The 72,089-nt window shown below is 35.3% G+C and overlaps 5 protein-coding genes across 5 annotated transcripts; 1 reads left to right on the top strand and 4 right to left on the bottom strand.

Annotated features, from left to right (window-relative positions):
• Positions 1-7,974: 7,974 nt before the first annotated feature.
• LOC136230569 (probable Histone-lysine N-methyltransferase ATXR5) lies at positions 7,975-14,424 on the bottom strand. The gene is made up of 6 exons (XM_066019674.1): positions 13,863-14,424; positions 13,675-13,755; positions 8,945-9,174; positions 8,720-8,820; positions 8,424-8,636; positions 7,975-8,268 (listed from the first exon to the last, which is right to left on the bottom strand). Exons 1-6 carry the CDS (start codon positions 14,236-14,238, stop codon positions 8,109-8,111), a joined length of 1,161 nt encoding a protein of 386 aa, XP_065875746.1. The 5' UTR covers positions 14,239-14,424; the 3' UTR covers positions 7,975-8,108.
• Positions 14,425-30,990: 16,566 nt separating this feature from the next.
• Positions 30,991-33,927, bottom strand: LOC136228581 (uncharacterized). The gene is made up of 6 exons (XM_066017009.1): positions 33,332-33,927; positions 32,781-33,257; positions 32,563-32,712; positions 32,376-32,474; positions 32,249-32,296; positions 30,991-32,162 (listed from the first exon to the last, which is right to left on the bottom strand). Exons 1-6 carry the CDS (start codon positions 33,441-33,443, stop codon positions 31,111-31,113), a joined length of 1,938 nt encoding a protein of 645 aa, XP_065873081.1. The 5' UTR covers positions 33,444-33,927; the 3' UTR covers positions 30,991-31,110.
• A 20-nt stretch (positions 33,928-33,947) lies between these two features.
• LOC136228583 (protein MKS1) lies at positions 33,948-35,045 on the top strand. Its single transcript, XM_066017010.1, has one exon. The coding sequence runs from the start codon at positions 34,157-34,159 to the stop codon at positions 34,802-34,804; it is 648 nt and encodes a 215-aa protein (XP_065873082.1). The 5' UTR covers positions 33,948-34,156; the 3' UTR covers positions 34,805-35,045.
• A 4,831-nt stretch (positions 35,046-39,876) lies between these two features.
• On the bottom strand, positions 39,877-43,672 carry LOC136231377 (uridylate kinase PUMPKIN, chloroplastic). The gene is made up of 7 exons (XM_066020732.1): positions 43,360-43,672; positions 41,826-41,967; positions 41,686-41,739; positions 41,135-41,226; positions 40,495-40,721; positions 40,235-40,411; positions 39,877-40,145 (listed from the first exon to the last, which is right to left on the bottom strand). The coding sequence occupies exons 1-7, from the start codon at positions 43,554-43,556 to the stop codon at positions 40,030-40,032; spliced, it is 1,005 nt and encodes a 334-aa protein (XP_065876804.1). The 5' UTR covers positions 43,557-43,672; the 3' UTR covers positions 39,877-40,029.
• Positions 43,673-56,513: 12,841 nt separating this feature from the next.
• Positions 56,514-60,160, bottom strand: LOC136230769 (PHD finger-containing protein 1-like). The gene is made up of 6 exons (XM_066019943.1): positions 60,117-60,160; positions 58,138-58,223; positions 57,489-57,965; positions 57,040-57,261; positions 56,837-56,961; positions 56,514-56,761 (listed from the first exon to the last, which is right to left on the bottom strand). Exons 2-6 carry the CDS (start codon positions 58,221-58,223, stop codon positions 56,715-56,717), a joined length of 957 nt encoding a protein of 318 aa, XP_065876015.1. The 5' UTR covers positions 60,117-60,160; the 3' UTR covers positions 56,514-56,714.
• Positions 60,161-72,089: the final 11,929 nt, after the last annotated feature.

The raw sequence follows: 72,089 nt of genomic DNA, 5'->3' as shown, positions 1-72,089 counted from the left end.
AGTATGTTACATGCGAAGAATATTCCACCTTGATTATGGGCATATTGTATGAATCTTCAGATGTTATCAATAGACTACCACAAGCACCACTTGGATTCATTTCATCATTCGAGAAGCTATGGAAGATCAAACCAATTCTAAGTCACTTTCAAATTTTTGGCCGTGTATGTTATGTTTCTATTCCTAGTCAAATTTTGATAAGAAATCTATAAGATGCATCTTCATAGGTTATGACAATCAAAGAAAGGGGTAGAAGTGTTTTGACCCAACAACATGGAGATGTTATACTTCAAGAAATGTGGTGTTTGACAAAGCTTCATTCTAGTGGTCTCTTCATGAAGTTGTTCTACTTGATTCAAAAGAAATTAAGGGGAAATTATAAGAAAGACGTTAAAGGGATGATGTGGCTTAAGAAATCACTAAGGAAGTGGAACAATTAGAAGAAAGCATTGGGAACAAGTCGTTTGAGAAGACTCAATCTCCATGGGGTATATGAGTACATCATCAAACACATGAAGCTGAATAGCCAATTCAGCTCAAAGAGATTGATGATGATGATGATAAAGCAATAGAAAAAGAAAACCAAATCCCGTGTATATGTCAATGCGGCAGTGATCGAAGAAGTCGCAACGAAACATGTGACATATGAAGAAGCATCCTCAATCAAGGAGTGGAGAAAGGCTATGGAAGAAGAAATAGATGCCTTAAAAAAGAATGAAACTTGGGATTTAATTCTCAAACCCAAATATGGGGTAAATTTCACCAATGGTGTACAACATTTGCCTCATTTTACATTTTGGTATACAACCTTCAATTTTATCTCACTAATATGTACGACCTTATAGGTGACCTCCCACTTTGGTGTATAGCAGGTAAAAATGATCGGTCAACGTGCCACCTCGGCATTTTTGATCTACCTATTTTAAAAAGTGGGGTCTACTTCTTATACAATTACTAAAATATCATTCTCCTTTTAAAATTACTAAAATACCCTTATCCCCTTCCTTACAACCCCTCTCTCCATCTTTCCTTTTTTTATCTCTAAGTCCTCTCTCTCTCTCACTCCTCTCTCTAAAAAAAACCTTTCAATCTCTCTCAATTACACTTCCATTCAGACAAATTATAATTCATATAATTATAATTCCTTCCCCACCCAATTAAACTTGAATGACAATAAATACTTTTTATGTGAAATTAATGAAGTTTTGTATTTTGTGTTTTACTTTTAACTTTCCCTTTCAATAATTACAGTTATAAAACTTCACATATTTGATTGGTTCCGATTTCACATATAGAAATTGCAGTATAATATTAATTTCCCAGAAGACATGTGCTAAATGCTAATAATTTCCACCGCAAACCAAAGAAGGAAGAAAGAAATTTCCTATGCATCAAACACGACCCAATTGAAGCTGAAAATTAAAAGAGCATCAACATTCTTATGAATTGTTATCTTGTGAGAAGGTCCCTCCCTCCCTGTTGAACTTTTTCAATCTGAAAATCGCAACCTAAAACCTGTCGTATTCGTTTAGTCCAACATTATTAGCATTTGAGAAAATGCTCAGAAGATCTTGCTCTGGTGATTAAATTTAAAGCTTGGTTAGTTCAGTTTCTATTACTTTATATTTGAGCTTAAACTTAAGTTATAAGAGTTTCTTGCAGTTAAAAAGATTGAAAGTTTTTTTTAAAGAGAGGAGTGAGAGAGAGAGGATTTAGAGAGAGAAAGGGAAAGATGGTGATATGGCTTGTAATGAAGGGGATATGGGTATTTTAGTAATTTCAAAAGGGGAAAGGTATTTTAGTAATTGTATAAAAAAGTGGAACCACTTTTTTGAATGGGTAGATTAAAAAAAATGCTGAGGTGGTGCATTAACCAGACATTGACCGGTCATTTTTACCTGCTATATATACTAAAGTGGGAGGTCACCCATAAGGTCGTACATATTAGTGAGATAAATTGAATGTCGTACACCAAAGTGTGAAAATGAGGCAAAGATTGTACAACATTGATGAAATTTACCCCCAAATATGTGAATCCATTTCCTACAAATGAGTTTATAAAGTAAAGAGATGTTTTGATGGATTAACCGAAAGATACCAAACTTGATTGGTGGCTCAATGATTCTCACAAAAGTAGGGTCTAGACTATAATGATACATTTAGTCCAATTGTTAAGATCACCACATTACGTGTTCTACTAGCACTTGTAGCTAGTAAAGATTGAAAGTTGTGGCAGATGGATGTGAAGAATGCTTTCTTACATAGAGAATTGGGTCGAGAGATATACATGGACCAACCTCAAGGGTTCGAGAGCAAGGATTAACCAAATCATGTATGCAAGCTGAAGAAGGTGATGTATGGATTGAAGCAAGCACTAAGATCATTGTTCAAAAACAAGGTCGCCTGGGCCACCTAGACCCTGCCTAGGCGCTAGAAATCGAGAATCCACCTCGATTTTCTCCGAGTAGTCCCGCTGGGAATTTTTGTCGCTTAGGCAATTTTTAGCTGCATGGGCTCCGTCTAAGAGCATGGTACGGAAAGATAGTGGAGTTCCAGATTAACAGTGGTTACATGATGGTGGTAGTTGACTATAATATTAGTATATATATTAGTGTATATATACATATATATAATATTAGTGTTTATATATATATATATATATATATATATATATATATATATATATATATATATATATATATATGGTCTTATCATCACATGTGACGATGTTACTGAGATTATCAAGTTAGATCCAACTTGTCGATATGTTTCCTAATAAAATCATTTGGAGAGTTAAACCATTTCCTTGGTCTTGAAGTTGAACGCGCAAAGGAATGACTCTTCTTATGTCAGCACAAGTATGTTAAGAAACTTTTGAAGAAGTTTGGGATGCTAGAATGCAACCCTATTTCCTTGCTGAGAATGATTGTTGACCGTAGTATCCAGAACCATGTAACTTGACTTGGAGGAATAAAAACCATCTTTTGTAAAAATCCACATTTGTACATCAACATAATTCCTAAACGGGACAGTCATATTACAAAATTTAGTAGCATCTTCATTACTAATCAAAGAGAATACTTCCCCTTTATCCCACACCTTGGTACTCGGAATATATAAAGTAGAAACTACCATATCTTCGAGTCCTTCCACATAGTGAGAAGTCATGAAAAAGTTATCATTAAAGAGCCAATGATCTCTCTAGATACTGGTAGAATTACCATCACCAACACAACACCTTAAATCAAGACGAAGAACATAAATCGAATTCCATACACGTCTCCAAATAACACTAGGATTAATGTCCAATTTTGAAGAGAGAAAAGCATCACGAGGAAAATATTAATCCATGAGGAACCGATTAACCAAAGTATGCGGATTTGAGATAAATTTGTATCCTTGATTACCTAAGAGCGAGATGGTAAACGGGTGTAGATCGTGAAAACCAAGATCTGCTATCCTTTCCAAAACACATTATCCATTCGAACCAATAGATAATTCTATTTCAATTTCTTTTCGTACTCAATCAAAATGAATTCATCATCCATTAAAGCTCATCGCAGATAAAGCTAGATAACAGAAAGTACTTATGTAAAAAATAGGAATTTTTCTAGATTGGGACAATTCAGCGAATGCAATAAATCTCAATTTTATTAAATTTATGAGGTGTACAAGATTGTGTTCTCTAGAAACTTTCTAGAGTTACAATGAGATAAAACCAAAAATAGTATCACTCCGGTGTTTCCCAAAATATCCCAAAATAATTAACTTACTATTTTTGTCTCTCCCCCAAATAATTGGACTACCCTCAAAACACTCAACTCTCTCAAACTCACAATGCAAACTCTTACCTCACATTTTGCAAAATTAGATTGCTCTCACTCAGCTTCCATATTTTTTGGCACCCTAAATCCATGGTCTTATATAGCCATATTTTTGAAGACTTTTTTAACTAATTAGTTGAGAAAGTAAGGTTTCACATGTGCCATGATTTGTGCCCATAAATCATTGGCACAATTTTGTTTGACTTTTTTTAACTTTTTATTTATTTATTTATTTTAAATTAATAGTTAATTTTTCAAGGATCTCAACAAAAACCCCAACTGTTAAAACGCTTCTATCAATAAAAAGGATAAACATAATTTGTTGGATTTCACCTTGATAGAATTCGGAGAATCTTGTTTTACATCTATTATTGTTGATTTTATGGGTTTGATCTTATCGGACCTAAAATTAAAATCTTCCACTCTTTTGTTTCAATTGAAACAATTTTCAGCTAATCAAAACCTTGAATTTTAGGATTCCAAGTTGAAATATTTTTGTTGTGAATCAAAATTCAATTCTCTGTAGAGCTATGTGATGATAGTTATATAAATTGATGGGAAGTGAAATAGAACGTGTATTTGAGATTTGTACATTGTTAAGCTTTTTCTAGTAACTTCTTTAGGATATGTGGACTGGAAAAATATAGGGGCTAAACAGCTGACTCTAAGAAACATTTCCCCAGTTTTGTTGTTACCGTGTGCTTTACGATCCGGATCATATAGATATCCATTCAACACAACATAGGTCATTGAAAGGATCTCGGAGATCCACCAAAGCACGAAAGCCAGAATCTTTCAGAAAATGGATTCCTATTCGAAAAGTGCATAATTGTATGGATAAGCTCATACTAACCCATCAATTTTGGATCCAATTCGGGATTAAGAGTATTATTTTCAAATAGGTTTAAAGCATTGTTTGGCTCCTGATATATCCAAAATTTCGTCATTTGACCCATGATCTATGTAACAAGCCATGGAAATAGAGAGGAATCCATGGGATACCATGTAGACTAAGATACTACATTGATATGTTTTACTTGGGAACAATACACAGATATATATACAAGTAGTAGCTCCTCATATTACTCCTACAGTCAAGGAGACATACTGACCCTACTAGCAGCCTAAGCATGCCCCAACAGCCCTTCAGCAGCCTTAGGCATGTTATTCATTAATTATATTGACTTATACTCTAACAATTACATTGACTTATACTCTAACACTCCCCCTCAAGCTGAAGCATGGATTTTAATCATGCTCAGCTTGCTATAGATACTTATAATTAGACCTGGCAATTATCGTGTTCGAGTCGTGTTCGTGTCGTGTCATTTCGGGTTCGTGTCAAAAAGAGTAAACCCAAACCCAACCCAAAAACTTTCGTGTCAAAGTCGTGTTAACCTATTCGGGTTAGTGTCGATTTCGTGTCGTGTTTTCGGGTTACATGTAATTTTGTTATGCGTATATATTAATAATAACTCTTAAAAATATAAGAAGATTTGGTACTGTTTTTAAACATTTTATATCATTTTTAGATTAGTATGCTAACAATAATTATCGAAAAGTTCGATAATATCATGTTAGAGGGTTATGTAATGTGTTTATAACAATTTAGGAAATTCAAATTAATATTTGCAATTAATAATTATAATTTTATTATCTTTATTAATAAAGTGACATAAAAAAACATGAGAGAATATAACAATAATTTTCAATATCCGTGTCGTTTTCGGGTTCACATATCAACACTAACCCAACCCAAAAATTAGCGTGTCAGTTTCGTGTCAACCCAAAAATGACCCATTACCTATTAAGCTCAACACTAACACTAAAAATCCGTGTCGTGTTCGTGTCGTGTAATCGGGTCGTGTGTCATTTTGCCACCTCTACTTATAATATAATCTTAAGAGAATACAACTAAAAACAAGAAACTCAAGATACTTTGGAATATAAAAACATAATTCGGGAGATACAACCTAGAAGAACACATCGAACAGGAGAGACGCCAGAGGAACATCAAACTTCGTAGGAAACAGACAAGCAAAACTCAGTCGAAGCAACACGTAAGAGGCTGCCAGCAACGTAATTGAATAAAAGAAGATTCACCGGCAAACTAACCGGACAGACAGGTCGGAAACAGAGAGACGACGGCAGCAGAAGAGGAACAGCGACAATCCATTGAGGTGAAATCAGACTCTGCTCACAAGGCAGACAGAAATGCTGAAAGAAACAGCCCAAAATTACAAACCCACAAATTCTGCTCACAAGGCAGAAAACAAATTCTGGAATCTTAATCCAGAAACCCAAGAGAGAAGCCGAAACAAGGCTCTGATCCCATGTAAGGAGGACTTTTCTTACAGCGACGACGACACAGGGTGACCGGAATGTGAGGAAACGACGATCGGAAGCGAAGAGGATGAACCAGAGGGGTGGTGAGATAGAATGATGTCCCAATAGTGAGTATTCAAGAGACCCAAGCTCTTGACAGAAATGGAACCCTGGGAAATACTACCCAGAAAATATTGAACCCTGGGAAATACTACCCAGAAAATATTGAATCCTTACAGAAACACAACTCTGGAAATACTTCACAACTCTGGAAATACTACCCAGAAAAAAGAATTCAGAAACCTTAGACCTTAGGCTCTAATATCATGTAACAAGCCATGGAAATAGAGAGGAATCCATGGGATACCATGTAGACTAAGATACTACATTGATATGTTTTACTTGGGAACAATACACAGATATATATACAAGTAGTAGCTCCTGATATTACTCCTACAGTCAAGGAGACATACTGACACTACTAGCAGTCTAAGCATGCCCCAACAGCCCTTCAGCAGCCTTAGGCATGTTATTCATTAATTACATTGACTTATACTCTAACAATTACATTGACTTATACTCTAACAATCTATTATTTGGTCACATTTGGCCCCTGATCTATTCCAAATTGGTGAACTTTCACCCAATTTGGATTCAAACTTAACCGAATCATTATCTCATTGATAAGTAACGATATTTTGATACTTGAACTTAATAGATTTTAGTTTAGGATTTGTTTTTTGTTTTTTTGTTTTTTTAATCTAATTAATTATTTCCACATAATATGAAAAAAACTTTAAAAAATATCATATTTCAAGTTTAAGTGTCAAAATATCATTACTTATCAATCAAATAACGATTCCGTTAAGTATTCAAACAAATTGGGTGAAATTTCACCAAATGGGATAGGTCAAAGGCCTAATGTGACTAAATAATAGGTCAGGGGCCAAATGACACACTTTTGAATAGGTCAGTGGCCAAATAATGATTTAAGCCTTTTCAAATATGAGGGCTAACAATGTATTAGTTAAATATGTAAAAATTAATAAATTATTTACCCTATAATTATTTCTAAGAAAACAATTGACTGTAATAAAGGTTAGGAGTATTATTGAAATATTAGACCTAACGATGTGTTAGTTAAAAACATAGGAACTAATAAGTTATTTACCTTATAATTATTTCTGAAAACACTACTTTAATTAGTATTAGATAAAAAAATACAAAGAACTTATCTTCTATTTTTGGTTAATGCTATGAAAGGAGATGCCAGAAACCCAATAAAATTATTGGACCTGTTTGTTATTAGATGCAGCTATTCTTCAGCATCCATTAATATCAAACTGGTTTCTGAATACTGTCTGAAATCATCTGGCATGCTCCTTGATTCCATTTGAGCATATTCTGGATTTTAATGGAAAAAGCGCAAGGAATCATAAAAAAGAATTAGGCACTCAAACACAAAACATCATCCTAACCAGCACTACAAACATGAAGGTGATAAGAATATGAAACTTAACATTAGTTTTGATGCATATTTCTAATTCTTCCACATCAATCAAAACTTGTTTCCTGATGCCCAAGCACAAACATTGTCACAAGTTTTGTTGCCACCAAAGGAAAAAAGAAAAAGAGAAAGGGATGATTTTAATTTATGGGTCTTTTTGATAAATGGTGACATCCCTAAAAACATACATTCACTTAACAAATGCAAATATTTTAGTTGTATTATCTAAAAGAATATAATTAATTTGAAGATTGTGAGTGTAAATATTTTACTTTACGTTAGATAGGGGGTAATTTCCTGTAAACGAAAATAGAAATAAAATTCAAAGAAAAATCCTTCTTGTCCTCTAATCTTCTCAAAGCCTACTGATGGGCGGGGTTCTACATCGTAAATCGAGAAAACAACATCAGTGCGTAAGCTGCAAAATGGAATGCTGAATAAGATGATCTTAATCATACAAAATGTTGAGTAGGATATTCATGCTCAAATCCGTTATAATCATAGTATAGCCTCTCTCCTTCAGAAATATCCCGAGTAGCAACCAAAAATACCCGGCATTCACCATTTACACTGTATCTCACACATTTACAATTCTGCTTCTTCTTACCATCCCTGCACAAAACACCATATGTTTTTTTAAGCTTCATTCAAAACCAAAATGCATCATTTTTCTAAGCAGGCCCTGCAAGCTGGATTAACTATAAATACAATAGCATCTGTTTATTTTTAGTAAGAATGTGGAGAAGCAACAGGTTATACAGGCTTACGAGGTATGATTGTTAATGCCATTGATAAACCGAGATATATTTCCACGTTTATCAGGGCAAATGACCAGACTTTTATATTCCTCTTTTGCTAAAAGAAGGGTCATCATACTATCACAATCATCGTCTTCACGGTTTTTAATAAAATCCACATCGCCTGTATATTCTGCTATAAATGTCATATCTTTTATCCGACAATCTGCCATAACTGTAAATCTGCACCACAGATTATACCATAACATATTCAATAAGCTGCACCAGGCACAAGAGCATTATAAGTGCATGCAAGATTGAAGTACCCTTCACATGAATCAAAAATCACTACAAGGGGTGGGCATTCTCCTCTTATACACATAGCTTTGCACTTTTCCAGTGTCTCTATGTCCTCCTTCGAAAGAACCTAATAAACGAGAAAAGAAAAAAGAAAAAAGAAAAAAAAAACACACAATACAATTAACATATAATGCATGAGAATAATACTTTTGCGGCAAAAACCAGTGAAGATAGAAGTTTTCACTTTAGACCTGCATGCCGTCCTCTTCAAGCTCTGCCTGATTGGCTGATCTAGGAGCCATGTGAGGGAAGTAGGTAAGGTTATCAGTGAACTCCATTTGCAATGCTGTTAAAGCAGAAGCAAGGGTGCCCATTTGTTTTAACCTTTGAGCAGGATCTTCTGATGGAATAAATTGCAAGAGTCGTCTTCTTTTCTTTTGATACACCAATGGTCCAGAACGTCTCCGATGCTTTCTTGCATCTAAAATTACATTAGAAAAGGAAAATAAACACCATTAATCCACATCACAGTTCACAGATCGAAATCATGTGAATGAGCAATCTATTCTTTGGCTCAAATTTAATCTCAGTTAGATATGCAATACAGAAAGAAAACTGCATATAAAGTGCCATATGATTAAGTTTTTGATAGAACTTCTATTTAGATTTCAAATAGAACTTGGCAATATTAGATACAGCAAGCTGATAAAAAATCGCCAAAATCGTGTTTGAAGTATTTGAGAAGGTTGAGAAGAATTTCGGATGCACACAATTTGAAGCTTCCAAACCTGAATATGTAGTTTCAAGCCTTCCACTAACTTTTGGGAGTAGACTTAGGCCCACGTCCTATTTCTGGGGCTAGCTTGCCCTATCTAGATCCATATTCGAAGAGCTAATATTCAGTTTAATTCAGGTATACTTGAGATAGGATGGGCACATGGTGGTATACTTGAGATAGGATGGGCACATGGTGAGCCACCTATATTTGTCAAGTTTCCACTAGGCAAAATACACTTGCAGCAAGTGTTGGAAATGTTTATTAGAGAAGGTTAAAAATCACGCATTAGAAATAATTATATGAGAAAGAAGTGGCTTATAGAAGTTGAGGAGCAAACTAACTAAATGGCTTAGGTCATTTTAGTGACAAGTGAGTCCATCAACACAAGAAGCCAGAGTTTATTGCAAAAACGAATTGTGATGTTTAACGTCTATCAACTTTCCAAACCCATTGAAGTTTTGATACAAGATATCATTTGAGCAATGTCTAGTGAAATTCAAATTCAATCTAAAAGTGCAAAACAAAATATTTCTTTTGAATGGTTAGCAGCCGCCTACTGCATTTTTGCTCTCCTCTGTTCTACCTTTCCATTAACTACACAAAATAGAGTGGAAAGAGATGAGGAAGATTATAGGATCAAAAGCAGGCACAATCACTGAAGTTTGGCCAATGTCCCATAAACTTCAATTTCTACCAATAAAACACCTAAACTTTGAATATATTGGCAAATAAAGTTTGGCCAATGTCCCACAACTAGTTTTGTTGGCTACGGCAATGTCAACCTGACCCAAAATGATAAACTAGCAAGATGGCTCCATTCTGAAAGACACGTCAGCGCTAGGCATGAATTTTTTTTGACACATGGACGACACATAATCCACATGTAAGGCATGTCGAGATGACATGTCAAAAATTAGCCTACCTGGCACCGAAGTGTCAATCAAACACACTGGGCCATCTCACCAGGTCATCATTCCAGTGGTTTTTTTGGGGGAAACCAGTCACAATGACTTCAATGGCAAAAATATCAAAGTTTAGGTATTCTATTGGCAGAAATTGAAGTTTACTAACCACAATGGAATATTGGGCAAAGTTTAGTGACCTGTGTGCTTTTAACCCGAAGATTGTATGATTCATGTCTTTTGCCATGGAGGGACAACAAATAGAGAGAGGAGAGAGACTAATAGCCCATTAGAAATTCAAAATATACGAAAGTAACTAAACAAATACATAACAACAAAGCCTTAGTCCCGAAATGATTTGGGGTCGGCTAACATGAACCATCATATAAAACCGTGAAATGTGTCAGCGACATAAATTCTCTCCCTCCACTCCGTCCTATCCACTACCATATTTTCCTCAATCCCCAATAAACTCATATCACTGTTGATCACCCTCTTCCAAGTTTGCTTAGGTCTTCCCCTACCCCTCACCATTGCATCCCTTTGCCACTCTTCAGTCCTCCTATCCGGCACATCAAGCGCTCTTCGACTTACATGGCCAAACCACCTAAGTCGGTTTTCCCTCATTTTATTCTCAATATATGTAACCCCTACTTTTGTCCTAATTATTTCATTACCCACCCGATCCTTTCTCGTATGACCACACATCCATCTCCACATACGCATCTCTGTCACCGACATCTTACGAATGTGACAGTGTTTCACTGCCCAACACTCTGTACCATATAATAATGCAGGTCTAATTGCCGTGCGGTAGAATTTTCCCTTCAATCTATTAGGCATGCTGGGATCACAAAGGAAACCCGTAGCACTCTTCCACTTCGACCAACCAGATTTAATCATGTGAGCAACATCTCCATCCACTTCTCCATCCGTTTGAATAATAGGCCCTTTGTGATAATTTATGAGAAAAAAAAATACATAGATTTTTTACTATATTAGTCCTACTACACTCAAACTATGATTGGCTAATGGTTGTTCATATAAAGTACATGGTACATAAAATATTTTCAAGCAAGTAACAAAATTATACACATTAGAGTAGGACTTCAATGCAGTATAGCACTAGTGGAATAGATTTCTTATCATTAGAACAATTTATTTTTGTTACGTTTATCTATGGACCACCAAACAAGTCTTGAGCAAAAAGAGTAAGAGGTATAAAAACAAGGAAAAAGCTGTGATGTGATGGAGAAAAATAGTAGAGATCATCTGAAAGCACTTTGACAAAACATTTAAGTGAAGCATTCACAGAAACAGTGCCTTGGGAGATGATGTACCTTCGACACCGCTTCGCACATCAGAATCTAGAAATGGAGAAGATTCCATTTTGAGGTGGATCTTCTAGGAGAACAATGCATTTGACAAATTCTTCCCGGTTTTTCTTGGAAAACCATTTTCAACATTTCAATGAAATGAATTGTCATTAAGGATAAAAATAGTATAGCAAACATGAGAACCATTCACATAGGAAAGATTTGCTAGTTACATATTTCTCTTAAGAGATGGTATATGATATTTGAAGCATCAAACTGGAATCCTCTTGATGTATATTACACCATGTGCATGCATAACATGTAAATCAAGCTTGAGAAGACTGTTGTTTTCTAGGAGATACCTTTCAGTTTTCGTTCGCTTAAAAGGATTTTAGATAAAATGCTATAGCAAATCGAGAAAAACGGATAAGACTACATGTCTTACAAGTTGATTCCTGCCAATGCATAATTAGCTCAAACTGTGGAGACTTCAAGGTTTTCTAGCCTTAAATAAACAGATATGAGAACATTATATATATATATGGAATTGTATAATATGCAGTATTTTTGGATGGCAGAGTAAACTCATCCTGGAAAGTAATTTGTAATTAAGGACTTATTGTAATGATCAAAATAAATGTCTCTCATGGATTATACAACCCCCACGCCTCATTGTCAGACTAAAATGGACCATAAAAAAAACACCATTTCTAGTTAAATTCTCAAGGAAAGAAATGGAAAAGAACACAAGTTCCTAATCCATCAGCTGTTAGATTTTTTGCAAATCCAATGCTAAATAAAGCAAAAGAATAAACAAGGAAAATGTAACTAGTGAGAAGAATTTTTCAGATGTGGCTAAAATAGAATCAAGCAAAAAGAAATTGGGATGATCCAACATAAAATTGTAGTCCAAAAAATCTATATTCTTAAATAAAAAACAATAAAAAAAACATATAATAAAGGGGTTAAGTGCATCATTGGTCATTGAACTTACATGTTTGTCTCAATAAAATCATTCAACTTTGAGTTTTGTCTCAATTAGGTCACTCCAACGATTTCATTGATTAAAAGGGATCCGAATGATGACACGAGTGACACATCAACACGAGTCAACTCAAATCTCTAACTGAAATGACATATGACATCCACGTATGAGCCACCTAGCAGCCACGTATCGGTTACTTTTATGAAAAAAACAAAATTTAGTTTTTTTTCCTAAAAATAACCAACATATGGCTGCCACATGTCGTTTCAGTTAGAAATCTGAGTTAACTCATGCTCACGTGTCAGCCATGGCATCATTCCGGTGCATTTTAACCACTAAAATTGTCGGAGTGGCCTAATTGAGACAAAACTCAAAGTTAAGTAATTTTATTGAGACAAATTGAAGTTGATGGACCATTTTGAGACAACCATGTAAGTTTAGTGACCAACGGTGCATTTAGCCCTATAATAAAGACTTAGATTTCCTCCAAAAACTTGTTCTCCAATCCTTGATCATCTGTCTTCGATCAATAGAAGGTGGAGCATATAAAAAGATGACATTAAAGAAGCAATTTCTTACGAGACCACAACAATAATTAAAAATTATGAGCTGTCAAATCTTCACTGCAGTTATTAGAGTTTAGCTTAAAAATGTGAGTTTTTGTGTTTGCGTTCAGGGGGCAGACTGTAGTAAAAACAGTTCAAATGTAGATGTATCCAAGGAAGTAACCCATGAAGATAATGGTGTTGAGAGAAATGTACAAGATTTGTTACCCAATGCAACCTTGTTTAATGCACATTGAAAGCTTAAAAGGGGCATCACATAACATCTTAGGTATGATCTTACATATATCAGGAGAAAAATAAAAAAACAGATTAAATATTGATGATGCATCCAAAACATGTCCAATCAACATAGGTGATGAGCATGTCCTTTGGGATATGGTAAACCAACGCAATGCTAAAAAAAAATCTATAATATATAAGCTTAAAGAGTTCACCTTGAGGAGAGCTGCACTTTTCGCTCTTACCGATAGACTTCTGAATCTTAAAAAAATCAATTATCTTCTTCTGCGAAAACCCTAAATAGGCCAGAAAGGTAGCCCACATTATCATGTTTGTCATTGAAAATAATAATAATAATAATAAAAGAAAAAAGGAAAAACAAAACGGGAAAATTTTTCCCTACTTCTTACTCGTCTCTGGCCACAGCACTTTGGGCAGAGCCATGATCCAATCGGGACTCTAACAACGATCGGCCTCACACATTTCATGTGAAATCCCTTATCGCATTTATCACATAAAAGAAGCTCGTCGGGTCGCTCTCCTGACCCGCATTGGTCGCACATAACGTCGCTGTAATCAGCTCGCTCCACCACAGCATAGTGTGCTTTAGCCAGTATCTCCGACATCGGCTTCAGCTTCTTTGGTGGCGGTGACGGTGGTGGAGAAGGCATGGGAGTGGCTTCGGTTCGCCGGCGAGAGCCAATGACAAGCCGAGCAGCCGCTGCCCCCGGGGAGGAGGTGGTGGAAGCCGGAGCCATGAAAGTGGAGGGTGGAGTCATGATTATGAAAAATGAGAGAGAGGGTGAAATTGGGAAATTAGAAGAAAATGGTAGAGAGAGCTGCAAAAGGAGGCCTGGAAATGGTCCAAATGGGATTGGTATGCGTTTTTGGGTCTGTCACTCTTCCGCGGGAGAGAGAAACAGAATTGGTCAGAGCTGCTAACGTGCGCTTTTTGTGCGTTACGTGAAAAATGTTGTTTGTAGGTTCAGCGTTTGATGGTCGAAAGACGATAATGACCTTCCAAATCCATGGTGCTATGCTATTCAAGTGTTTTTGAACTATTCTTCTGCACATTGTTTTATGGTAGGGTAAAATACACTTGTGCCCCCTCACATTACCACTTACTTTCTTTATGGTTCTCACGTTTCAAATTGGATGGAATTTACTTTTTACTATCATAAACATCTATTAATTTCAAAATAACCCTTAAATATCTCAAATGAAAACGTACTGTATAATAACTAACATTGTTTAAAATATACCGTATACTATTACATATAGTGGATCCATACAAAAACTGGATGAGGATTTTGTTGGAGGTCTTTTGCTGAGTTTCCACGTTAAAAAAATCTTATATATAAAAAATAATTAATTATATGAATTCTAAAATTTTAGTTAATTCTTATTATTTCTACGTTTATATGGTAATTATTAATTTACAGCTTAAATAGAATGGGTTTTATAAGAAGTTTAAAAGTTAGTATCTCTACATTGATTTTTCCTTTATTTTATTTTTTTTTTGGTAACAAACAAGAAAGTAGCAAAACCATAAATCAAAAAAGGAAATCAAACTAAAACATGAGCTCATCCAGGGATGAGGTGCAGGAAGACAGCACCATTGTTGTCTTCAAAGATTAAATTGAAAACAGCAGGCGACGGTAACTCAAAATAGGAAACTCCCAACGAGGCCGAATGAGTATCATGTGCAAGCTTATCAGCAGCTCTATTCTGCTCACAGTAGATGTGCTGAATCTGAAACTGATTAAACTCATAGAGAATACATTTAATACAGGAAAACAAAGATGAAGAGCTTATACGTGAGCACCAGGTTGACACTATACAATCCACAACCTCCTGGTTGTCTAACTCGATTACAAGTTTTGGAGGTCCTAGCGAGGCAGCCAGGCATATACCCGAGTAGAGACCTCAGAGCTCCGCCTCAAAGGCTGAACCTAAGCCAATATTATGGACAAAACCTGCAACTCATTGCCCCGACGAGTCACGGATAATTCCTCCAGCAGCTATGTTCCCTGAATGAAGGCAAGAACCATTAGCGTTTAATTTCACCTATCCCTCAACCGGTCGAGACCACCCAACCAACCCCGCAGCTTTCCTAGGCTGAATGCCTACACTTCTAAGCGCCATGAAACTAGCATTGTAGGAAAGCATGTTGTCCTTAATTACCTCAACAGGCTTGTACGGTAACCTCTTATTATCATTAAAGATGGAGTCGTTTCACCATCTCCAAAGGAAATAACATGTAGTCACAAAGAGTGGCACCCCATCTTCCCAATCCCTGATAAATTCGCCCCCTATACAAGGATTCAACCAAGAGGCTTCATCCAGCCCAAAGAACCGTTGTTGAAAATTAGACGGAATAATTTGGTGCCACACTCGTCTGCTGAATTCACAGACACAGAGCGAGTGGGAGAGGGACTCTTGCTGCAAATTACACCGAGTACAGCTGCCTGAAGAAGAGAGGTGGCGCCTAAGTCTCTCCGTATTAGTTAGGAGGCGGTTCTGAGCAGCAAGCCAAGCAAAGCTTCTAATTCGATAAGGAAGGTTCAGCGACCAAATTTTCTTCCACATAGAACCTGCATAAAATTTCAGCAAACCCATTCAGAGATTCATAAGCGGACTTACAAGAAAAAAGGTCGTTGTTTATGGATGCCTAGCAGTGAGAATCTCCATCTGATTCTTCAAGGCTGGCCTTAATCCCTCTAATTCGAAGAAGCCATTCTTCGTTAAAGAAGTGCTCGAGCTCAGCCCAGGCCTAGTTCCCATTAGAGTCCAGAACGTCTGCAACAGACCATCGGAGAACATGAGGGGGGGACGAGCCATGCATACATCAATAGAGCGCACCCCTTTAAGCCAGTTATCAGTCCAGAACTGGATCTTACGGCCATTCCCCACCTTCTAGACGACCCCACTACATAACTCCTTAAAGACAGTACTAATACTTTTTCAGAAAAAGAGCAGTTTTTCACCCGCCCATCATTCCCCCAAAAATCTCATTTTTTCTATATTTCCCATGGAGAAGCCGGACCCAAAGAGCTTCGGGATTTTGCCACATCCTCCAAAGGATTTTCATGAGGAGAACCTTATTGTTATCAATAGTCTTCCCAATGCCAGCTCTGCTAACCCGTTTAGGCCGGCAGACCTTATCCCAAGAAACAGAGTGAATTTTTTGCACCCCCTCTGAGCCACCCCATAAGAACCGTCGATTTATTTTGTCAAGACTATTGAGGACATTGGTAGGCAACAAGTTTGATTGCATCAAGTGGTTTGGAGTGGAACTAGTAACCGACTGAATTAGAGTCATCCTGCCTACAAGAGACAAAGAGTGAGCTTTCCAGGCGGATAATTTAGAGTTCATTGAATCAAAAGGTCCTTAAAGGAAGATTTGGACACCCTGTTACTGTAAAGGGGGACACCAAGGTATGTGCCTAGGGATGTAGTAATCGGAATACCACAAGCCATGTTGAGCTTCTTACACAGGTTAGGCTGCAAATTCTTGGAACAAAGCATTTTAGATTTCTGACGTTCAATTTCTGGCCAGAAGTCAAGCAACAAGTGTTGAGAATATTCATCATAGTGTGAAGTTGCTCCTTATCCCCTTCCAGAAAGAGGAGGATGTCATCTGCCAAAAAAAGAGGTAAGTGATAGGAGGGCAACCATGACCAATCTTCACATGGCGAAGTCTCTTATCCGCAACTACATCCTGGAGAAGATGAGCAAACCTTTCCATGGCTAACACAAAAAGGTACGGGGACATAGGATCGCTCTGCCTGACTCCTCTAGAGGGGGTGAAAGGATTAGACGTATCCTTGTTGAGGAGAACCCGGATAGAGACCGTAGATATGCACTCTCTAATGATCTCACACTAGGCTTAGGGAAATCCGGCCAGCTTTAGAGTATAAATCAGGAAGTTCTAGTTTAGTCTGTCATAGGCTTTCTCGAGATCCAGTTTTAGGGTTATGAATTTTTATGATCGAAATAAATAATGGTGCATATTGGAAACCGATTAATTATTCGGGTTACTGATGAATTTTCAATTCTCCGATGGATACATACGTTAAACTAAACATATCAAGTTTTTTTTTTAAGAAATACTTTGGTTGAACACATATTTTTGACAGAGGTTACTTTCAGGAAGAAGAACAGATGGCAACCATTCAACATTCTCCTAGATACGTGTCCTTAAAAGCATGTCCAACTAGTAATTCAAAAACTCCTTCTGGGTATCATTGGGGGAAAACACACGATAGGGGGATGGAGAATAAAATTGCATTTCATCTCCTCTCTCTTAAAAAAAAGAAAATAAGAAATGGAAACCCCAAACTTTATCTACACTGCCTCTCTTCAGTACAAGAAACTTGGAAATCAAACATCCAAAGGTTTTCCATTAATTGGTTGCGAACATCTGATTCCATGGTAATTGAATTTTCAATTGAGTCATAAAAATTCCCTTTCTCTATTCCAAATTCATTTGCAGATTTAAGTATCTTCTTTTTAGGGTTTCATTGAATTTAGTTTCTGATGTCTTTTTCACGTGATATGTTATGTTTGATTTAGGTAATTAATCTGTAAATTTTGGTTTGAGTATTTGTTTTGTATGTCTCCACTCTTCTATGATCTTTTGGATTTCAAATTTCTTTACTGAAAGCTTGAATAGAAGGCAATTTGTTAGCTTCTATCAATTTTAAGGTTCAATATTGATCCATGAGATTTCTAGTTTTGGTATATCTGAAGGATCAGTGGGACGAAAAGGGATGTGTATGTTTTTAGTGAAAGAAAATACGGAGTTTGCTTCTCTGTATTTGTCTTTCTCTTTTGACTTTGTTTTCTTCAAATCCACTTGATGATTTTCTTGTCCTGATTTGTTTTTTTTATCATGTTTTATATGATCATTCTTTTGCTAGTACTATCAAGGTATGACTTCTTTAGTTTTTCCATTTTATCTCTCAATTTTATTTAATAGTAGTTTCAGAAAGAAACTATGTTCATTGCTTGGTAATTGTAGGCAGGTGGTATTGCTGCAGTGATTTATATGTAATGTGATAACTAGGGGGATTAAAATAGTAATATCAACTCAATAGGAGTTTATTGCAGGGATGCTATTCTCTGTTTGTTTTTTAGACTATTAAGTAAATATTGATTGGCTATTAGAGCACAAGTATAATTGTGAGACACTTCAGAACTGTTATAATTAGATTATTTAGAATTGGCAGAACTATGTGGCTTTAATTCCCAAAGTTGAAACGAAATGGGATACGTAGGAAGCTTGATAGTAATATGCTATCAAGTCCAAGACAAATTGGTAGAATAAATTAGATAGATAAAGGCAAATGTTATGATTTTACTAGAAATTCAGGTTCTGAGATAATTTCTTTGGTATTGTTGAATGAAGTCAGTGATAGCAATATATATTTGATGTTAAATCATTGAGGATTAGAGATTTGAGAATAGAATGGTGACTATATATAAATGAAATTGTAATTAGTTATAGCTCGTAGTGGCTATGGTGCGGGTGTTACATTAGGCTGACCATTCTTGATAATCTCACAGTGAATGTATTGGGTAGACACTGTTTTCACCACCAAGTTGATTAAGTTGGCCTTCCAAAAAAGCCAAATACCCCCAACTCTTCCTCTTGCTTCGGACCGCACACAATTCCAAGCACGGAATCTATTGCACACAGCATCAGCCGCGTCCCCACAGATCTTAATCTCGAGAAGGGAAAAACAAACTGGGTGGAACTGTTTGAGTAAGTCATTCATATGAACTCGGGTTCTTTTACTAGTCGCACCACAGACATTCCAAATTAGAAAATCCATAAAAAAATAAGTAAAACGGCAAGTAAAAGAGAGACCCTGACCCTTAGGCCAAATATTTGTTCGGGGCTCCTTCGAGCCTGTTAGACGTGCCGGAGGGGCCTCGTTCCTTTTACAGATTTCAAAGCTTGCTTAGAGCTATTTTGGTTCTTGTTTTCCTTCATCTTGGGGATAACATTCCTATCAGGGTGCTTGGCGACACTCAGTTCCTTCTAGGATCCATCTCCGCAATTCGAATATTGCATCTCCATATTACTCACTGACACTATGGGGGAGGGGCAGGGCATTGGGTTCTCAAACTCCCCCAACACTACAAAAAAAGAGGCTTTTAATGAGAAGAAAAATTATTATTAAAAATCCAAATATTCTCATGAAAGGGTTTTTAATGAGAATTATTACTTTCATGGCTCCCTTCATTACAGGGGTCCCTTACTAAAAGTAATTATGAGAATAAAATACATTCTCATTATCACAATATATAATGAGATTAATTGTCCTCATCAGAATTTTTTATAATAATAAAAACTCTTCTCGTTAAATTGTTTATAATAATTAGAAATAATCTCATTAATTTTTTATATAATAATTAAAAATCTTCTCATTAAATCTTTTATAATGATTCAAAAACCCCTCATTAAAGATTTTATCATGATAAAAAAAATATTTACGGTATATAATAATATTCTGCTTATTAATTATAAGAATACAATTCAACAATAAATTATAAAACAAAGTTCCATTTCAATTCACTAAGACAAAAAAGCCACAACATGGAGAAACAAAATGCATTACATGAGCAATAGAATAGCTTGGATTTGCATATTGGTAAACAATCAGCATCAACATCCTATATAAAAGCTCTAGCCGGATGTCTGACTCCAACAAACATGGCATAGCCAAGCATTCTAACCTCTGTAGGACAAACAACAAACTACACAATGCAAGCCCTATAATTAATATACCTACTTAGCAGTACAAAAAAAAATGAAAAATGTGTCTAAGGCAAAAATCTTCCATGTTCTAATTAAAAGACCATAGGGCCAAGAGGGAGAAAAATCTTCCAGCTTTCTTCAACCTCTGTTTCTTCAACCTCTGTTTCAACCTCTAGTATATATCATTTCATTAAATTTCACACTGTTGTGCCATTCCCAATCATAACATAAAGGGCACAGTTCCATCTTCATAACAACAAATTTCTAACACTCCTGAGACTGATTGCTAACCACATGAAAGCATTAATTGTCATCAATTTGTAATAAACGCACAAATAAAACCATGAAATCCATCAGATCAATGGGTACGAAAGAAACCACATGAATTTCAGAAAATTAATAAGGTTATAGAAATCTCATATAACTTACCCCGTTAGGAGAGTTCCCAAGAGGCGCCTCCACTGCTAGCCTTACCACTCCATAAGTTAAGCAAGTGAGAAGCAGCAATATCACCCAACTTTTTATTTTGATCTGCTAATCCAAATTCTGCAAACACAAAGTTAGTAAAAAATAATATCTTCACCTGCCTACATCCAACCACTCCCTTAACCAGAATATCTTCGGCTACCTGCAGAAGGTGCACATAAGAAAGGTCAAATTTCACGTTGACAATCTATGAATCTAATTAACATGAAGGATATGTCAGAAAAGTAAAAGATTCCAAATATAGTGTAAAGTGTAAACATGTGGAAAATGCAACTGGCTACAATTGGATGTCAGTATTGAATTAACATTTTGCTATCTTAGAAAAAGATAGAGCTTATCTCATAGAAAATGCTTAAATCTGGGAGAATAAAAAGACCGGGTTTGCAGTCAAATTCCATGAGTTGTTACTTGTGAAAAGCTCTTTGTGAGGAAAATCAAAGAATATTTTTCATTCAAAAACTAGAAAAGGAAAAAAGCCACATCCCTACCATGACTACAATTTCATTTGGCATCAGCTGCCTTTTCTCCATATATTCCTTAAGCTTGCTTCACCGTTTCCCTCTTCTCTCTCTGCAAGATGACAGGGAGAAGGAGAGGGGAATGAGGAGTGTGATGGGCTCTTTTCAAGCTCAATAGTTGAGGTTGTTGATATAGAATATTCTATCAAAATTTCTGCCTCTGCGAATCTCCGTACAGCAATACCAATGTTTTTTGGAGAGTTGACATAAGAGACATTAGCTGCTGCAAGATTGTACCTTTAATCAATTGTTTGCTTTATGAATCACATATGTTCTTTGCACAGACGCAGAGCTTCATATTTCTATGCTTTCAAGTTCACTAAACCCATTCTACAGAATACATATGAGGACCAAATTCTTCAGACGAACTCCATGTTTGAGTATCAAAATTACACAACACACAAATAAAAAAGCTTTGTACTTAAAAAATCAAACTTTGGGTTAAAACGGAGCACCAAAGAGCAACCTTTTTCAATAACACTTACAGATGCATTGTGCAAGAAATATTAAACCCATACCTTGTTAGCAAAACTCAAAATCTCATGCTTAATTAGAACAGGCACATTTCAACCCAAAAAAATAAAGAAGTTTCTGAAGTAGCGGATTGTGCAATTTTATCCATTCATAAGTAATCAATAGAATATACCTTAGATGTTGAAATATTTTCTAGCTTCAAGTCTCTATAAATTATACCTGCAGCAAACATGTCAAATTTCGTTAATTAATATGTAGAGAAAACCATACATTTAGCTTAATTTCTACCTTGAAAGTGAAGATACTCCAATGGAAGGACTACCTAGAAATCCTGCTAAGTGAAACAGTTCCATCCTCATTCAGCCCATTAGGATCAATTAAGACCTCTGATTCTCCATCCAAACTATCATGTATTAATTCCAACAAATTGAACAGTATTTTAAAAGAAACACAAATATAATTAAGCTCTTCTATATAAAATTGAAATTCTAGATTCTATTCAGCAAACTGCTAATCTGCACCTAAATAACATAATTAAGCTCTTCAACACGCTATCGGTCAATTTCACCTGCTTCTGCACGACTATCAGATAGCGTGGTAATTGGCGGCAGTAATCGCAACACAAGATTTGAGAATACTCTAAAATAACATTATCGAAAAAGAGCACACACACTGAATGGCAAAGAAAACCAATGCAAGTGGTATCAAGAAATAACCATGACTTTTAGTTTTTAAATTTTAACATTAGCTATAAACAACAATTTGGAAGTCTTGCTATCTTTCATATATTTTTAGAATCACCCTAGAACAATTGAAAACCTAATGTCAAAAAACAACTTCCCCTGAATCAAATGTCTTGTACTATATATGTGTATAGGAAGTAAATATGTAAAAATCATTGGAAAGAAAAGGAATAAGAGCTTTTTCAACACTGAAGTATAAACCATTAGAGTTTTATTTTCAACCTTGAGCATAAATAATTGTATTAACCATGAATTCATTTAACATAGACTTAGTATAAGATTGAGAAATCATGTGGATTTCACAAGCGAATATTCATAAGCAATTTATAAAAAAACAATAACAAGTAGATTCTTACTCTTTCTGTCACCCTTCATTCTCTTTTTTTGCAAATGAAAGAGTATTTCCACTGTGACATTTTCCTAAATCTAGAGCAGACCTATCAATTGACGCGGTAGGCTTAATTGCACATCTTTTTTGCTGCTAGATCTTTTGCTAACATGACCCCTTGATGATGAATTTCTGAGCTTACTAATGTTTGCTGGAGTGATATTTGTCAATGAAGATCCAGTAGACATTTGATGGAGGAGTGGTTTTGATTATTGTCTCTCAAGATCCTTTCATGAAAAAGAATGACAGATATTGTGGAGGGAGTTTGGTTACCTTTGTAGAGAGTTAACCTCATAACTATGACGAACATGAAGTTTCTTCAGATTCCTACAACCTTTAGCTATGCTGCAAATAGTATCATCACCAACACTCGAACAATCTACCAGTTGAAGAGACTACAAGAACTTACAGCCCTTTCCCATTTCTAGAAGATCATGATTTCTAATTCTTTGGTAGTAAAATAAGCCAACTCAGTAAGGTGCCTACAAACAGTCAAAAGTTTCAGTCATGACAACACACGAACAGGAGAAGGCTGCCAAACAAACAGTCTAAAGATGGTAAATACACATAAATCAATAGAACAATTTTCGATATTGAAAGGGTGAAAAGGAGAAGGCTTCCAAACAAACAAAGCAAAAAAAAAACAGAGACAGAGAAATTACAACCAAAATTGTCCAATCTCCTCAAGTCCAAGAGTTCTAATCTTGTGGCAACCATTAACTTCAAGATGGGTCAGTTGTCTGCAACTAGTGGCAATTGCTTCTAAACCCCTGTCACTAAGGAAGTAGCAATCACTTAAGAGTAAGATTTTTCAACTTCTTACACCCATCCCCATGGCACACAAACAGCTGAAGAGTACAATGAAGAAACTTTAAGCATCATGAATTGCCAGAGTTATTTGAAAGCCCCAAGATGATATAATACAGTTCAAATTTTATACAAAATAAAGAAAAATCGAAATTAGAAGATAACAGTAATGTAAAACGAGCACACTTCCTCTCAAAAGATTCTTGCCTTGATATAGCACATCCTCAAGGAGATAGGAAAACAAGGAAACTAAAGTTCATCCATATTTTAGCCTTTGTGAAAAGCAGATTAATGTAAGGAGAAATTCAGAGCCCATGACATATATTTCAATAGCTCAGCTCAGCCATAATATCTAACTTCCTCTCAAAAGATTCTTGCCTTGATATAGCACATCCTCAAGGAGATAGGAAAATAAAGAAACTAAAGTTCATCCATATTTTAGCCTTTGTGAAAAGCAGATTAATGTAAGGAGAAATTCAGAGCCCATGACATATATTTCAATAGCTCAGCTCAGCCAGAATATCTAACCTATCAGTAAGTTGCGGGAAACTATATAGAGCCAACAATTCCAATGACAAACAACGAGTTCCTATAGCCATCAAAGCCTCATATGTAACATTAATACTTTGTAACTTCAAAACATTAAGAGAAGGGCATCCTTGGGCAATCAAAAGAACAACACTAGTTTCGATAATTTCTGAATCTAGTGAAAAGGTTTCAACAGATTTGCAATAAGAACCCACTATATATCAGTTGTTTTTACACAGGCTGCAATACCAAGAGACTTCAGTGATTTTCCAACCACAGCCTTGGGCTAATTCAACCAAGCTAGAGTCTATCAAACCCTCACAAAAACGAAGTTCAAATCTTCAATCAAATATATTGATATACAAAAAGAAATGGCAAAACAGGAATCAATTGGCAAATGTCCTTCATGCTTAAGTGAAATAACCCAAAATGGCTGGTTCTTGTCGAAATGGCTTCACATTTACATGTAAGAGCTTTATTAATTCATCCTTGTTAAAGCACTGTGACTTAATGAATTGAATGGGCAAAAATAGAAACCAAAAAACAGAGACAAAGTTGACTCACTCACAAGTGCTTAACATGTTTAAGGAGGTCCAAGCCCAGTTGAAACAAACACAAACTGCATTACAAACTATAAACATCAGCAATATTACAAATGAGATAATGAACAACTAAGTAAAAAATTGTACTTTCAGTTCTCCATCCCGTTGCAAGCAGAGAAAAGAGAAGAGAGTTTCTACCTCACTCTTGTTTCCAATCTTTAAATCTAAAATGCCCTAATCAATTAAACCCCTTAACAGAACTAAGCATTTGCAGAATATACCCGAAAGGGATATGCCATAGGTACAGAGGAATAATCTAGAAGGCAAAGCAAAACTTACATTGGAGATAATTGAAACAATTAGGTATGGACGCAGGAAAACGTTGATTAGAGTAGCCATTGAACTGAAGCAAATCGCGCGTGGATGGAAAATGGTTTGGTACCATCAGAGACTAGGTTGCAGACTAATTGCAGGTGGTTGGAGAGTCGCAAACGACACATACAAGGTCGCAGACTTGCGCGTAGTGATTCAGTAAGAGGTTCTAAGCCGTGAATTTCAACTGCATTGAGGTTTGACGCTATGTGCGAAATCGAAAATAAGGAATGAATTTGAGAATACTAAATTTGTCTAAGGTTTTGCTGAAAGGAATGGAGCGAACCCTAAAAGTATGGAGGGAAGCTGAAAAATTAGGGGGGAATGGGTGGCGGTAAAGTGAAATCATTTGGGGAAAAATTATTTAGAAAGCTCAGTAAGAATAAAGATTCTTATTAAAATTACACTGAAATAATATAATGAGAATAACAAAAAGTGGGATTTAGTAAATTAGTAAAATAGAGATATTAATGAGAATAAAATAAAATAAAATTTAATAAATAAATTATTTTGTTATTTATATTAAAATATATAGGTTATTCTCACTAAAATTATAAAGATTATGTATTTAACGAGAATGTTTTATTATTCTCGTTATTTTTTTCTCACAAATACCTTGTTTTCTTGTAGTGCAAGGTCACCGGTTGGTTCCGAGGCTCGGGCTTAGTAATTACTTGTATAGGGGTTTCCTGTAGGTTACTGGGAGATGTCGGTTACTGGGAACTCTTGAACATTTTCACCACTCTTGAACATTTTCACCATCACCAGGCACTGTCTTGGATGGACATCCATCGAGGACGTGGCCATACATACCACACTAATAGAAAATGTTATAAAGCCCTTCATACTCTATCTGATATACTGACTGACGAAGCTTATATTTTGAGCGGTTTGGATAAATTGACTTCAATGCAGACTCTTGCAAATTTGCCCCTCTCAGCCCCCACTGTTGCTTTATCCACATGGTGGACCTTTCCAGCATAACCAGCCAGTTTTGGTAATATTCAATGGCTAGTCCAGGAAATCTCACCCAAGTAAGAATCTTCCTAACTTCATTATCAAAGGGATTAAAGTTTGGCACCCATGGTCTTATAGCTAAACAATGGTTGGAGATAATATACGGACAGCATTATAATCATCCAAGCTAGAGAATTTTATCACATAGTAATTATCTTCCAGATCAATGATTTGGACCTTACCTTTTTTGGCCCATTGAGCATTGATTCTCTGAACAAAGTAAGTGAAGCCAATTCTCTTCCCAAGGACCGTAACAATCAGGGAAGTTCTCCATTTCCCCCAAAGTGAGTGTTTCTCCTCAGAGTTCAGGCGGATGATTGGGCATTTGGGGTCTTCTTCCTCCTCATCCTCTAAAACTGAGCCTGGTAACAGCTCCTCCATCCAATCTGAGTCAGAACCGGGGATCTGTTCCTGTAAGTCGTCCTCCTCCATATCTGCTCTGATGACTGTTTCCTTCCACATGAGCTTTATGCGGATAGGGGACTGCAGTCCGCTTTTAAATATGCCTGAGCTTTCTTTTGGGATTCCATTCACGCCCTTAGACTTCTTTAGAGCCCGACCAGCAGCCGGGGATTGGGTTGAGAAGATCGTAGGAGGAATGACGTCGCTGCTATTGCCGCCACTACTCTCACTTGACATAACCGCTGTATTAAAACACACATGATTTTTCCTTTATTATTTCACTTTTTATGTGGATTTAATTATCTTTTTCTTTTTATTCTATAAAGAAAATTCTTATTCTGATTTTTCTATTTAAGTATTAACCAATTTTCTCCTATTATTCTTTTTTTTTTTTTGCCAATTAACTTGCATAGTCATAATCGTTGATGCGAAGATGACAAATATATACTCTAGTTCTTTCTATTCTTTGTTTACAAGTGATAAAAAAAAATTCTATCCTGATTTTTCTATTTAAGTATTAACCAATTTTCTTCTATTATTCTTTTTTTTTATATAGCTTTTTTTTTTTTGCCAATTAACTTGCATGGTCATAATTGTTGATACGAAGATGGTAAATATATACTTTAATTCTCAGGAGAATGCAAACTCATTAAGGTTCATTTTGTTGTTCTTCAATTTTAAAATAAGAATTGATTTTGTAGTTATTAGTTCAATTTAATATTTCCGCCACCAAATTTATTTGTGTTTACATGTACATAACAACTTCCTTCATTTTATTGGTATTAGCTTCCGGTGGAACTTCATCACTCCATCATCAAGTGAGTTCTTCTATTGTTTTATTATATAACAAATTTCTATGGCTTTCAATTTTTACATACTGAGATCGAATATTTTAATATTTTAACATTTCCTAAAATTTACAATTTTTTATCTTAATAATTTTGAATCTCTGTAATTATATAAATTCTTCAACTTTTGGGGTTGTCTTCAACTCATGGATGGAGAGTCGTGCCTAATCAATTACAATGAGATTTGTTTCAATATAATTTGATTATTGGGAAGTTCAAATGGCAGGACACTTAATAGATAAAACAAAGATTTTGAAAGTGAGATAACCGAGTTTTAGCTCTGCAAGGTTGAAAGAGAATGCAAACATAGTTTAATTTTTCTATAAAAAAATCATGGATTTTCATTCCTTTTTTTTTTACGATCAAGGTCTATTTTTATGTGTATTATATGATCCTTTAATTTTAATCTAATTTATTATCTGGGCTGAAGTACAATGGATTGCTTGTAAAGTTTAATCTCTTCTACAAAGTTTTATAATAGATCTTACACTTTTTTTTTGTTTGTTTTAATTATGGCTTTTATGTTTCTTTATTGAGTGAATAAAAGCTTTTTGGGTTATTATGATTGATGGTATATAGTATCTAATAATTTTGGTATATCAACCATTAGATTTTGACAATTTGTATTATAATTTGCACGGATATGGAGAACAACTCTATAAATTTCAAAGTTGGTCTATAGGTTGAAGGGATTGGCAAAGTTCTCTCTCGATCGGCCAGTAAGCTCTCTCATGAGAATTGTTATTTGCACAAGGATTGACATGTTGCTAGAGAAATTTCTAACATTTGCAGCATGAGAGGTGAAATTGTTTACATTCTTTCTCAATAATCCATTGATAATACTCTTAAATACACTAGAATATAAATCAATTTAAAGTAAACATCGGGCATTTGCAACACGGATATGATCGTCTGTGTTCTTAGTGCAAGTAATAGTCATCTCTTGGAGACACTTGCCTAGGCGTAGTTATCCAACACCAGTTATGTCGTCAGACGGATTAGTCATCTCTTGGAGACACTCGTCCATGCGCAGTTATCCAGCAGCAGTTATGCCGTTAGACAGATTAGTCATCTCTTGGAGACACTTGCCCAGGTGCAGTTATCCAACACCAGTTATGCCGTCAAACGGAATAGTCATCTCTTAGAGACACTTTCCCAGTCGTAGTTATCCAACACCAGTTATGCTGTCAGGCCGATTAGTCATCTCTTGGAGACACTTGCCCAAGCGCAGTTATCCAACACCAATTATATCGTCAGACAGATTAGTTATCTCTTGGAGACACTTGCCCAAGTGCAGTTATCCAATCAAAATCAGTTCTCAGAACCCTTCGGGGGAGGTATGATAAAATCCAACCAGTTCGCAGAACCTCATGGATGAGGTATGATATATAAAGTCAAAATCTTCATAATTCCACCACGAGTTAAAGTCTCCCATATCCTCACCAAAACGAGGATCGTGTAGCGGGAGACATATTTCTAATACCACATCATACTCAATCGGGAGACAAACTATTTTGTTTAGTAAAAAAATTGAGGCATGACGTGAACACTACAAAATATGCCTTGAAGAGTCAAGTCGACTACTCAGGTATGATTTCTTCTTTCCTCTCACCGTGCTCTTTTCGATTAAGCGATTTTGTCCACCAAGGTCATAGTTGCCTTGGCCCTAAAATGGCACTTAGTTGGGAGGCAGTCTGTGAGCACGGAATTTTTCGACCCTATTGATTAATCTATGTTACTCTCTAGCTAACAATTTGTGTAGGTGGGCTCCACACGTCACGTTGTGCGGGATACGAGCTAAGACCTGGACCCCGTTTTCTGAGTTATTTAGCATCATTTCTATCAAACTCTTTTTTAGATTTAATCTTTTTGAGATTTAAAAATACTCGCCTGCCACGTAGGTCCTCGATCAGCTACCAAGTCCCCGATTGGGTACACTAGTCGCCGATCGGTGACCTTTGACGGTTTTCGGGCAGTTCCAATCCGTTTTCTAGCAGTTTTGGTCCATTTCCCACTACATAAGTGGAAATAAACCGACGAGTTTAGGGGGACGACAGTTTTCAAGAGAAAGTAAGTGAAATTTAGTGAAAAATGAGAGAAACTTAGTGAAACTAAGTGAAATCAACTGAAATTGAGTGAAAAGAAAAGAGTCTTACACTATTTCTTACCAAATTAACCATATTTGAAGGTTCCACACCCAAATCAAGCAATATTTCAAAGTATTATAGTAGAAAAACACATTTATCACAACTATTTTCGCTATACGTCAATTCTGAAGTCACTAAACTTCCAGAATTGAGCTTTCGGGTTCAAAATCTCTAATTTATTGGTGAATTTCGTTCAAACATGTGAAATTCTATTTTCTGATCCAAACTATTTCATTGTTGCATGGGTTTGGGTTGCTTCTCAAGTCACAAGCACGAGTTTGTCGGCCTACTTCACTCCAAAAACTGGAAAAGAGTTTCAAAGGTAACTTCTGAAGGGTTTTAAAAGTCCATCCTTATTGTCTGCAAATTGTTTATTCCATTTTTTTTCTTCTTTTCTTGTTTTTCAGGTTCTGGCACGTAAAACAGGGGGTCTGCCCGAAAGGCAGTCACCTTTTGAAGACTTGGTCTTCGATCGAGGACCCTTGTTACTAATCGGGAACCATCTCAGATCAGTAACAGGGACAGACGGGTAGACCCATGTTTTCTGTCCGGGTAGATTAGTTTCATTTCGGTAAGTTTACTGTTTTACTATTTTATTGTCATAAATGAGACTAAAATCAATCTCGAGATATAAGGGTATTTTCGTCACTTTTTATTAAAACTAATTAGATTAATGAATTAAGCTTCGGTTTAATTGTATGTTGATGTGTTAGATCTTAGACTAAATGAGTCATATTTGATCGAGTCCGGCGTCGTAGTTAAATCCAAAAGACGAGTCCTAATATCTCACGGCTAATGTTTATTGTTTTGCAGGTTTAATAGATTAATTTCTTAGGGCTAGATTTGATGTATTAGGGCTAAATGGTGCCATTTATGAAATGATGTAATAATTTTATATTTCAGTATTTATTTATCGCTTTTGAACGTTAAAACGATATTAAAATGAATCTGAAATAGAAATATTATGGTATTTTAATAAAGATAAGTCTATTGCGTTTATTAATCAGACTCTTAATCTGTTTAAGTCACGAACCTAACTCTGAAGAGGTGGCATGTTGTGAGCCCGTATGCCATCTAAACTTTTGACATGTTCCTGGGTATTAAAATTCGGGTGGCGACTTTGAAATAATTAATCTAACCTTGAAACATGATAAAAAAGGGTTAGAAAATAGTCAAAAGAATACACACACCGGAAAGGACACGCTAAGCGACGTCCTTAAAAACATTAAGTGACGGTGATATGTAAAAACGGAATCCGTCGAAATACTTTCCTTTCATGAGAGGGAGAGTAGGGTAGTCCTTGGATCCGCAGCGGCTCACACACATCATCATGCATTATGGCCATTTTTTTACTTAGGCCTTCCACATTGGTGCCACTTTCTTTATAACTGGATGGCTAGAGTAAGTTTTGTATGAAATAAGAACACAATTTAAGTGATGAAAAAACTAAAAGTTTATTCCTTTCACCAAAGTAATTTGTACACAACTTGAAGCAGTAAGGTGTATAATTTGATAAACAGTTTATAGATTGTGCATAACGCTTTGGGAACAAAATGGCATATATATCTATATATAATATCAATAAAGACATGAAACAGCAGAAAAGAATGTTATCAGAAGATGAACCTCTTTTTTGACTTGTCAAAAATGCCAGGACCATAAGTGAAGAAGAAAATATCAACAAGGACAGGAAATTGCAGCAGAGCAAAGAGAGATACAGGAAGACTAGCAAGTAATATGATAGGGAAGGTAACCCAAGAAAATCTTTGCCGAAGAAATATCACAAGTGTTACTCCAAAGGTTACCATCATTGTTGCAATTGAGAAGAAGAGAGTTGAAAGTCCAATTATCAATTTTGTAGGCAATGACTTTAGGAAATCTTCTTCTCTATATCTTGATGTTAGTATTCCCAGAAACATTAATAATGAAGATGTTGAACCAAACAATGATATTGCATCTGATACCATAAAAACCATGAAAGAATTCTGATATAAGTACAAGGGCTGTCCTGAGTACTGCTCATATCCTCCTGGAGCTGTGAAGATTGCTGAAAACATAATAGTAGCAATAAGAGCAGCTACAACTGTGCATGATTCAGCTGTATCTTTCATCCATTTCTCCCCTTCTTCTACTAATTTTTTATGAGTCTCAGAAAACAATGTTTGAGGGGTCTTTTTGTGTATGTTGTGCATCTCCCTATACTTGGGTTGTACAATACTCTCAACTTCCTTAAACCAGAGAAGCTCCCTTTGCATTTGCAAAGCTGCACCCGAAACTCGGTCAAGCTGTGAAGATGGTGCAAGGTATGCAGCTTGATGTAAAATGTTGTTATGGTACTTGTCCCAAGAAGTTGCCATTGCATTTTTCTTTGCTCCCATTTTATAAACAAGGCTGAAAATCTTTTCTTGGCGTTGTAGAGTTGCATACAATAATATATTACGACCATAATCGTCCTCGCACCATATTATGTCAGGATAGTGTTTAATCATCTCTACAATGAACTCAACAATTCCATGCTTCACAGCATTGAATATGGCTTTCTCCACTCCTAGCCTTTCGAATTCTGATTTATGCAGAGTCGATATTTGCTTGCATAGGTAACTTAGAAGTTCATTTGCTTGTGTATGTTTTAACTTGAGGTTGTACATATACTTTATTGCAGGAACTGTACTTCATATATATATTTCAACAAATTAGACCCTTTTTAGATTATACATTCTCTTAATTACAAGTAGTATAGATGTGACTTACTGAATGGTTTCAAGCCTTGCCAAATCCATACTAACAATTGATGAAATGCTGCAATGCAAATTATATATATAAATATATTAGGAACACCAAGGTTAATTTGTTAATGCAAATGAGTTTCTGTAATTACCTCGTCTAACAATGTTTTTTCTTGCAGTTGGTCCAGTAAGAGGCCTTTCAATGTCTCCATCGATGATGCTACACCCTTCAGGATGATGAACACGAATACCTTCAATAACAAATCAATAATTATGTATATGAGCATTCTTTTCACATTCAAATGTACAATTTTTAAAAAGGTAATTGAACATATATACATGAATAGACCCAAGTTTGCCAGAGAGCAAGTGTAGTTCCAGTAAAGAATGCAGAAGGCTTTTGAGCCAACATATCAAGAGCTGTATCTTTGTCACTGTCTTGATCAAACGCCAATTGTGGGTAACGTTGAAGCAAATCCAAAGCAATATCTACCATATATAGAAATATATAATCACCAATTTTATATGAATCATAATAAAAATAATAGATAGGTTACCAAAGAGTTCATCAATAATGCAGGTGGTAAGAAGCATAATCCCATTTTTCCCTTTATGAGGAGCAAGGTCTTCTTTGGGGGTCTCATCGTAAAGGTAACGAACCATTTCTTTATGGCCATAAAGAGAAGCAACAACAACAGGTAATTGGGCATTTTGATTAGGAATAATGAGCAAATCTTTCCTGGAATTGACCAAATCCTGAGCAATCTCAAGTATACCTCCAATGGCAGCATAATTAAGAGCAGTAGCATTCCTTTTGTTTTTAATTGCTAAATTATCAGTTCCTAATCGTCTCATAATCTCTTTGACTATCTCTTGATGCCCTGCTAGAACTCCAACATGAAGAGCTGTGTCTCCATCTGCTGACAAACTAGCAGTCAATGCATTTGGATGATCTTCTAGGAATTGTATTGTAGCTTCCAAATCTCCATTGTCCACTGCCTTGTATAGAGGTAGATTCTGCACATACTCTGTGTCTGAAATTGCATTCTTCATTAATGTATATATGGAATAATCATTACAAAGCAAAGTTTAAGAAGTAGGTAGGTACCTTGATAATAGGTGGTCAAGCTTTCCTGGCGTGATGCAGAAGGCAGTGCTTTTCCCCATCGTGGGTGTGGATTATTAACATTGCTTGATGCCAAATCACTATAAGGCTGCATTGTCTTTTCAGAATGAATTGCAGCTGATGATGAATGAGATTCTTTTAAGTTCAAAGAAATGGATGGAGCTACTTAAAATGTAAATTCAAAGAAAATGGGTGGAGGCATATTATATTATATAGCCAATTTCGCCACAACACAAAATGAGAATGTAGATGTAGATGTAACAATAAAAAGAAGCTGCTTCAAGTCAAGTATATACTACTAGTACTGTACTGGTGTTAAAGTTAAAGAAATCAAAAGGAAAAAGAACATTATTCTAAATCACAAACTCTAGATGCCACCCACCTTCTAAATCAATATATTATGTTCTGGACCTCCAGCCTTTATATCATTGGTGGGCCCATCCAGGCCCGTAAAAGGGTCCAAGCTTAAATTTGGTTTTTTTATATGAATTAGAAACTTAAATTCTATTTTATTTTGTTAAAATTTGCTTCTAGTATAAACTAATTATTATTTTCATTTTGGTGTGTTTTTGGAATTGACTTATGCTTTTCCTCTTTTTATACACTACAGACTGTCATTTGATAATATGTACTTCCATGCTTTTCTCATATGTTAATTTTATAAAATTCCATTTCTATTTGTATTTCTAAGAAGTAGCAAAAAGAAAATGGTACTAATTTCCACAAGCTCATTAATATCTGAATTAAGCTTCCTCAGCACCATCCATAAACATATACTATTGAATTCAATCTTCTGATTCTAATCTAATGGACCCACACACACGCTACTTTTCCACCGGCGCAAAACCACAACCACCGCTGCAACAACAATCAAAGAAACACCACCAAATTCTAGGTCCTCGCCCTGCGCCACTTAAACTCAAACAAGCCTCCCGCAAAATCAGCAAACCACCACTTCCTCCGCCGCACCAGCCACTCATAATCTACTCCGTCTCCCCAAAAACCATTCACACTGAGGTTTCCGACTTCATGGCCGTAGTCCAACGATTAACTGGTCTCTCATCAACAGACTTCTCCTGCGATGCCCAAGTATCACCGGCAGCACGATTAGCCGCCACCGAGAAGGCTAGTCCTAGTCCTAGAACCAATACTAACGCCCGGGATGTTTCTGTTTCTGTTTCAGTTTCAGATTCAGATGCTCATCTTATGAATATTGTCCAAGGCTTGGAGATTGCTCAAATTCCAGGGATCTTATCGCCGGAGCCGGCGATGCTACCTCCGGTACCATCAGGATTTTTCTCGCCGGTGACAGATCCCAACTTTTTTAATGACTTGATTAATAGTCCGTACGGAAATATAGGTAGTTATGCAATGAGTCCTTCAGGTTTATTATCGGCTTCCGTAGTTTCTCCGTTGCCGTCGCCTGACATCTTCAAGCTGTTTATGGATTTTTGAGCAGCGTAGAAAAAAGAGGAAGAGTGAAGATTCTTTTTGACCAACAAAATAGAAATGAGTGGCTGGAAAATTATTTTAGGTTGACTGATCTTAGTTCTGGAAGTGTAGTATACGAAATATATATATAGCATTCTACTCTCTTTTTTATGTGATTTTTGTATTGGCTCACATTTTGCGTCACTTGTAAATTGTTTCTTCTAAGAAATATAATAATAAAGCTCTACTTGCTTTCCATGTTTCACACTTAAATACTTTGTGATTTTTTTTTTTTTTTCTTTTGTTAACACCGTGGTTATCAATTTAAGAAATTTTTCTTTATTCCATCCAATGTTATCATAACACTAACCTACATTAAACCAGATTTATAAAAATATCATAAATCACTTGATCGAATTTGGTCGAATTAAATTACATAATAAATAAATACAGTAATATTTATATTATATATATAATTAATTTAAAATTATTTTTATAAATTATATATATCTAAAAAAAATTATAATATAACAAAAAAATTTTTTGAAACCAAGTAACAAATTTTAATTTGTTAGTTTTTTACTTTTCTATTTTTTTTAAATATGTTATTTTTTTATTTATAAATTAAATATATAACAGATAAATTAAGTTTAGAATAACTTGAAATACAACATATTTTATATATCATGAGATCTTTTTAACGGTATATTATAAACTCAAAATAAACAAGTGACAAATGACAAATTGATGCTCAAAACGAACCACTTAAAATGGTTTTGAAGATGAAAAAAATAAAATTAAGCTTCCTCATCCTATTTACGAAAAAAAATGATAAGTTTCACTAGTTTATAAGTAAGGGTCTCTCACATGCAATGAGTAGTGCAATCGAAACACCATCGAATTAGGAGCGTACCTACATGACGTGGGCGATACGAATGCTTTGATCCGAGTTTTATAACATTGATTGTATAAATGTTGCTAACGGGCTAAATGACAATTTTATATGTAAAAAAACTTATTTATTTTCTCTGTTCTTCTCTTCTCTTTCTCTTTGTAGAACTTGATCTTCCTATCTCCTCCTTTGTCTTCTCTATTTCTAGGTTTTTAAAAAGGAAAACAAAATGGTATTAGCACAAAACTATGATTTAATTGGAGGAAGCACTACTTCAAGACGAAGTTGCAAATTCGAATTTGAGTATAAAATTATCTTTATTCAAACGTTCATATGTATTTCATACATTCGATATCCATCTATGGAGTTAGATAAAATTTTATGCGATTCTGTAAACAGAATAGAAATTCTCTCATTGCTAGATCGATCCATATAATTGAATGAAGAACGATCCAATAATGACATAGGGAAGAGTTTTCCTATGTCATTATTTCGTCGATGTTATGCTCATAATCTTTCAGCAACAACTATTCACCATCAAACAACTAAGGTTGACTAAGCTAATGGCACAAGAGAGATCACAAAGAAGCAAAGCCAAAATATGTTTTGAATGCCACATCAATGGTATGCCATTTAATTTAATCATTATTAGTGGGTCTTGCTCGAATTTGGCTAGCGAAAGATGAATTTGGTTTGCAATTGATCCAACACCCAAATCCATTATGGTCAAATTTCGGTTGATAAACAAGTTGAGATATGTTTTCCATTGAGGTATTTCTAAGGCGATTTACAAGGATCAGGTGTCCTTTGATGTAGTTCCAATGCGACTTTGGAACAAATTATACAAATCCATCCATGGAAAATATGATAGGAGAGTGGTGTATGATGGTTATTTGAATCAATATTCGTTTTGGATTGATGGAAACCCTGTGGTTTTAGGTTCTAGAGGCGGAAGCAATGAGATGTTGGAAGAAAATTTGAATGCTATCTTCTTCTTCTAGCTCAAATCTGTTAAGGTTAAGACTTGAGCTAGTAAATTTGTCTCAGTACATTCTATGCTAGTCGAGACTTTCTACCAGTAGTGAGGAGAGAGATTTTATCCTTCAAAGCTCAAATTCGTTAAGTTTAAGGTTGGAACTAGTAAAATAGTCTTGGAAGAATTTATGCTAAAGAAAAATACTTTACAAAGACTTTTACCAGTAATGAGGAGGGAGAGAGTGAGAGCTTCTTCTTCTTCTTCAAGCTCAATGGTTAAGGTTAAGGGTGGAACTTGTAAAATTATCTTGGAAGAATTTATGATAAAGAAAAATACACATTAGGCATGTGTATAACATGAAGAAAGTAAAATAGTTGGGAATATGCATACTAACTCTAGCACATGCAAAAATTCCATCTCTGAAAAAAAAACCCAAAAGATAAGAGATCGCCCGAAAAAACTTGCTAGAGGTACTCATAATTCTAATTAGTTTGTTGTTTATGATATTCAGGTTGATAATCTAAATTTGGGGGTAATTAAAGAAAATATGATTATGGGGTTGACGAGGTTATGGGTGGGGAGAATGTTGGGGTGCTTGCTCAGAGAATGTGCACTAGAATAGTGGCAGATTCAATGTATGAAACAATAATGGCTGGAATTTGGCACCATCGAGAGCCATGAAAATCTTAGGGATGGAAAACCCTAGGAAATTCCTTATTGTCCCTTGTCTTATGAGCAAGAACTTCCTTAAGAGCATCAATAGTGGTGTTTTAACAAACTTTTAGTGTCACTCCCAAATGACAATGAAAGATCACACCAGGTTGATTGTTACTTTAAATTTTTGTAGGGTAAAAAAATTCATTAAAAAGCACGAACTTAACACATAATTTTACAAGTAAAAAGCAAATTTCTTGGTAATAAAAAACAAAAAAAAAACAGAATTTAAGTGTAGAAATAGAGAGAGAATGTTTGTTACAGATTTTGGTAACAACCACTCTAAAAGCATCCATAGTGGTGTTTACACCTTCTCAATGCCACGTGTACAAAAACACACTCATAATTAACAATCCATTATAATCATCTCTTACTTTCATTTTTTGTAGGTTCCACTTGTCATAAAATATTAGTATATATTTATTCAATTAATTTATAATTAATAATTTACCCAACTCAATATTTTATTCAATACTTATAAATACCATACACAAATATTTACACACAAAACATTTAATTCAATACTTAATATTATGATATATAAAAAAAGAATGAGTAATTAATTAATGAAAAATTATTAATTAAAAAAACACGCTTGTAATAATTAATACGGATCGTTATGAAAGGAAAGAGTAATTAATTAATCAAAACTATTAATTTAAAAACACACGCTTATAATAATTAATACGGATATAAAATAGTACATCACACAACATATTAAGATGATCAATTATTTAGGTCGGTGACTCCAAAACGTTGCCATATATGCTCCACCAAATCGTGTTTCAGATTGATATGGCTCACTCTACTACGTAGCTGTAAATCTCGTGCGAGAAAATTCGCAAAATCCGGCACAGGTCCTTCTTGCAGGTCTTCAATACCGGATGGTTCAAATACTTCTGGAGGATATGTTCTAGAGTACAGATGTCGCTCATCTTCGACAATCATATTATGTAGTATGATACAAGCCTCCATAATATCATGGAGTTTATTTTGCTGTCAAAGTTTAGATGGTCCACGAACTATTGCGAAACGGGCTTGAAGTACGCCGAATCCCATTCGACATCTTTCCGTGCAATCTCGTGTTTTTGCTTGAATGTCAGCTTCTTAGGTTCAATCGCATGTGGAAAGATTTTCACAAATGCAGCCCAGTCGGGATATATACCATCTGTTAGGTAGTATCCCATCTTGTACGTCTTGTTGTTCACAGTGTAGTGCTACGCTGGAGCGACTCCTTGTAGTTTGTCTCGAAACAAAGTCGATCTGTTCAATACATTAAGGTCGTTGTTAGACCCAACAACCCCAAAGTAAGCATGCCATATCCATAAATCTTGTGAAGCGGCAGCTTCAAGCATGATTGTAGGAATCTCATGATCTCCTCTTGTGTACCGTCCTTTCCAGCCAACTGGATAATTCTTCTAAGCCCAATGCATGCAATCAAGACTTCTAAGCATTCCAGGAAATCCATGGGTTTCCTCGTGCATTTGGAACAAACGATGAACATCAGCATCATTAAGTCTCCTCATATATACCGGTCTGAACACCTTGATAATTGCACGACAAAATTTCTCGAGGCATTCTAATGCAGTGCACTCTGCAATTCTAATGTATTCATCTTCTCGATCAGCGGCCTCTCCATAGGCAAGCATGTGAATAGCCGATGTGCATTTTTGAAGTGGTGTAAAACCTTTTTTCCTAGCAGCATCAACCCTTTGTTGGAAATACACTGTGTGATTTCCCAATGCCTCTACTATACGTAGGAATAATGGTTTACTCATGCGAAACCTTCTATGGAACAAATGTTGATCATAAACTGGTTCATCAGCAAAATAGTCATTATACATACGTTCTGCACCTTCTTCACGTTTCCGATCAACATATTTTCTACGACGAGTTGGTGCGAATGATTGTGTTACGTGTCGTAAGAAAGCTTGGTCCATTTGATCTTGATGATTTTCCATCACAAAGTATGAATATAAGAAGGTTGAGATTAGCTTTTTTGCTGGTAAAATCAAAATGAAATTGCAATTTATAGAAACATCATAAAACTTACCGTTTGAATATTGGCTTAAAAATGTAATTTTACAATAAAATGTTACCATTTGAACATTTCTTACCGTTGCCATACAATTGCCTTAAATATATTATTTGAATAAAATAGTTACTGTTTTGAGAGGAGTCAATCAATTGATGTTTACTCAATTGAATATAAAATTAAACAAAAAAACTTTGAATATGTGATAGTGGAAGGTGAGAGTTTTGGTTATTTTAATTTCGTACACCACCAAATTAAGTTACTTACTTTTTTCATATACATCCAATCTAATGGTTGGACACATCTTTTTTTCTGAAAAACACAACAAAGTTTTATCCACTAGGGATGCTCTAATGATTGGTTACAACTAAATGGCCAAAAGTAACAACCAAATTACTTCACACCCGTTATTTGCAAACATTTAAACTAGTACTTCTCCCTTAAATAAACATTTTTACTTGAGGGATAAGCCAAACATATATATCAAACTTGAATTTATAAATAAATTCAGTTTTAAGAAATATGTTTTGATAAGATTAGAAAAGAAGTTAAAAATATCTAACTATTATTTACAAAACAGTCTAACTGGAATCCGAATTCATACTGTGAGTGTTGCTCATAACTGGAAGTAATCAATTTGATGCCGTTGCTACTGAAGAATCATGTGTTCCACCGATCAAAGTGCCAACCTTTTCACCCATTATTGCCTTTGAGATGTTACCAGGTTTTGATAGATTGAACACCACCACTGCCACAACAGGAAAGGAATTATCATAGGGGTTTAATGGTCAAGTCAAAAAGTATTTGAAACGTTTTCATTTCATAAATAATGCATACCAGGAATTTTATTTTCTTGGCACAAAGTAATAGCAGTCATGTCCATCACTGAAAGATCTTTGGAAGTCACTTCATGGTATGTTAGAGTTTCAAGAAGACGAGCATTTGGGTTACACCTTGGATCCTCATCAAACACCCCGTCCACGTTTGTAGCTTTCAAGACAACTTGTGCATTAACTGTGTCAACATTACTACATCTTAATATCCTTGCATTGCATACAAATTCAACTGTAATGAAAATGTAACAGGGACAATATTACTTTCTGCACAACGCAAGGCTGCAGCTGTATCCGTTGTGAAGAATGGATTCCCAGTTCCAGCTGCAAATATCACAACTCTTCCTTTCTCCAGATGTCTGACAGCTCTTCTACGTATGTATGGCTCTGCAACCTCTGACATTCGGAATGCAGTCTGAACCCTAGTTGGGATACCAATACTCTCCATCGTTGCTTGAAGATATATAGCATTCATCACTGTTGCTAGCATCCTTTCAAACCAACCAACATAATATGACCATCATACAACCAAACTTCCTATATATTATTTCAACAACTACTTAATGACAAAAACACCCCACAAGTTCAAATTAGAAACAACTACAACATGGTCTAAATATCTGTTTAGGTAAAGAGAGACAGAGAAGGCACCCCAAAGGCAGGACTTAACAAGGCCATAAGCAGAGGATGATTGCATACGGCACAAGAATACCATAATTTAACTTATATGAGAAGACCATTAAATGTTTCATGGACACCAAATATACATAATATAACAAATACTCGTCACCTTTAGAATCAATATTCCTAACTAAAAAGTCACTCTGTGAAGGTGACCATCCGTTAGCAAAAGAGTTTCAAGAAGGGTGAAATTGATATGTATTCACTCAAATGAAGAACTTACCCAATGTAGTCAGCAGAAGAACGGTCAAGCCCACTACTCCCTGCCCAAGAAGAACCACGGAAAATATTTCCCCCACCAACAACAATTGCAACCTGAAGCATTCATAGCACATGATTTAGCTGGAAAATAACAAACTTCATATTTTGCATCATGAGGTTCCATTTATAACATTTCATAATCTTCAGACTTTGAAACTTTGCAACACGAAGTGTTTAAACACCAAAAATCTATTTCAAATTCCTCTCAAACTGCATTCAGTATTACATACCAAGATGTATAATACTGAAATAATGTGATCATTTTAAACTGTTATAAAAACATGACTTTCATCCAAAATTATCATTAGGATTATTATTTATAAGGAAACTATACTGTCAAAAAGCAATCACAATTTATGCTGATAATATAGCCATGACAAACATTAGAGAGGGAGACCAAATATAATAAAAATCTGCACAATATTCAACAAAATTGAAACTAAGAGTAAATTAATAATAATAAGGACCAATTTTCAAATTTGATCCACTGGAAGGCAGTGGTTTCATCTTAACCTCAATGCCTAGGCGTGCCACAGATGCAACCTCCCTTGCAATGGACATTGTAACCTACATAGATAAAAGACAAAGATCCATAAGTTAGTGAACATCAGCATGAATTTATGGTCAACAAAACAAGAGGATTTTTTTGTTACCTTTGGGTCAATATTTTGTTTATGATCTCCAGCAAGTGCTTCTCCACTCACTTTAAGTAACACCCTTTGCCATTTAAAAGGCGGTCTAGACATTCCAGGTTCATTCACTCCAAAGGGAGCCATAGCTGACACTTTGGGATGGCTACAAAAGCAGGTAAAAATGAAGAACCAGCACCAGTCTCTAAAATGCACCATATCTAAAAACTAAATAAGAAAAATAATTAAGACAATTTTTCAACAAGTATTATATTTTCCAATAAGATGCCATATCTATGAAAAATCATTCACAAATATCACAAACTATTGAGATTTGATGTTTGATGTTTGACGCAAAATCATGAACAATTGGGAGAGCAATGAAGCAACTGCAATATCCCCATAATCAAATAAGAGGGTAAATTACACCTATGGCTCCTCAACTTTGCCTATACTTTCTTTATGGCTTCTGAACTTCAAAACTGGACTTAAAGGTTCCTAAACTTTGGTTTTTACTAACATAAAAGTCACTTACGAAAGCAAACAACCTCAAAATGGAAAAGTCCAAGAATCCACATTTCTCATAGAACCACATTTTCTATTTTCCAAATCACCATTTTCAGAGCTTTCACTCTCTAAACAGCCAAATTCTCTCTCCTAACCAAACAAAGCCTAAATGATATAAAAACCAAAATGTTCAAAAATTAAAGTTGCATAGAATATTATCTCTATCAGCTTTATAATGGAAGGTACGTGATATTGGAGAGGTCAAAGGTTAAGGGACTTTTATGTTAGTAAAGAGCAAAGTTAATTGACTTTTATGTTGGGTGTTGAAGTGAAGGGGCCATGAGTGTAATTTATCCTCAAATACCGTGAAGCAATACTTTCTTATTTATCCCACTCCACTTATTAAGGAAAACAAAAAATTCAATCATGAATGCATTCAATTGTAAAATGAAATTACAGTCATTAGTCAGATGTCTCAAATTAATCAAAGAACCATATTACATTGCACACAAAAATATACAATGTTCGTTAACGAACAAATGGCATTGGTTAAAAACAAAAATACTACAACAAAAAACCAAGAAAATCTCTATTCATTGGGGGGAAAAACACCAACTAAACATGTGTGCAAAGATCATCAAAAGTATTACAAATCACTACTTTAACGGTCAACTCTATTTGCAAAGATGGGAACATCAATAGTAGCAGGAGTCAGAAACATATTAGTTTTGGAATTTTGAAGATAGCACTCATGCCAACAACCAGAGAGAGCATGAGTTTTTTTATTCACTTCTCCATGTTATAATAGCCAAGAGTAAATAAGATAAAACAATAAAAGAAAAAGAAAACTACAGATTTATCCAAATATAACAAGGATAACCCATGAATAGCAGATGCAGCAGTGTAAAGGAAGAAGCAAGAAGCGGTGCCGCTACTACTCTCAAGTAGAAAACGAGAAATAAACAAATGACTCAACACAGACATTTCGACAAACAGTTGCAACACAGAAGAAGAATTGAGAATCCCAATACATAAAACCCATGGATCGTACCTGAGAGTAACGGGGTCAGAGGTTGGACCCATTTCAGAAGAAGAATGAATCAATAACCGTCCATGTGAGCTATGGTAACTCTTCATCAAGTGGCGGTGTTGAATTTTGATAGGAATTAAAGAAGAAGAAGCAGAGGAAGAAGAATGGCAGATAGGATTAAGAGAATTAATATGTGAAAAGGAGGTAGAAATTGCCATTAAGAAACAGGAACAGAAACAAATTCGCAGTGAAAGCTAAACTAAACGGACACGGCTGGGGCTGGGTTTTGAAAAGAACAAGCGCCAAGCTCTCTCTTTCAATCGAGGTTCGATAAAAGGATAATATATTTGCTTTTATTCTCTTCTAATGAATTTTCCAAGGGTAACCCAAAATGTCCTTGCGTTTCTTCGTTAATTACTTCTCTCGATAAAAATTACTTCTTGATTTTCCTTCCCACTATGAATCATTTGCGAGTACAAATAACGTGGTAACGTTTTTTTCTTTCTTTTACAAATAAACATATGTGATTTAAACTATTAATTATAAATAAGTTAAAAAAATATAGTAACTTTCAAATTCACCATTAATCCCGATGAGAGTCTCTTTCTGCCATTCATCCGGTTCATTGTTTCTTCTTCATATTTCTTTCTCTACTCTATTGTCTTTTTTCTTTGCTTCTCGAAGATTTTATATTTGCTTATTGTCTTTTTTTTAACATCTTTTCTGTTTAAATAACTTTTAACTCTTAATCTCTCATATTGTAGCGTTTGTCGTCTTCTCTCTTAAGAAATTTTTGACCTAATTATATTTTCTGTGATACTTACCTTACAAGCTAGGGTTTCGACCTGATTTTCAATGGACAAAGGGAAGGAATTAATGGATGTCTATTCCCGGTTATGTTTAAAAGACGAGGAGGAACAATGAGTGATTTTGGGAGAAGAACATGTTAATTCTACAAATCAAGGTATCTACTTTGTTCTTGGTCAGTTTCTAATAGCCAAACCTGTACACCTTGAAAGTATGAAGAATATGCTAGCATCAATATGGAAGCTTGTGAAGGGAGTCACTATCACTGAATTGGACTTTGAAGGGAGATGACTGAGGAATACATTGGAGGCAGTTGATGAGGATAATTTAGACAGTTCAAACGTTGATGAAGTTCCTGCAGGGGATAAGTCTAAATCCATGGCGTTTAGGAGCAAGAATATACCAACAAGTGGTGGCCCCTCCCGAATTGACATTTCAAATAATAAGGAGAGTCATAATCCCTCTATTGAAGACGGACTTATTCACGATCCAAAACGGTCACGCATGGAGAATGTCAGTATGAAAGTAGAATCTGATATCCTATCAAAAAAACGGATATGGAGCAAGTCTTAGAGTTCAGGCACGCTGGGGTTATGAGTCTCATAAGCTGGAACTATCGTGGACTGGGCAACCCACGAACAGTTAGTGTTCTAAAGGATCTGGTGCAGGTCCACAGCCCCATGTTAGTGTTTCTTATAGAAACAATGGTTAAACATTTTGGTTTTGAGGTCATTTTGTCTTTTGTTAGTATCTTAAAAGAGCTAGGCAATTGTGCAGTCTCTTATGTAAAACGTTCAGCGAATTCGGCCGCTCATCTCTTAGTTAAAGCGATCAATTCTTAGTCTGTTCGTGGTGTGTGGGCATGTCCACCATCCTATCTCAATGTTGTTCTTTCTTCTGATTCTAATAATTAAGAAGTGTTTTATTTAAAAATAAATAAAAATGGTGTTAAGTTTTGTTAATATGATATATTGATTTTATTAACATGACACATGATGTATCATTAAATTTCAAATTTGATTCATTTTTTTTTTTGTTATTATTATTCCCCACATTTTCTAATGTTCAATCTTGTAGTATCAAGCTCTTCATTATTGTCATAATTTGATTCATGGTCCGAATGAATTAAAAATAATAAAAAAAAATTCAAAAATAGTTGCATTGCTGAAATCGATATACCTTTTTTTTTTGACGAAACAATTGTTTTTTTAAAGACATACAAATACCATTTCACTCACTTTCACTCCATTTCATCTAATTTTTATATCCACTTTCACTCGCTTCCAACTAGTTTTTACAACTCTAAATTTAAATACTTGTTACCATTCATGTTTACCGTTAGACTTTTACCTTCACCTCTTTCTCTCTCTCTCCTCTGATCTTTTATTCACATCTTTACCTTCTTACCCCGCCTCATTCTTCTCCTTTCAACCAATCACAAATCATGACACATATTCTCATGTTAGCCATTCATCATTGCAGTGAATCAATGATCACGATGAGCTCATTATATGCGTCTGTCCCAACTTTCTCTCTCCTATTAGTTAGGCGTTATCTTTACATTTCCTATAAATGTGTTTTTGAATTCTAAGTTGTCTTTTCATGGAGAAAGTTCTCTCTCCTTCAATTCAACGTAATTTGGTTTAATTAAAAACTTAGTATGGCATTAGAGCAAGCATTAGCTTGATTCAATTTTTCTTTTCGCTTGATTTTCAGTTTAATTACAAACTTATAATGCCCTTACTGTCTTCCTGCAAATGAGACTTCAGCTCTCATTGGTTTCTCATGTTCTCACGGGACCAAACTATCATCAAGGGTCTCCTTCAACTAAGGTGGCTTTGATGTAGAAAAATAAGTTTTCATTTGCTGATGGCAAAATTTCAGGTCCTACAAGAGATTGTATGTTATATTCAACCTGACAGAGATGTAATACAATGGTAGTTTCATGGTTATTGCACGTCGTTTTGCTGCCACTTTTTCAATCTATAATCTGGATTGATAAGACTAAGTGATATATGGACAGATCTTAAAGATTGATTCTCACAGAGTGACTCATTGAGAATTTATGAACTTAAAAAGGAAATTCATAATTTCCAACAAGGAGATCTTGGTGTTACACAGTACTACACCAAAATATTGTAGGATGAAAATCTAAATCTAAGGACAATTCCCGAATGTAGCTGTGAGCCAGCTTGCAATTGTGGATGATGCAGATCAGGTAATTACCCCTCTCCAAGGTTTGAATGAAAAAGTTGCCGCAATATGCTCCTAGATTTTCCTCATAGAGCCATTTCCATCTTTAAATCGTGTGTTTTCCCTATCAATCCAACATGAAAAACAAATCAGTCATATAACCAAACCACCTACCATCATAGGAAATGCAACATTTGTAGGATATGCCAATTATCAACATAAACCTTTAAACAAACAGAAATCCTCTAGTAACTCTAAGAAATTTTCATAACAAATCCTCCACAATATGCACCTATTATGACACACGGGGGAACAATGAGGATACATGTTATAGATGTAAGTAAATAGACAAACGGGACGCAGCGGGAATATAAATTGTTTTACCTATTTCCTTTAACCAATGATCTGTTAGTCGTTATTTCATATCAAAGAGGGATCAAAAGCATATACCTTTGTGACGATCTATCTATTGTTGCTAGAGATGTGCCCACACAGAAATCAACCGTCTTTCCAAGAATACAAAACAAACAAGAATAAACCGATTAGTAATCAACCGTTGAATAGCAATCAAAGAAGATTGCCTCTAAAGGAATCAACACGAGATCAAAGAGAGAGAAAACAAGAATGATAATTAGTCGAGTGGAGTCTGGAAGAATTTCTTCTCCTTGAATAAGCCTTGACCGAAATTCCCTACCCTAGGGATGTATTTATATAATCCTTTTTAATTCCAAGCCCTATTATGATTAGTTTAAAACACTTAATTAGATTCTCATTCTAATTAGGATTACTAATTAGATAAGTATGATAAATAATCATATTATCTATATATATATCTAATATAAATATAAATATTATCTCTAATCAAATTAGATTATTTATTTTAGGTTAGAATAATATTAATTAAAGATTTAATCACATTAAACTTCTAATTAAACTTTATCCTAAAATTGATTTAACTATAATTATAATCTAATTATAATTATCTAAATAAATCAATTATTCCTAATTAATTTATAAATTTCGGCCCCCTCATTCTCCAACATATGATTACCATTTTGCCCTCCGGTTCCAAGTCTCATGTGTGACCCAATAGGTTCTTATCACTACTAGCTGTATACAGTCATTGAATTAATTTCCCCAAATTATATTCAACCGATCATATAACAGAATGAGTGCGCGGACTGTGAATAGCAGAACCGTAAACATTCCCTTAGAGTAATAAGAAGACAGGTTGATTCCATCGTTTACCTTTCTGTATTAGTTCTAGTATAATTCGATCCTTCATCAGCTATATCTTTTAAACGAATCTGTAACTATGGATTATATCAAGTTACATATAATGAGACGTTTGTTTTACTTGTTCAGGTAGAATTAACTCTGAATAGACATGTTAAGTGAAATCTCCATTTTAACTCTTAACCCTATCACCTTGTATGGATTTCAAGTTAATTCTCCATAAGTGACCCTTGGATATATCTCCCATTTATCAGGAGTGACGAATGCTCAATCTAATATTAAATATCCCATAATTACTTTATATGATACGCAACACCTGACACACACACCCCAGGATCAGTCCTGTTAATGGATCGTGTTTGCACAGAGTCAAAATATCACACTCCATAATCCAGAATCACTAATTAATATTTATTTGAGTCTGATGATTACTTATACTTACTAATACAATTTGAGATAAACAGGTGACATAGGATAAATACATCCATCCTGTTATCAAGTCGGGTCCTCAATCCTAATGAACTCCTTCACCGGATCCATGTAACTGTCCAGATATCTCTATACCTGAAGCTTGTGAGATCAACTCTCTGTTCACAACAGAAGACATTATTACATACAAGTCTCAACAACATCATCCTAACCCCTTAAACATATTGCTTAACTTGGAGTGATTTCAAATTTTAGTTTATCATAAATTTTCGTCTCACTTCATGCTTGTATGAACACTTTATAATCACTTTAATTAAACTTTGGGATTTTCTCTTATTTAACTTTAGTTAGTTCTTAATAAAAGATGAATGTCTTTATATATAGCTAAACATATTATATCTTATTAAAACAAATGATTAAAGGAATAAATCATTTACAAGTATTTATATCCTAAACACAATTGTCTATATGACATAAAACCCCAACAATAGAAATAATGTTGTAAGTCGTTGTTTTCTATCACTTGCTGATGATGCTGAGTCAACAAGTCAGCATTGTAAGTCGTTGTTGTTTTCTATTACAAGAATGATGCTGGGTAATCAAGTCAGCATAATTGTAAGTCAATCCGTCAGCAAGAGTAAAATCAAGAAGTCGGAATGCTGAGTTATCAAGTCAGCATGGCTGTGATCAGCATGGTACTGAGGTGATAATACAGGTCAACATGGTCTTGCTGTGTTACCACTGGTCAGTAGGTCTTGCTGAGTTTGTACATTTTTGAGTAAGGATATTTTGGGTATTTTCACAACTTTGTAAGGGCTATAAAAGGTCTGGGTTGGGAAGTAGTTTCATACGAGAGATTCTTAGACTAAGTCATAAGTGTACACTGTGATAATCTGAATTGGGGATTGGGAAAACACGAGAGTTTCTGGAAAAGGAGAAACTGTTTCAATCTTGTTGTAATCTCCATTGATTAGTGAAGTTGCTGGATGTAGGCAGTTAAGCCGAACCAGGGTAAATTCTGTGTGTATTCTTTTGATTGTTGTTTCAAGATCCAATCTGTGATCTTTGTGTACTTTGTTTCTCTGTGTGGTTGATTGATCGTTCGAAGCGTAGTTCAACAATTGGTATCAGAGCTAATCAAGAACAGAGCAATGGGTTTTACAAAGATCGAGATCGAGCGTTTCAATGGTAAGGGAGATTTTGCTCTATGGAGACAGAGGATGAAGGCAATCTTGGTTCAAATGAAGGTTGTGAAGGATCTGAAGGGCGAGAAGGAATTTCCGGTGACAATGACGAAGGAGGAGAAAGAAGATCTTCTTGAATTGGCTTACAGTACGATCGTCCTGTATCTTGGCGATAAAGTGCTAAGAGAAGTTTCGAAGGAAACCTCAGCTGCTGGGGTTTGGCTCAAGCTTGAACAGTTGTACATGACGAAGACACTTACCAATCGGGTTTATCTTAAGGGAAAGCTTTTCGGCTTCAAGATGAACGAGGACAAGCCAGTTGAAGACTATCTTGATGATTTCTCAAAGATCATAATTGACCTAGAGAACATAGAGGTAAAGATTGAAGATGAAGATCAGGCCATAATGATCTTGAATTCTTTACCCCAGTCTTTCAGTCATTTTGTTGAAACCATGAAGTACGCTAGAGAAACACTAAGTCTGGAAGAAGTTCTGATGGCGCTAAAGTCAAAACAGATTGAGGCCAACACCAACACTGAAGCTGCAGAAGGATTGTTTGTTCGTGGAAGGTCTGAGAAAAAGGACTCTCACAAGCCAAAGAACAAGAACGGGAAAAAGTCCAAAACTACATCCTCAAGCAATAAAGAAGGCAAGGTCTACAAGTGTTTTCACTGCCATAAGGAAGGACATTTCAGGAAAAACTGTCCTGAGAGGAACAAGAGTCTAGGTCAGCCTAAAGATCAAGGTGAAGCCGCTGTGGTAGAAGAAGGTTATGAGAGCGCTGAGGTCTTTGCTGTCACTGATAAAGATCCAAACACTGACTGGATCTTGGACAGTGGATGTACGTTCCATATGACTCCCAACAGGACGTGGTTCGAAGACTTTCAAGAGGAAGGTGGGAGGGTTCTTCTAGGCAACAACAAGTTGTGCAAGGTACTGGGTCAAGGCTCCATTAGGCTGAAGATGTTCGATGGTCAAGAAAGGATTATGCCCGGTGTGAGGTATGTGCCAGAACTGAAAAGAAATTTAATTTCTTTGGGTATGCTTGATAAACAAGGATACAATTATAGAGCCGAAGGGGGTATCATAAGGATATCTAGAGGACCTTTAGTTGTGATGAAAGGTACCATGAGTAATGGCCTATACACACTCCTAGGTAGTACTGTGTTAGTCTCTACCGCAAATCTCACCGAGTCTAAAACTGATAGAACCAATCTTTGGCACCTTAGACTAGGTCACGTGAGTGAAGTTGGTTTACATGAACTTAGGAAGCAGGGTTGTCTTGGTAAAGATCACATAGGAAAGATAGATTTCTATGAGAACTGTGTCTTAGGGAAGTCTAGTAAAGTCAAGTTTCCTAAGTCAGCAATACATAGAACCCATGACATTCTTGAGTACATTCACTCTGACCTATGGGGGCCAACAAGAACTAAGTCTCATGGTGGGAGGACCTATTTTATGACTCTTATTGATGATTACTCTAGAAGAGTATGGGTTTATATTCTAGCTCATAAGAATGAGGCTTTGCAAACGTTCAAGGATTGGAAAGTGTTAGTGGAAAACCAAACAGGAAAGAAAATCAAAAGGTTGAGAACCGACAATGGTTTGGAGTTTCTTGACAAAGATTTCATCACTTTGTGCAAGAAGTCAGGTATAACTAAACATCATAACGTTCCTGGAACTCCACATCAGAATGGCCTAGCAGAGAGGTATAATAGGACTATCCTAGAAAGAGTTAGGTGCATGTTAATCCAATCCAGTCTCCCTAAGTCTTTCTGGGCTGAAGCAGTGCAAACTGCGTGTTACCTAATCAATAGGTGCCCATCATCTGCTATAGGTTTTAAAACACCTATGCAAATGTGGTCTGATTACCCAGAGGATTATGGAAAACTTAGAGTGTTTGGTTGTTCATCTTTTGCACACGTTAGACAGGGAAAATTAGAACCTCGGGCTCTAAGATGTGTTTTTATAGGCTACCCTATAGGAGTCAAGGGCTATAAGTTGTGGTGCCTAGAATCTGGTTATAAGAAATCCATAGTCAGCAGAAATGTTGTGTTCAATGAGATGGATTTTCCTTATCAGAAAAACCAAGAAAAAACTCAGTTAGAACCGAGTAGTCCTAAGTCCATTCAAAACCTTGAGAGTGTTAAGAATGAGGTGGAGCTTGAAGAAAATAGTGAAAACACCCGTAAAACCGAGCAAGAAGTCAGTGATGGTAATGATACTGAGTCCAGTCAAAGCTATAGACTTGTTAGAGACCGTGAAAGAAGAGTCCCTAGGGCCCCGGTTAGATATGGTTTTGAGGACCTTGTAGCTTATGCATTTAGTGTTGCTAAGGAAGTACAAGAGTCTGAACCTGTAACCTATAGGGAAGGTGTGAATTCGGTTGACAAGGAACAGTGGCTTAACGATATGAAGGATGAGATAAAATCCCTTGATAAAAATGAAACTTGGATTTTGGTAGATAAACCTTTTGATAAGAAGTTGGTCGGTTCAAGGAGGGTGTTTAAAAGAAAGGAAGGGATACCTGGTGTAGAGGAACCTAGGTTTAAAGCTAGGTTGGTGGCCAAAGGGTTTACTCAGCAGGAAGGTATAGACTTTAATGAAATCTATTCACCGGTTGTTAAACATAGGTCTATCAGGATTATTCTCTCTCTTGTAGCTCGTTTTGATCTAGAATTAGAACAGTTAGATGTCAAAACAGCTTTTCTTCATGGAAACCTGGATGAGGTCATATATATGCAACAACCAGAGGGTTTTGAAATAGGAGATAAAGACCAGCGGGTATGTTTGCTTAAGAAGTCTCTATATGGTCTGAAACAGTCCCCTAGACAGTGGTACATGAAGTTCGATGAGTTTATGATAAGTCAGGATTTTCATAGGTCTAGTTATGACTGGTGTGTATATAGTAGAGACCTTAGTGATGGCTCTAAGATTTATCTCTTGTTATATGTCGATGACATGCTTATAGCTTGTCAAAACAAAGCAGCCATAAATCAGTTAAAGGCACAACTAAACACACGGTTTGAGATGAAGGATCTCGGGTCAGCACGGAAAATTTTAGGGATGCAAATTTCTCGAGACAGAGGAAGAAAGAAGCTATTCCTAAGTCAGTCAGTTTATCTGAGCAAGGTGTTAGAACGTTTTGGTATGACGAATTCAAAGGCCGTTCTCACTCCACTTGCAAGTCACTTCAAGCTGAGCAGTAAGCAAAGTCCTCAAACTGATGAGGAAAAGGAAGACATGGAGAGGGTGCCATATTCGAGTGTTGTAGGCTGTCTAATGTATGTGATGGTCTGTACACGTCCAGATTTGGCTCATGCTGTGAGTCTCATCAGCAGGTTCATGGCAAATCCAGGAAGAGCTCATTGGTCAGCGGTGAAGTGGGTGCTGAGGTATGTCAAAGGCTCACTGAGTAAAGGTTTGAGTTATGGTGGAGCTGAAGCCCTAGTGGATGATGTAGCAGGTTTTGTTGATTCTGATTATGCTGGTAGCATTGACACCAGAAAATCCCAAACCGGGTACTATTCACTGTGTTTGGAACTGCAATAAGTTGGAGGGCAAGTCTACAGTCAGTTGTGACTTTGTCAACAACCGAAGCTGAGTTTATTGCTGTTACAGAGGCAGTAAAAGAAGCTATGTGGCTGAGAGGAGTCTTAACGGAACTTGGAGTGACACAGATTGATGGTTTGAAGATTTACTGTGATAGCCAATGAGCTATACATCTGTCAAAACATCAAGTTTTTCACGAGCAATCCAAACACATAGATGTGAGAATGCATTTCGTCAGGGATGTGATTAGCACTGGTACTGTTCAGATGGTGAAAGTGGGAACTGAGGATAACCCAGCCGACATGCTGACCAAATCTGTTTCAAGTAATAAATTTGAACATTGCTTGAAACTGGTTAGGATGGTCAGTGGTCCTTGAGTGTATTTTCTTCACTAGTTGATGGAGTGAATAGAAAGACAAGGTGGAGATTGTAAGTCGTTGTTTTCTATCACTTGCTGATGATGCTGAGTCAACAAGTCAGCATTGTAAGTCGTTGTTGTTTTCTATTACAAGAATGATGCTGGGTAATCAAGTCAGCATAATTGTAAGTCAACCCGTCAGCAAGAGTAAAATCAAGAAGTCGGAATGCTGAGTTATCAAGTCAGCATGGCTGTGATCAGCATGGTACTGAGGTGATAATACAGGTCAACATGGTCTTGTTGTGTTACCACTGGTCAGTAGGTCTTGCTGAGTTTGTACATTTTTGAGTAAGGATATTTTGGGTATTTTCACAACTTTGTAAAGGCTATAAAAGGTCTGGGTTGGGAAGTAGTTTCATACGAGAGATTCTTAGACTAAGTCATAAGTGTACACTGTGATAATCTGAATTGGGGATTGGGAAAACACGAGAGTTTCTGGAAAAGGAGAAACTGTTTCAATCTTGTTGTAATCTCCATTGATTAGCGAAGTTGCTGGATGTAGGCAGTTAAGCCGAACCAGGGTAAATTCTGTGTGTATTCTTTTGATTGTTGTTTCAAGATCCAATCTGTGATCTTTGTGTACTTTGTTTCTCTGTGTGGTTGATTGATCGTTCGAAGCGTAGTTCAACAAATGTATATCCAACTAATTGTTGGGTTTTATGGATTAGAAAACAGAAGAACTTTCTAAACACCCAAATGATCCCAATGGTCCATGCTCCAAATAAGAGGTAATAAAAATCATGACGTTCTTCATCGGATTGAGTACAGATTCGGATGTCGAGTTTGACAAGATCAAAAGCTGCATCCGAACTCCCCCTATGCTCACATATGCGCATGCTTCAACTAGAATCGAATAAGTATGCTAGTACTTTTGATTCAATTACAAAGAACTGGTTTTTCTCTACAAAGTGGGTCACCCAATAAAACCCTAAAGGCTTCATTTAAATATTCCATACTTGAAAAATGAAAACACCCTTGGGATGAGAGAGAAAGAGAGATGCGGCTAGGGTTAGATTTTATTTTTCATTTTATCTCAAAAAACAAATAATATCTTTTCCTTATTTCCTTTTAGATTTTGATTATAAATGAAAGCAAATCAAATACTATCCTTATAACCCCCCCCCCCCCCCCCCACCACACACACACACACACACATATATATATATATATATATATATATATATCTCATTAAGATATTAAAACTCCTACTGCCGAAAATCTCCAGTAACAGGTTGAGTTTGGGCTTGATTTTAATCCAACTAAAATCAACCTTTTAACCTGAGTTCATCAATACCAATTACAACTGTTTGGAATATACATAACTATTATGTTTATTTTAAAACTATCTTTGTATATTCTAGCTAAATATTCTTTGCGCGTGATCCTGTAGCTCCATCTAACTCTAGTAATGGACCCTATAAATCCATCATAAGACATATAGATCATATACAGACCCTAGAAAGTCTCTATAACCATCCAGACTAAATGGTTATCTCGTATATTAGAACAAGAACCTAATGGTAGGATTATACTATCCTTTATAGTGATATCAATGCTTAACATGATGCATAATTCCATCACCCTCATATGTTGTTAAGACTTTCCTTAATCTCCAAGTAAACGATTAGTTTCAAATGATCAATAGAGACTATTGCATCATTTGGGTATGATTCTACACTTCTAAATCTCACTAATCAAGTTGCCAAATATATCCTGTCTTCTAGAAGAGAGTAGCAATCCCTCGCTTCGCTCATGGTTTCTAAGCATGATTCAAAGCAACACTTAACTAAACCCATACTTGGCAACACGGGCCTATTAGGCGGATAATGAAATTGCACCTTGTCTCATCTAGGCCCTATAGTGAACTTGGTCCAAGGATTCCAATATAAATTCACAAATGCGTCAAACCTATGACACATGAGACCATGTGGTGCTCTCATCGATCTAGTGTTTACTATTTCATAGGCCCTTGTGCCCTAGTCTTACATCCAATGCCTATGACCGATGAAATACCATCAAAACTATGATGCACACTAGTTTTTAGTTCATTATCTTTTCACGGTAACAACAAACCATGAATGTTTTCGTATAGTATTTTATTGCCTCATGGCTTCACTTGCACAAGTCATGAACCCGATAAACATGAACAGATCACTATACATGGATATTATACATAAGTTTACGTTGCACAAGATAAATAAAATGAAATATATTAATGCCTTTCTGTATTAATTGAATCATCTTAATGCCTTGAAACTATGGCATACACTAACACTAGTTACTCCAACATGTCAAGAAACAACAACGAATCAAATACCAAGGTGAATTACACAGCAAATTTAACCACAAATGATAACTATGAAAATGATAGTGATTATGAAGGAGGGTCCATAGTTTATAAAGAGGAACATTAGCAATACATCTTGACCAAGGATCAGTATCAACAGCCAATGCAATTGTTTCCACACGCACAACCATTAATAAGCTCTTCACCTAAACATAACAACATAGCAAAGGCCAGCACCAAAGTGATTACTCTGGTATAATTCTCATCACAACTTTAAATAAACTACATCAGCATACATCGATAATTAACACTAGTGCAATAGACCATGTCGCTTGTGATTTGAAGTTGTTTAGCTCATATGAGAGTGTAGAAGGCTTTAGTGTGAAATTACAAAATGGAAACACAATCAGGGTCTCTTATATTGGCACAATTATTATTCAACCATATCTGATCCTGAACAATGTGTTATATGTGCCATTATTTCAATATAATTTGATATCTACCAATAATCTCACATCTACCAACATATTATGCATCATTAAGAACGGTGATTTTTGTATTATACAGGATCGTATAAGACAGGAGGTGATTGGTTATGCTAAAGAAATTGGAGGTTTATACTACTTAGTTCAAATGCAAGAAAATGAATCATTGCATCATAAGGCTCTAGCAGTTTCAAGTACATATGTACTCATCATATGACACACAAGATTAAGACATCCTTCACAATAAAAGGATGCAGAGATTAGAAATTTTATTTCCTTTTCGTAATTTAAGTCATCCTGGCTAGTCCATGGGATACATGTCAATTAGCTAAAAAAAATAAATAAATAGAAAGTTACCTTTCTCTTTAAGTTTAACTAAGTTTGTAGCAGCTTTTCATTTAATACATGTTGACATTTCAGGTCCAATTTAAGGCTTTTTCGCAAAGCAGCACTATTTCCTAACTATTGTGGATGATTATAGCATATACACATAGATTTCATTAATGAAAAGTAAATTAGAGGCAAGATCATTATTGCACAAATTCTATTCTTATGTAAAAACTCAGTTTCAAAAGCAAGTTAAAGATTGTAAGATCGGATTATGGGCTTGAATTCCAAATGATATAATTCTATTCTGCACATGGAATGGTACATCGGAAAACATATCCAGATACCAATCTACAAATCAGCGAAACCACAAATACAGAGCAAATTCCTACATTTTTTTTTTTTTTTTTTTTTGCACCATCTAGTTAAATTTAGATTCGAGCAGGAAGGGAGTCTTATCATGCTGATTTAAACACACCCCATAGGTAATACTTCCTGCAGAAACCTGCAAGTCAAAATGTTGAAGATGTTACAAAATTGAATGGAGGATTAAAATTACAGAGAAACATATAAAGCTTACGCCAATGTTCTGATGGTAGTTGGCGGGAAGAGAAGACAAACAGCTGCACAGTTTTCATGACTACCTTAAGAGCTTGGTCATGAATGATCATGCCATTCATTAGGTGGTCGAAATGTTTTTCATCTCTGTTCATCAAAAACAGAATAGAATAATCAAAGATGAAACATAACATAACCTAATAACGACATCACAGAACAACCAACCTTTCATGTTCTGGGAAAAGATAAACAGCAATACACTCGTCAGTTGGCTGTTCAATCTGAAATTTCCAGGGCCATACATCACATCTAGGGAATATCGCGGCATTTAACAGCATTGGCAGTTCTTTTATTGAATCCTTCACTTTTGCACAGCACTTGCTTGATAAATGAGCCACAACTCCAATGATTGTCGCATTATTGTTGTTTTGTATTCTCAAGCATCCCCTGCCAACATAGCAATCTTCCTTCTGTTTATGCAGTTTCTAGTTTCTAACTGAGAAATTTAATGTAAACTACTTTGTATCTCTTTGTCAATCATTGTGTTCAATGGATTGAGACCATTATAGAACTTTCCCAACATATATGATGTTATGCACGAGAATCCTAGCATTGTTGTGAAGCCGAAAGAAGAAAAAATAAAAATAAAAAAGCAACAAGAAGATTTATCGTACCTCCAAATTGGATCAACAACTGGATGAGCATGGACATGACTTCTGGTGTCTGAATTTGACATGTTCAATGGATAAGCATTGTGGACGAATTGAGGAGGATCGCCTACAGTGCATTTAACAGATTGAGAATCTTCATCAGAACTGCCGCCTTCAATTACTAACCTCCTTTTTGGCTTCAAGGAGTCCTCATTTCCAGTGATTTGGGATGAGGGTTGTTGCTCTGTCAGGCAAGATGAATCACGTTTTGGCTGTGAATTAGTTAGCCGATCTGCATCTGTGCAAGGCTGTGAATGTACAGTAGAGAAACCCATCCGCCTCAGCATTTTAATCCTTCTCAACTTAATTTCAACAGCTTGACTAATGCGTGCACTTCTAATTGACGGCTCAAGAATAGACTTAGCATCTCTTGGAATGCATTCCTCACACGTCCATATAATGTTCTTATCACCATTTCTTGGCAAAGTGTCAAAACAATAGCTACCATACACAGAAAACATAATTCTTTATCAAGAAACTGGACAAGTCAAATATAAAACCAATATTTTCATCAAACCAACAATTGTCTTTTGTTTTTTGAAGATAGTAAGAAGCTAAATAGATCCAATTACAATGTCCAAATGAAAAAAGAAATTATTACTACTCTGCATACCTATGCTCTGCAGCAAGCTGACATTTGATGCAGTGTACAAGCCGCTTCTTATCACCTTTATCCCCACATTTCTGGCAAACATCCATCTAAACAAAATAAAAAGAAGACGAACAAACATTAAAGGTTATCAAGTTGATAACACTGTTGTCAGTGTCGAAAAAAACAATAAAAAATGCTCATATAATGTGATAACTCTATTCATGATTAATGCTCCTTCCTCACTTTCATAATTATACCAAGGTAAATACCTTAACAGAATAGTGAATTAAAAAGGCTTGAGCATAAGCAAAACACAAAATGATATGAAAAGAACAAAGAACCACATACAAGATTAGTGCTTCAACTTGTACAAAGGCTTAGATCATCACCAATAGCTTCTCAAATTGACTCTTAAGTTAAAATTTAAGTGAGGAGAATGAAAAATCAGCTCAAACGGCTTCTTAGTGGCTCATCAAATCACTAAGAGCATCTCCATCTTCTCTGTTAATAATAGAGAGTCTCTCTCCACCTCTAAGTGTCTCTTAATTCATTTTTTATTAATAATTTATCATTGAGAGTCTCTCTCAATAATAAATTATTAATAATTTTAATGATAAAATAATAAATAAGGAGTGAATATAAGGAATATTGTTGGAGATTATATGTGTCACCCTTAAATCACTAAGAGTCAATTATTTATATTATTTTTGGGTAAATAATTTATTAGTCCCCTACTTTTTACCTAACACAATGTTTAGTCACTCTATTTTGAAAAACACATTTTAAGGTCCCTATATTTTTAACCGAACATATGTTAGCTTTTAGGACAACCACAGTACAATACAAGTTCACCATGTTACTCTGTTATTTTATATATGTCTATTTATGCTAAAATATAACGGTTACAAGTCTAAAAAAACTAGACAAAAGGAACAAATGGTTAATATTAGCAAAAGATAGGGACCTTAAAATGTGTTTTTCAAAATAAGAGGACTAAACAATGTGTTAGATAAAAACTAGGGGACTAATAAACTATTTAACCTTATTTTTAGAGAATGCACTGATGGAGCGTTTGGTATTCTATTGGGATATGGATAAAGATAAAGGTTGGGATAGGGATAAGGATTAATGGTTGGGATAAGGATAAAAATATGATAGTCGAAAATTATTATTCAATGTTTGGTACGTGGGATAAGGATGAGGATAAAATAATACATTTACTATTTTAACCTTATTTAAACTACATAACATGGACTTTTCCATCATATTAAAATCGCACGAGCTTATCCCACTTCCTTATACCACCCCTCTTGGGCATAGTATTTGAGGGATAAGAGGCTGTCTCACTCTTCTATCTCCCAAACAAACACTGATAACTTATGTCGTGTTTTTTTATCTCTATCACACTTCCTATATCCCTTCTAACCAACACCTCGTAAAAGTCATTTAGAGATGCTCTTACAATTAATATCTTAACTCTTTCAATGGAATAATTTTACCCTCGTTGTTTCTAGACTAGCACAATTTTTCCCTTTTAAAAGATTTTGTCGAAATTTGAGTAAAGAACGCATAAATACATTACCTAAAGACCACATAAGTAAAGAACGCAACAGAGAATCACAAATAGAACAGATAAACGAAGGATAGAGATGGAGCCATGGCAATGATAAACAGATAGTAGCCATCTGAATTCAAGATACAATAATTAATTCTTAACTAACTAAAAATCAATTGAAAAATAGCAAATGTTGATGATTATATAAGATTGCTAAATAACAACCATTAGCCTGGCACAAGAATTTAATCATATCTCACCAACTCAAAATTACGAAAAGAAATTGGGGAAAAAAAATCAAAAGAAAGTAAAACTAAATATTTAAAATCAAAGATCACCTAAACCCTAAACCCAATAATAAAAAGATCACCTAAACCCAATAATAAAAAATTTCGAAGCGAGAAGGTGCATGCATAACATAAAAATAAAATAAAAGCAAGCATACCACATTATACCTTTTGCCGTTTCGCCGGCGGACAGAGAAATGAATCAAAATATGAAGAATACAGTAAGGTAGAGTAACATGAACAAACAAGTTAAAAAGGTTGATGGACTTCCCTTTCATTGTTTGAGATAAAGTATCAAAATAGTCTTAATTTTTTTTTTTTTTTAAGGAAAGTATCAATTTAGATTCGATAACAAAATATGACACGTCATTCATATTAGTCCGTTAAGTTCTGGTTTCTGTCTCCATGTACAATTGAAAGATCTTAACGGAGTCTGTTTTTTTAATCAAACCGAATAAGATGGCAACCGCCGAGTAAGATAACATGCTCTTAATCTGTTGTTTCATAAAAGATTTAATTATAAAACTGATCCAATTAAGAATTATGTTTATATTTTTAGACCTATTATAAGACATATTACCCAATTAAACATTTTCATTATCTACTTCCTCGAAATATCTCTATTTTGAAAAAACCACCGAGTCATTTGACCTAGGAGAGATGCAAAGCAACTGCGGAGGAACTTAGGGCGATTTTAGCCACAATTTTGGTGGATTTTCTATGGATTTTTGCATCAAATTCAATGGCAAATGACCGAAAGAATGTAAGTTTCAATCTTTTTGCATCTAATACATGAAATCGTGATTTTTGTATAATTTTTTGGATTTGTTAGGGTATTACGGGTTTAGGGTATAGTTTTTCATATGATTTAAGACATTATTAGGGTTAAAGTTATGTTTATTAGCGTGTTTATTCATTGCAAACTTATTTGGGATGTATTTGTGTGATTGAATGTGTTAGAATAATCTTATTTCAGCCGCTCGATAGGTTCACAGTCATGAATTTCATCTGTGGTTGCTTCCACTGCGAAACCAATTGAATAGATTTTACCTTCACAGTCTCAAACGTTTGCGAAGGGATTGCAGGAAATGCGAAAACAATTATTTTCGCAATTGCTGTAATTGCAAATATCTGTTGCTTGTTTTGTTTGGGTTAACTATGAAAGAGTTTATTAACTGTGAAATAGTTTTGTTTTTCTTGTTTCTCTTACACTAAATGCCAATATTTTTTTACAACGTGAAGGTTTCAACCAAAGATTCCAAGAAGGATTCCAAGAAGGGAAAGAGAGGGGTACCTCTTGATGATAGTCTGAAAGGCATCAAATTCAAGTATCCCTTTAGCTTCAATACAAATGTATCAATCACAGTGCGGGCTGACTTTGATGTAATGAAGAAAGTGAAGAAAATTTTGTCAAAAAAGTAGATGGAAATGTTTAAGAGGAGTTGTTTCGAGTATCTTATGGATATGGAACTATGCATATTATCTACTCTCGTATGTCATGGTGTATTAACTAGAGAGATTACTCCACTTAAACCAAAACATAGAGAGATGTCGTTCAACGTCAAAGGAGTTGAACTCAAATTTGAAGATTGGGAGTTTGAAATTATCACTGGGTTAAGATTTGGCGATATGAAATCAATTTTGCAAAGGATGACTAATTTAGAAAAGAATAATAGAATGAGAGATATGTACTTTGGAGGAAGTTGGAGCTTAACTCATAAACAAATATATGAAGCTTTCGAGAACTCAAATTGGCATGCTGAAGAAGACTATGATGCAGTATTCATGGTGATGTTGTATGTTAATACATCGCATCTTCTTCACTACTGATCCAACTCATTCGGTCAATAATAATATCATTGACCTCACTAACTTTCCTAAGCTATTTGATGAGCTTATATGGGGAGTAGTGCTTGGGAGGAGCCGTATAGGACCATGGAAAGGGCTATAGCTGGTTCTTCGAGAAAAGAAAAGTTTGAGGATTTTAGTAAAGGAACGATCGATAGCACCATTCCATGTAAACTAATTGGGTTAGCACACGCATTCCATGTATGATTCGTATATATATATATATATATATATATATATAAATGTTTTGCAAATGTTAATGTAGTTGCTGCAGATAGAGTTGTTAGTTTGGACTATGTGGTATATGACATTGAGGTATATTTAATCATGCTGTCCTATCCAGACACCTCTTAATCCTTTCTAGGGTCATGGAACAGTTTGGACATTGGTCGGACTAAAGTGGATATGATGATAGAGGAACCATAGTATAGAGTATGGTTCTTGATGTTCCACAATAGGAGACGACCTCAAATTGTGACTTATTCGTTTATATTTTCGCAAAGTCTTTATATGATGATAGGCCTTTCACATTTACCGCAAAGGATGGTGTTTTTTCGGTATCGTCTTGTGCTCGAGTTGTTTCATGGGAAAAACTTACTGTGAGCGGCCGCGGAACCCGATTACCCTACTCTCTCCCGGGAGGGGGGTTTCAACAAATAGAATTCAGTTTTTACATATCACTGTCACTTACCGTTTTTAAGGACGACGCTTAGCGTGTCCCTTCCGGTATATGCATTCTTTTGACTATTTTCTAACCTTTTTTTTATCATGTTTTAAGGTTAGATTGTTTATTTCAGATTAGCCACTCAAAATTTAATGCTCGGGAACATGTCAAAAGTTTAGATGGCACACGGGCCCACAACATGTCATCTCTTCATAGTTACGTTCGTGACTTAAATGGTTTAAGGATCTGATTAATAAACGCGTAGACTTATCTTTATTAAAATACTATAATATTTCTATTCCAGATTCAGTTTAATATCGTTTTAACGTTTAAAAGTGATAAATAAATACTGAAATATAAAATTATTACATCATTTCACAAATGACATCATTTAGCCATGATATATCAAATCTAGCCTTATGAAACAAATCTATTAAACCTATAAGACAATAAACGTTAGTTGCGGGACATTGGGGCTCGTCTTTCGGATTTAACTACGACGGTGGACTCGATCAAATAGGACTCATTTAATCCATAATCTAACACAACAGCATGTAACTCGGACCCATGCAACAGGAAATTAATATGATCATAAAGTGAAATTCCACGTACTTGAACCAAAATTCACCGGTTAATGAGAGATTTTGACCCAAAAGATTATTTTTGGAAGTTTAGTGACTTCAGAATTGATAATTAGAGAGGAACACTTGTAATGAACATGTTTCATCTACTAAATAACTTGAAATGATGTTTAATTTGGGTGTTGGAACCTTCAAAAATGGTTGATTTGGTGAGAATGGTGTAAAAACTCATTTTCACTCACTTTCACTCTAATTTCACTCTCTTTCTTTCTTTTTTTCACTAAAATCCCTTTTTTAGATTGAAAACTGATGTCCCCCCTTAGTCATCGGTTTCTTTCCCTTTTAGTAGTGGGAAATGGACCAAAATTTCTAGAAAACTGATTAAAACTTCCCGAAAACCGTCAAAGGTCACCGATCGGCGACCAAGGTTCCCGATTGGGGATTTGGTAGTCAATCAAAGACCTACGTGGCAGACAAGTGTTTTTAAATCTCAGAAAAGATAAATTTGAAAAGATTTGATAAAATAAAGTAAAACAAGCTAAACAACTCAGAAAACGGGGTCCAAGTCTTAGCTTGTATCTCGCACAGCACGTCGTGTAAAGTCCATCTACACAAACTATTAGCTAGAGTGTAACATAGACTCATCACTAGGGTCAAAAAAAGTCCATGCTCACACTTACCTTACTAATTGGGTTAAAAATGTATATTATGGTTGATATTATGAACATATAGTATCATATAGTTCATACAATGTGAAGCTATGTCCATATATTATAGCTCCCAGTTTCATCAACTGCGAAGATATTACTTGAAATGCAGAATAAATGTTTTCACAGTTAGTGAGTCTTTCCACAATTTATTCAACTGCAAAATGATAGTTTTTATAAAGAGTTCGCAGTCTCTAATACTGCGAAGTGGTTTTTTGAACTACGAGTGTCAACTTCGATGGTGGGATCACAACTTGATTGAATTGACACATTGTTTGGATGTATAATGTCTTTTGGGAGGTTACTTGTTCCGACATTCTCCTCCTTCATAACTTGTGGTAATTGTGCATCTAGTATTCGCGGTTCAAAATTAACATATAGTAGGATCACATCGCTCGGTTCATTTGACAATACTTTATAAAGTGCATAACATCACTAGAATCAACAATAGATACTACTAAGCCAGATTCCACGTCATTTACTATAATGAAATCAAGTCTAGAGATAATAAAGTTCTACACATAGAAAGATCAATGACACGTCCACCATGAATCTTCCTAGAGCGGATCGATCTAGTCCCATATTGACTACATCAACACGTACCTACATCCATATCTAACTATACAAGTATTGTAGTTGTATGTTCAATACTACTGCACATATACTAGATGTATAAGTCTTTGGTTTTACGCATTTCCATGAATAGAACAGACCTCGAATAGATTAATGATTAATAATCAATGGATACTCCATTTAAGTTTATAGCACAAAATATAAATAGAATGAATTAATGCCTTTATTCACATAACACTTAAATAATGTATTGAAACAATATACATAATGTTCAAGATAATGTACAAAACCAATGCCTAAGAACTACGACACACCAACATTATTTTTCTTTGTTTATTTTTGGCGTTAAGTCTTTCTTAGGGACGTGCAAGGTTCAAAGTGTGAGAAGTTATTGTCTTCGTATTTTACAGTGTTTCACGAGTCCATTTTAGTTCTTCTTTGTTAGATTTTGGATGATTTTAGTTTCTATTTTAGTGATTTTGTTAGATTTATATCGCATGCTTGTTTCAATTGATTTAAGACATTTTCAGACGGTTTGAGGAGGTTGAAACTCGGTGGTCAACTATCTACTCAACGAGTAAAGCTCTGCATTTGTAAAAGAACAGTTGTCACCGTTAATCTCAATGAGTAGCAGTTCTACTCGACGAGTAACTTGTCCTCATCGACAAGTATGCACACAAATTTCTTCCTAACTTTGATTAAAGGTGTTACTCGGGCGAGTAACAACAAATTCTAGAATTTCAAAGGCAGCCTAACTCTGTGCAATTCAACTCTGGTTTTACCTAGAAGTTTGAATCTTGATAAAGATTAAAGGTACCCATTGATGAAGAAGTTTAAGTGAATCAAAATAGCTTTAAATTAAATTGTATTTATGTCCATTTAGGAGATCTTGTAACTCTCCTATGAATGAGTGTTTTTAGTTCTAGTTTAGTTAGGTGCTGTTTGATAAAACTGAAAATTGAAAATTAAGTACTGAAAAAATAAGTACTGAATTTTAAGTATTGAATATTATAAGTGCTGAAAATATTGAATGATTTAATTTTTATAAAAATATTAGTTCATAATGTTTAACTTAAAATGTTAAGTTAAATATTTTGACTTATCAAAATAAGTGGTTTTTAACTTAATTAACTAATTTAAGTGATAGAAAAATAACCGTTATCAAACGCACTTAAATTAAATAAGTGCTTAATATTTTAATTTAAGCAATTAAGTGGTTTATCAAACAAGACCTTAGTCTTTTTTTTTTGTTTGTTATTTTTCATGCACTCTTTCTCTCTACTCTCTATTTCGTTTTGTTATTATAGTTTAATTTTAGAGAACTTTGTTTTTAGTGAGGGTTTGTAGTTCATTCATTAAGCTACAAACAAACATTGTTCTTATTAATACTATCATTCAATTTCAGTTACTTTTAGATTCATTTTTCTCTTACTCATTTCTTAATCTAACCATGCTTTCTTACTCATTGTTCATCTATTTTGCTATTAACTTTACATCAATCATGAACTAACTTCCTGATAGCTAGAGCTATGGAGGAACCTAATCAAATTAGTAATTAGTTTATAATTTGAATCCAAGTTCATAAGCTCGAATTATGAGAATTAAACTATGCGATTTATTTACTGATCGAATAGTAGGCCGATATTTACCTAGTTATAGTTAGTAATTCTGCTGACCGACACTGGAAGAATTTTGTTTTTACATATCACCGTCACTTACCGTTTTTAAGGACGACGCTTAGCGTGTCCCTTCCGGTGTATACATTCTTTTGACTATTTTCTAACCTTTTTTATCATGTTTTAAGGTTAGATTATTTATTTTAGATTGGCCACTCAAATTTTAATGCTCAGGAACATGTCAAAAGTTTAGATGACACACGGGCCCACAACATGCCATCTCTTCATAGTTACGTTCGTGACTTAAACGGGTAAATGGTCTGATTAATAAACGCGTAGACTTGTCTTTATTAAAATAGTATAATATTTCTATTCGAGATTCAATTTAATGTCGTTTTAAAGTTCAAAAGCGATAAATAAATACTGAAATATAAAATTATTACATCATTTCACAAATGCCATCATTTAGCCATGATATATCAAATCTAGCCCTATGAAATAAATCTATTAAACCTGCAAGACAATAAACGTTAGTTGCGAGACATTGAGGCTCGTCTTTCGGATTTAACTACGACGCCGGACTCGATCAAATAGGACTCATTTAATCCTAAGATCTAACACAACAGCATGTAATTATACCGAAGCCTAATTCATTCATCTAGTCAGTTTTAATAAAAGTGACGAAAATACCCTTATATCCATGGATTGCTTTTAGCCTCATTTATAACAATAAAATAAAAACAGTAAATTTACCGAAATGAAACTAACCAACCGGATAGAAAATATGGATCTACTCGTCTGTCCCTGTTACGTGTCAGAACTCGAAAAACAAAAAAAAAAGATAAAAAAAAGTAATAAACAAGTTGCAGGTATTAGGGATGGGCTTTTAAAACCCTTCAGAAGTTACCTTTGAAACGCTTTTCCAGTTTTTGAAGTGTAGTAGGCCGACGTACGCATGATTGTGACTTGAGCAATAACCCGGACCCGTGCAACAGGAAATTAATATGACCATAAAGTGGAATTCCACGTACTTGAACCAAAATTCACTGGTTAATCAGAGATTTTGACCCAAAAGATCAATAGTTTAGTGACTTCAGAATTGATAATTAGATAGAAACACTTGTAATGAGCATGTTTCATCTACTAAATAACTTGAAATGATGTTTAATTTCGGTGTTGGACCCTTCAAAAATGGTCGATTTGGTGAGAATGGTGTAAAAACTCATTTTCACTCACATTCACTTAGTTTCACTAAGTTTCACTTTAATTTCACTCACTTTCTTTCCTTTTTCACTAAAATCCCTTTTTTAGATTGAAAACTGATATCCCCCTTAGTCGTCGGTTTATTTCCCTTTTAGTAGTGGGAAATGGACCAAAATTTCCAAAAAAATGATTAAAACTGCCCGAAAACCGTCAAAGGTCACCGATCGGCGACCAGGGTACCCGATTGGGGACTTGGTAGTCGATCAAAGACCTACGTGGCAAACAAGTGTTTTTAAATCTCGGAAAAGATAAATTTGAAAAGATTTTGATAAAATAAAGTAAAACAAGCCAAACAACTCAGAAAATGAGGTCCAAGTCTTAGCTTGTATCTCGCACAGCACGTCGTGTAAAACCCATCTACACAAACTATTAGCTAGAGTGTAACATAGCCTCATCACTAGGGTCGGAAAAAAGTCCATGCTCACACTTACCGTACTAATTGGGTTAAAAATGTATATTATGGTTGATATTGTGAACATATAGTATCATATAGTTCATACAATGTGAAGCTATGTGCATATATTATAGCTCCCAGTTTCATCAATTGTGAAGATATTACTTGAAATGCAGAATAAATGTTTTTGCAGTTAGTGAGTCTTTCCACAGTTTATTCAACTGCAAAATGATAGTTTTTATAACGAGTTCGCAGTCTCTAATACTGCAAAGTGGTTTTTTGAACTACGAGTGTCAACTTCGATGGTGGGATCACAACTTGATTGAATTAACACATTGTTTGGATGTATAATGTCTTCTGGGAGGTTACTCGTTCCGACATTCTCCTCCTTCATAACTTGTGGTAATTGTGCATCTAGTATTCGCGGTTCAAAATTAACATATAGTGGGATCACATCGCTCGGTTCATTTGACAATACTTTATGAAGTGCATAACATCACTGGAATCAACAATATGTACTACTAAGCCAGATTCCACGTCATTTACTATAATGAAATCATGTCTAAAGATAATAAAGTTCTACATATAAAAAGATTAATGACACGTCCATTATGAATCTTTCTAGAGCGGATCGATCTCGTCCTGTATTGACTACATCAACATGTACCTACATCCATATCTAACTATACAAGTATTGTAGTTGTACGTTCAATACTACTGCACATATACTAGATGTATAAGTCTTTGGTTTTATTCATTTCCATGAATAGAACAGACCTCGAATAGATTAATGATTAATAATCAATGGGTACTCCATTCAGGTTTATAGCACAAAATATAAATAGAATGAATTAATGCCTTTATTCACATAACACTTAAATAATGTATTCCAACAATATACATAATGTTTAAGATAATGTACAAAACCAATGCCTAAGAACTACGACACACCAACATTGTTTTTCTTTGTTTATTTTTGGCTTTAAGTCTTGCTTAGGGACGTGCAAGGTTCAAAGTGTGAGGAAGTTATTGTCTTCGTATTTTACAGTGTTTCACGAGTCCATTTTAGTCCTTTTTGTTAGATTTTGGATGATTTTAGTTTCTATTTAAGTGATTTTATTAGATTTATATCTCATTGCTTGTTTCAATTGATTTTAGGATATTTTCAGAGAGTTTAAGACAGTTTCAGACGGTTTGAGGAGATTGAAACTCGGCGGGCAACTATCTACTCATCGAGTAAAGCTCTACATTTGTAAAAGAACAGTTGTCACCGTTAATCTCAATGAGTAGCAGTTCTACTCGACTAGTAACTTGTCCTGATCGACAAGTATGCACACAAATTTGTTCCTGACTTCGATTAAAGGTGTTACTCGGGCGAGTAACAACAAATTCTAGAATTTCAAAGGCATCCTAACTCTGTGCAATTCAACTCTGACTTTACCTAGAAGTTTGAATCTTGATAAAGATTAAGGTACCCACTGATGAAGAAGTTTAAGTGAATCAAAATAGCTTTAAGTTGTATTTATGTCCATTTATAAGAATTTGTAACTCTCCTATGAATGAGTGTTTTTAGTTCTAGTTTAGTTAGTCATTTTTTTGTTATTTTTCATGCACTCTTTCTCTCTACTCTCTCTATTTCGCTTTTTTTTATTATAGTTCAATTTTAGAGAACTTTGTTTTTAGTGAGAGTTTGTAGTTCATTCATTAAGCTACAATCAAACATTGTAACAAGCTATTGAAATGGCTGCGTTTCATGTCAAGTAAAAACGCACCGTTTCGTTCATCAACAACGACAAAAGGAAGACTCGTGGAGCTGATCTATATAAACAGCCACAACAATGGTTACAAAAGATAAGTTTTTCGATTATCATTCTCTTCTCCTCAATCTCTCCTTCTCCAATCTTCTGTAATTTTCTCTCCTCTTTTGTAATTCCTTTCCTTCCTCTGTAATTCTATTCATCTCCAACATATTGTTGTAGATTATTCAAAGATAATAAATCAGTTTTGTTATGGTATCAGAGCTCACGCTTTGCGTTCGATTATCTTTTCGTTACAGAGTTCTCAGTCATTCATAAGTCTTTCTGTTTCATTCCAAAATCAGGATCGAAACATCACTTTCTTGATTGAAAATTTCAATCAATTTCTTTTCTTGATTGAAGAAATTCAGTCAATCTTTGCTGATCCCTCTTTTCTTTTTACCAGAAAATCAGAAAAATGGCACCAGAAAATACTACTTCAAACGTTACTCTCGATATTTCACAAAATCCCTCAAGTTGCTATTATCTTCATTCAGGGGAGAACCCAGGATTAGTTTTGGTAGCACAGCTATTGAATGGAAGCAATTACCATTCTTGGAGCAGAGAAATTCAAAGGGCATTACGGGCCAAGAACAAGATTTCTTTCATCGACGGCACGCTTCCTTCGCCGGCTGAAGCAGATCCAAACAAAGCAGCTTGGGATCGTTGCAATACCATGATCTTTTCATGGATTACAAGATCTATCACCCCTTCCATTGCTCAAAGCATCCAGTGGTTCGATAATGCGTCCGACGTCTGGAAGAATTTAAAATCCAGATTTGCTCAAGGCGATTCGTTGAAGATAGCTGAGTTGCAGGAAGAGATGTTCTCTTTTACCCAAGGTTCGTTATCTGTCACAGACTATTACACGAAATTGATGACTTTATGGGAAGAGTTGATCAATTATAGACCATTGCACACTTGTCATTTTACACCTGCTTGTTCTTGTTCTAAATGGCTACAAGAGTCTAAAAAATATCAGGAAGAGGATTGTGTAATTCGTTTCCTCAAAGGATTAGGACCAGACTTTGCTGCTGTTAGATCTCAGATCTTTCTTATAAAACCCATACCAGATATTACCAATGCTTTAACTTTAGTTACACAGCAAGAAAGGCAAATAGGACCTACTTCTACTGAGTCTACAGTCAACATGGCTAGAGGGCAATATCAAGACAATAGAAAGAAAGGACCTAAATGCACATACTGTGATAAACCTGGGCACACCATTGACCAATGCTATAAAAAGCATGGTTTTCCGGCAGGTTTTAAATTCACTAAAAAGAAGGGCAGTGGCAGTGGGTATAATACAGGAGGACATAATAATAACTACAATGCTAATGTGTCTACGGATTATTCACCTGAAGGAAATCATCAAGATCTTGAGATAGGTCAACAGCCCACTCCATTTTCTCATGGACAGCAGACCCAAGTACATGATGCGGGCATTACTCTTTCTAAGTCTCAATATAGCAAGTTAATGAGCATATTAGAAGAAAAAGATCAGCTTAAACATCATAGCTCCAATAACTATCCTAATTCTGCTAATGCACATATGGTGGGCAGTATAGTGACTGACCATGCTCCAATTGCAAATGGCAATCAGCTACAACAGAGTGTGAATAGTCCAGCGAGTTACATTCACTCTACAGGTATCACTCACAACTCTATTAGTTGGTTAACTAATCCTGATCATTATGCTTGTGTTGTATTGCCTAATATTGTTGAACATATCTCTACTAAGGTAGAATGGATTCTAGACAATGGTGCTACAGACCACATAGTGAATAACATGGATTTGTTATATGATGTTCATACTGTTAATACAATAGTAGTAAGATTGCCTAACGATGAACAGTTAAGGGTTACTCAAGTAGGGACAGTTAAGGTCAATAATCTTTTAGTTTTGCATAATGTTCTCTACATTCCTACCTTTAGCTTCAACATTATGTCTATTAGCAGATTATTAGAACAACATGATGTGAATTGTGTTTTTGCATTTGATGTTTGTGAAATACAGGATACAAAACTTCAGTTGATGATTGGTTTAGCTAAATTGAAAAAGGGCTTGTATGTCATACCTTATGAACACCAACCAACTATGCCAACTGTGGCTTCCATATCTGCAGAAAAACAACATGTGTCTGAGTTGAATCTGTGGCATCTTAGATTGGGACACTTGCCTGTTGAAAATTTTAAATTTTTACCTCTCAATGTAAAACATTCTGCATTTTTTTATTGTACTGTATGTCCACAGGCTAAACTCAAGCGTTTGCCTTTCCCTGTTAGTCAAAATAAAACTGAGAATATTTTTGATCTCATTCACTTGGATGTATGGGGCCCCTTTTCTATGGAGTCTCATGCGGGTTATAGATATTTTTTAACTATGATTGATGACTATAATAGATATACATGGATATACTTGTTGAAAAATAAGTCTCAGGCACCTAAATGTATTGAGGGTTTCTATAACTTTGTAGAGACACAGTTTAACCTAAAGATTAAGTCTATTAGGAGTGACAATGCACCTGAATTACAGTTGGTTGTTCTATGCTTAGAAAAAGGCATAAAACATCAGTTTTCATGCCCTTATACTCCCCAACAGAACAGTATTGTTGAGAGGAAACATCAGCACTTGCTTGCTGTTGCTAGAACACTTAGAATACAAGCTTCCTTACCCCTAGTTTTTTGG

This window comes from Euphorbia lathyris, chromosome 5 (genome assembly GCF_963576675.1).
Source record: "Euphorbia lathyris chromosome 5, ddEupLath1.1, whole genome shotgun sequence".
NCBI lineage: Eukaryota > Viridiplantae > Streptophyta > Magnoliopsida > Malpighiales > Euphorbiaceae > Euphorbia > Euphorbia lathyris.
The sequence above is the reverse complement of the archived record's forward strand: the minus strand, read 5'-3'. Positions and strand labels throughout refer to the sequence as shown.

Excerpts from the sequence above, each read along its gene's own strand:
- LOC136230569 (XM_066019674.1), bottom strand. The coding sequence starts at position 14,238 with ATGACTCCACCCTCCACTTTCATGGCTCCGGCTTCCACCACCTCCTCC. Across the intron at positions 13,756-13,862 it reads TGGCCAGAGACGAGTAAGAA|GGTTTTCGCAGAAGAAGATA; the intron begins GTAGGGAAAAAT and ends TGGCCTATTTAG. Across the intron at positions 8,269-8,423 it reads GGCATTAACAATCATACCTC|GGATGGTAAGAAGAAGCAGA; the intron begins GTAAGCCTGTAT and ends TGTTTTGTGCAG.
- LOC136228581 (XM_066017009.1), bottom strand. The coding sequence starts at position 33,443 with ATGCAGCCTTATAGTGATTTGGCATCAAGCAATGTTAATAATCCACAC. Across the intron at positions 33,258-33,331 it reads CTTGACCACCTATTATCAAG|ACACAGAGTATGTGCAGAAT; the intron begins GTACCTACCTAC and ends ATGCAATTTCAG. Across the intron at positions 32,297-32,375 it reads AAAAAACATTGTTAGACGAG|CATTTCATCAATTGTTAGTA; the intron begins GTAATTACAGAA and ends TTTGCATTGCAG.
- LOC136228583 (XM_066017010.1), top strand. The coding sequence starts at position 34,157 with ATGGACCCACACACACGCTACTTTTCCACCGGCGCAAAACCACAACCA.
- LOC136231377 (XM_066020732.1), bottom strand. The coding sequence starts at position 43,556 with ATGGCAATTTCTACCTCCTTTTCACATATTAATTCTCTTAATCCTATC. Across the intron at positions 41,968-43,359 it reads TCTGACCCCGTTACTCTCAG|CCATCCCAAAGTGTCAGCTA; the intron begins GTACGATCCATG and ends CTGCTTTTGTAG. Across the intron at positions 41,227-41,685 it reads TGGCACGCCTAGGCATTGAG|GTTGCAATTGTTGTTGGTGG; the intron begins GTTAAGATGAAA and ends TGAATGCTTCAG.
- LOC136230769 (XM_066019943.1), bottom strand. The coding sequence starts at position 58,223 with ATGGATGTTTGCCAGAAATGTGGGGATAAAGGTGATAAGAAGCGGCTT. Across the intron at positions 57,966-58,137 it reads CAGCTTGCTGCAGAGCATAG|CTATTGTTTTGACACTTTGC; the intron begins GTATGCAGAGTA and ends TGTGTATGGTAG. Across the intron at positions 56,762-56,836 it reads ACTACCATCAGAACATTGGC|GTTTCTGCAGGAAGTATTAC; the intron begins GTAAGCTTTATA and ends TTTGACTTGCAG.